Source organism: Moschus berezovskii, chromosome 10, assembly GCF_049115385.1.
Source record: "Moschus berezovskii isolate FMDL1 chromosome 10, NW_MosBer_1.0, whole genome shotgun sequence".
NCBI lineage: Eukaryota > Metazoa > Chordata > Mammalia > Artiodactyla > Moschidae > Moschus > Moschus berezovskii.
Window position 1 is genome coordinate 68278596 of NC_142469.1, and position 72089 is coordinate 68350684.

The 72089-nt window shown below is 39.5% G+C and overlaps 1 protein-coding gene across 2 annotated transcripts; it reads right to left on the reverse strand.

Annotated features, from left to right (window-relative positions):
* Nucleotides 1-8585: 8585 nt before the first annotated feature.
* SPACA1 (sperm acrosome associated 1) lies at nt 8586-39986 on the reverse strand. Of its 2 annotated transcripts, none has more exons than XM_088840936.1 (7): nt 39773-39986; nt 30020-30076; nt 21390-21491; nt 20540-20646; nt 16855-16990; nt 10469-10589; nt 8586-8742 (listed from the first exon to the last, which is right to left on the reverse strand). In XM_088840936.1, exons 1-7 carry the CDS (start codon nt 39984-39986, stop codon nt 8586-8588), a joined length of 894 nt encoding a protein of 297 aa, XP_088697062.1. The 2 variants fall into 2 exon arrangements, with proteins under 2 accessions (XP_088697062.1, XP_088697061.1); XM_088840935.1 differs by having other exon boundaries at nt 39767-39986.
* Nucleotides 39987-72089: the final 32103 nt, after the last annotated feature.

The following is a 72089-nucleotide window of genomic DNA, read 5'->3' on the forward strand; positions in this document are numbered from 1 at the left end:
CTTTCTGGAAAGAAAAATCTTTTTGAAAGATCCTTTGGACCAGAATAATATAGTATTCCTGACATAAAATGGAACTATATCAATAAGTTAATAAATAATTTAATAACATGAAGGTGCTTTTTTTTCCTAGTGAAAAAAAATTGAAGCACACTTTCAGCCATCTTTAATCACACAGTGGAATGCTCTTGTGTGCTCCCATGCACGCTGCAGGAGAACTGGGATCCAGTCGTGTCTTCTTGGTGAAGTCCGTTCCGTTCCGTTCTGTCGCTCAGTCGTGTCCGACTCTATGCGACCCCGTGGACTGTAGCCTACAGCACCACTCAAAGCCATGGTCCTGTGTTTAAAAGTCTTACTCAAAAGCTTCTTTCATTACTCAGCCTCTTCTGACCCCTCCATTTGCCAGAAGCCTTTACATTATTAGGGCTTCCCAGGTGGTTCACGGGTAAAGAATCCTTCTGCCAATGCCCAGGAGACATGGGCTTGATCCCTGGGTTGGGAAGATCTCCTGGAGGAGGCAACCCACTCCAGTATTCTTGCCTGGAAAATCCCATGGACAGAGGAGCCTGGTGGGCTACATCCATGAGATTACTAAATCAGTCACAACTGCGCACACATGCACGCACTTTATATTATTCAGTGATTATCTCTGTACCTCACATTTCTTTTACTTCTTTATGGAACGAGGTTGGAATTCGGTTTTGCCAGTTTCATTCAGTGTGGTGTGCTTGTAACTGATGTCAATGGCTTCTTGGCCATCCGCAGCTCTCTTCCACTTCTCCTAAGCTCTATCTCCCTTGTTGAGAGGGTCACTTCTTTCAAGTTATGTGACTCCTTTCTCACACACTCTGTCCTTTCACAGCAGGATTTTGCCTCCCGACCTAGTCCCTGGCCAACAAGATGACAGTCTCCTGACTATTCACTTGCAATTCCTTTCCTCTTTTTTCTGAAATCCTCCTGCCTTCATCCCACTCCCATGGCCACTTTAACTTCCTTGTCTTACCTTTTATGATAGCTAACAGAGTCAATGTATCTGTCTGAAATTTGTCTCTAACAATTTTATCATCTGGAGTCATGACCTTTAGCCTTCTGAAGTGATGGAGAGTTTTTACTCCATTTGTATTAAAATATTACAGCATGGATTCTGTGAGGTCTCACCCAATTTCTAACCTAAGGGTACCATTGGCTGCATGATCTCATTGGTTTTCATGGGTTTGCCTATTAAATTTTGTCTTTCTTTTTTGAAACATCACCCTGATTCATGTTCAGATTGTCTCCTTATCTTATTGCCATCTTTAATGTAGCCTTCCCATAAAGTAGTCTGAAGGGAGCTGGGCTTGAGATCAGCAAAACCAGAGTTAAAAATATATTCCTTAACACTCACATAGTTTTAAGTAAGTTCTTTAACGTCCTCTAAGCCTTAGCTTTCTCATCTTTAAAAGGAAACTAATACCAACCTCACCCAGTACTTGTAAGGATTGAATGAGATCATGAGTCTGGGTGTAAACTCCTCAGGTCTGTTGATTAGCACTCTATTCACACGGAAGGAGCAAGGTTAGCCAAATGATGCTGAAGCACTTTTAGGTAAAACTTGAATACAATCAGATGTTTGTTATCCCATTATCCTCCCATCCATTGCATTTGGAAAGCCTCTAATACCTTGCTTATCTGAGTGTAATAGCTCTAGAGTTTCTGTGAAAGCAGAAATTAGGGGCACATACTAGTATGGGGGGGCAGATAAGAGGAACTACATTTGCATATCTCAGAAGTCTTCTACTATTCATAGCACAGAACTGATGAGACTGTGAAGTTTTCAAGAACCTAAAAGTTCCACTGGATCCCCTACCTCCAACCTATACCAAGTCTTGCCCTGATTCTGCCCCTGCTTGGGTAGAAAAGAGAAGGAGCCATCTCTACTTTGTAAAGATAGCCATTAAACAGACCATCCCATGGAGCCTTTGGACATGGCAGCCAAAAGAATGCATTATGTTTGCTCTTGCTGAGCATGTAGGAAAGCTTCCACTGTGAATACAGGGAAATTGAGAAGCACACAAAGAATTTTGAGTAAGACCATTTCCCATTTTAAGCCTCATTATATGAGAATATTCCACTCTAGAGACTAGCAGTACACTCAGTCTTTCAGTTCTTTTGGAGTTCATAATGCTCTTCCTACCAAAAAGTCTTAATGTACTATTCAGAATAAATTCTCCTCTCTCAGCTTGCATCATAAATTCCAATCATGCTGAGATCTGAAAGGCCTCATCGTCACTCTAATTTTTGTAATCATTTTTACATACTCACTGTGTACCAAGTACTGGGTTAGGCACACAGCCACAAAGATTATATCATGCAGTTGGAGTCATCAAAAGCTTATACTTTAGGTGGACTGCTAAGAAAAATGTAAAAGAAGAAATAAAGAGCATAAATTCAATGTAAGCAGATCAGTACAGAGGATTAGAGGCAGTAGAGTTCCTTGTGGGATTGGTGGTTGCAGCACAGCATGTTAATTCTTCCCCCCACCCCCCCAACACTCTTGGCACCTCCCACAGCATTTGGCCTTCTTCCATTAGAAATGCAATTCTGAACTTTAGCTGGGATCAGACTCCCAGCCTCCTTTGCAGCTAAGTGCAGTCATGTGACTAAAGGCATCCAATAAGATGTGAGTGGTAAATGGTGTGTGCAACTTCCAAGTCACACTCTTCAAAAGAAGCTGCTTTATCCTCAGTTTTCTCTTTTGCCTTAACTGTGGTCTGAAATTGTGCCTTTTGCTCCTACTGAAGCTCTTACCATGTGAATGAAAAGAGCAACAGGATGGATGATCTCTGAATCATCTCTTAGACAAGACTCACCAAGTCATCCCAGACTGCCTGCCAGCCTCTAGATTATTACATAGGAGAGGAAAATGAATCTCTTATTTGAGTTGTTAAATGCTTTAGTCCCTTTATAATGGTGGCTTAACCTGTACTGTGTAAAAGGGAAGCTTCATGATGGAATGGTTTGAAGGGTGGCTCAGATTTAGATTAAAGGAAAGTGAAAACAAGAGATGGGAGGAAGAAAGAAAATGAGAATTCCCCCTTGAAGCAGAAAAGTTTTGGGTCAGATTGTGGAAGCACTTGAATAAGTAAAGTAAAATTCTTCACATGGAAAAAGGGATCAATGTTTTATTAGAAAATCTGTCTGAAGGGCACTGAATGGCCAGAGGCAGCTGGGAGAGATATTCACCTAGGGGAGTCAAGGAAAGATGGATCTGAACTTGGACGAAAAGGAAGACCTGATTCTAGGGAGACATTTGCTGGCCTTGGAGACTATTTGGATAGGTAGAGGTGAGGTTTTGAGGCTGCATGACTGGAAGACAGCGATATCACACAGGAGGTACTTCAAAAATATGTACATAAAGAAAGCTTCAGTTTCTGAACATAATAGCAGTGAATCCATGAAGAAATATCAACATACCAGCAGAAGTACAGAATTAAAGCTTTGGGGATCTGTTCAGGTTGGAGATATATAATCAGAGGAATCCAAAAGAGAGATGAGGAGGACTAAGGGATTAAGCCGTAAGAAGAGGATGACAGGGAGGTAGATGGAAAGCAGGATTGCTGAAGTCAAAGGAGATTTTTGATGAAAAAAGAGGGAGGGGGCTAATTGACACAGAGTAGGTGACAGGGAACGTATTGATAGAAAGAAATTAAACTTGGATTTTGTATTCACATTCTCTTTTCCTGTATATCCTCATATCTAGCTTTACTTAAAATCTTTTTTTCCCCTAAAGTCTGTTCTTTTTCATTTTTCTCTGCTGCCAACACACTCATCACATCCTGCCTTGATTTACACAAACCCCTTCTCATTGGCCTCTTTCTCATCAGTTCCCTACTCCAGTCTTTGCCAACTGTGACTGCCAAGTCCATTTTCCTTTCCTGCTGTTCAGACTCTGTTTCTCCCACTCTTCTTTGGCGTCTCTTCACCTTCCAGCCTCCCCACAACTCTGCACCTGCTTACAACTCTTTCTCATCCTTCCTGCAGCCCCCGGCCCGCACCCCAGCCCCATTCCTTCCTCTGGCCCTGCTGACTCCTCTGGCATCTTGAGACAGCAGATTCAGGCACTGGTAACTTCAGGCCAACACCCTACGTCATCCTCCCACACAGAGCTCCCTACTTGTGCACATCAATGCAGCTCCTATTCCTGCTGCAAAGAAACCCAGCGTCTCCATTCCCTTTCTGAAGCTTGCTCACTCTAATAACTGTATGCTGCATGCTGCTTTTCCCTAGAGTATACAAAAGACTATTGCTTGTATTGTACTGTTTTCTGTCCCTACTACCTCTAGGGTCGTATATTGTTTGTTCTGGAGGAACATGATTTCATTACTGTCAGATGATGTCTTTTCCTTGTAAAGCACTTTATTGGTGTTACCTGGGGGTACTGCATAAATAATACAGATCTCACAGTGCCCAACCAGTTGGTCCAAAATTACCTTGAGTTTTATCTCAGGAATACCTAAAACCCTATCTGTCAGAAAAGGGAGAAGATTAATATACAGAAAGGAAGCTGTGGTGTTCCTATTGTCCTCGACAAATAATGCACACACACACATACACACACAAAAAAGTATCCAAGTGAAAAAGAAGCTCAGTGGGCATTGTTGGTAGCTCAGCATAATTCCTCTAAGTGATGGAAACACTCCTCAAAGACATATCTACTGTCATCATATAAAGAGAACGTTTGTATTACTACCTTTGGACTTTTACTCATGCAAGTTTCACTTAGCAGAGATAGTAATGTACTTTGTTTTTGGTGAAAATACTCACTACAGAGCCTAGGGACTCTTATTATTTCAAATAAGATCTATATAAATATATGGACAAGTACAAAAAAATAATAAACTAGTACACATATCTAAGAACACGATTGAAATAATTGTTGCTTAGTCCTAAATTTTCTTCCTAACAAGAAAAAAAACTTGAATACCTGCCATTTATTCAAATGCACAGGGTATTTTCACAAAATGTAGAAACTGAATATCAAAGAAAGATGTGTTCGTTTTTGCAATTGATTTCCTTTAAATGGTAAAGATAAAACCTTGATATTCAACATCCTGGTTCCCTTTTCAACAAGAATCAGAAAGCTGTCAAAGGCAAACTGTTTACCATCACACAAATGACTTGATCACAGATAATAAAACTGCACAAAACTCCAAGTCTAAATAACCATGTAAATGGGTTCTATGTTTTTTTGAGACAGATGGTGGATCACAACAGTGATGGGTTATGAATTCCAAAAAGATTGTCTTCCAGAATATAACCAAAAATGACTGGAGAAGATTTAAAATATAAAGTGGAACAACAACAACAAAAAAAAAAGCACATCAATTTTCAAGAGATCAAGCAGACAGAAACACAGAATATATGGATTATATTAGAGTCACTCTGGGAAGAAACCCATTTTGAGTTGAAATATTATGCCTGTGTTAACTGAATAAAATTGAAATGCATTTAAACAGGATGAGTAATTCCATGACATATTCAAGACTGTAGAAAACTGCAACCTACTCTGTCTATCAACCACTTTATCATTTGCTGCTGGACCCAAAGTACGCCCAACAGCCCCTGTCATGGTTGTGAACTCAATCTTCAGTAGCTCTTAGCTTCATAATATGAGAGTGAATTAGGAACTATTATGGACAAAAATTAAGGCTTGATTAATGAGATCTTGCATTTCAGTAGGACTCAAAAGAGTGCAGATTAATGATCAAACTACCCTATCTAGGGAAGCATCAAAGTCATTGTCAAAAGGCCAATAATAAATGAATTCCAGGAAGGCATGGGCAAATATGATAAAGCAGAAAAAAAATCAAGAGTGCCAATTTCAACATGGACTCCCTTGATATGTATACTTAGGCCACTGAGCTACATTTTTTCATATGTATTGTATACACACAATCACCTGTTCCTGCGTACATCTCCAGTCTCATCTCCCACTATTCTCTTTCTATACACTTCAGCTCAGTTAACCCTTCTTCAAGATGTGTCATGTTACTTTCTGACTCAGCAGCTTCACAAATACTGTTCCCTCTGCCTAGGCTCCCTTCAGCATTAAACAGGGAACTCCTATGGAGGCTTTATGTCTCCTTTAAATGTCATTTCTCTTACTACAGCTTCACAGAAATTTGCAGGTTTCTTTCAATATATTCATCTCAGTTGTAGTTAGTTTATAGTTAGTATTAATGACTGTCTTGGGTAATTGACCAACTCAAAGAGAAGGATCTTATCTTTTGTTGGGGGCACAGTCTGTATTTCTAGTGCCTAGTACAGTATCTGGCCCATAGGAGTAGCCCAATGAATGTCAGTTAATTGACAGGACAAACGAAGGAGTCTCTTGGTGAGTAGAGTGTCATTTGAATGCTGCACAAAATCCAGCTGCTGCATATGAAGACCAATGCTTTGGGGTCCAAGAGGAAGTCCTCTTTTTGGTGTGGAATTGCTTGGCTTTTCTTTACCTCCTGGACCCAGATGCAAACTTCAATACTTTGTGTGTGTGTGTGTGTCTGTGTTATTTTGGTGACCAGAAATAACAGATGCCTGGAATTTAGGAGTAGATGAGGACTAGAAGATGCCTCTGGCCTGGTCCACCTGGAGAGGAAAGTGACGGGTCCCATCTACAGTGGTGTTACACCCACATCTCCACTTCGGAGAGTCACAGTGTACATATAGCATGTCAATGGGAAGTCTTGCACGAAAGTCTTCAACTCATTCAACCATGAAAACCTATGTTTTCAGAAAACACGTGTCCCTCAGGATAGTCTTACTAAGGCTGCTGTATCAAACAGCCTCTAACCCTTAGTGGCTTAAAAATAACATGGTTTATTTCGCTTTCGCACTACACATTTACTGTTCATTGACTGGAGATCCTGCACTGCATGGTCTTCACTCTGGGTTCCAAGGTGTTAGAGCAGCCACCCTGTAAGCGTTTCTGGTTGTTCTAGCAGAGAAAAGTGAGCTCTGGATGTTTCCACAGTGAAATGTTCTAGACTGAGAATGACATTTGGAATTTGGGCTCATAACTCACGGACCAGGACTAGTCAGGTGATCCCACCCAGTCACAAGGGTCTGAGGAGGTACTGCCCTCACACATGGCTGGAAAACAGTCAGAAATATTCACTAAATAGCACTGACAACTAAACCTCCTAACCTGACTGAACACTAATAGTCATTGAAGTATAGTTGGAAATGACTGCTGTTCATGGTTTTGAAAATAAGAATTGATAGTAATTACTATTGAAGAATGTTTAGCATCTATGCTGAAGTTACATACCATACTTAGTCAGAAATAAGAAATAGGAAGGCTTATTTTTTTCATACTTACCTGGGAGAAAGAGGAATGTCTCTCTCACACACCACACACACAAAACAATTCTTTTGGAAGATTTTATGAAAACAATTTCTTTTCACTTAGTCTCTAGTGGAATTCCTACAACAGATAACAAAATCATTTCCCAGCCAATTCTTCATTGCTTCTCTCAAATACGAATTCGTTATAACAGAAAGCATGGAAAATTCCACAACACAGCCTATGTCTAAGCTACCAGAGGGAGGCATACCATAAATGCCATTCACAGCGTCTTCTTCATAAATGTGCAGAGTTAACAAATCCCATAATTCCAATAAAGTTGGCAGACAATTCATCTAGACAAAAAATTAAGTGTATTTTGTACTTACGATCATAGCCTCTGAAAATTAATTTTTGATGAAGTCTACAAAATCAAATTATCTAATGTCTTAGTATCTTGGTTGATAGTTGTATCATAACTGATAACTGTATCAGTTAATGACACAGCGGTGGTTAATGACAAGAAGGCAGTGATGGCATTGAGATAAGTTTTGAGATGTTACCACCTGCATGCCAAACACAATGAAGGCACTTATCAGTAGCCATGCAAAACTCCTTAATTCACTGTTTCGATAAATTACAGGGCATGTTAAGTCTTGTCATTTACTCAGCCATCCCCAAGATTCTTCCCAGTTCTTCGTTATATACTCTTTCTATACGCAATCATAGTTAAATGGCTTAATATGTGTAAAATGCTTTGAGCAATGCTCGGCACACAGTAGCTACTAAGTGTCAGTTGTTGTCATTATTATTATTATTTTATGTCTTAAAAGTGATGCTTTGCATGTCTCCTGCCCTTCAGGGATGCGAAAATTTGGTTTGCTTTAAGCAAGTACAATCCAGTGCTCCCAGTGAGAAGGTCTAACATGCAAGTCATCTTCTATATGGTTTTTTCTTGTTGAGGACAGAGTAGGCAAGTCACTTTAGAAGTGAGCAAAGTGATTAAAAATGTATTTAAAAGATTTTGTGTATGTACCTCTAAAGTGATTATCTGAAATGGTAAAGGTTGAGAACAAATTTTAAAAATTTTGATAACTGTACCACCAAGATGCACTGATTAAAAAAGCCCCTTCTCATATTGCATTACCTTCAGACTATAATAAATCACTTACACTACTGTTAAAGTATTTAACTATATATTTTATTTTTATAATAATGAATCTGATATGCTCTAATCTCCTTTGGTTTGTTATACATCATCCATGCATCATTCATTCCATTCACTTAAAGCATCATCTTCATGTCCAGGTATATCTGTTGGTAACTGGTCAAGAGAAGTTGAATCTTTGTATCTCATTGAACTCAGCTCAGACTGTATCTCAGTTGTCGAGGCCTTTGCCCCCCAGAAATCTTTGACTGCCGTCCTGGAAGAAAAAAATTTTTTTTAGTTTTTTGAAATGAAAACTAAAACTTTAGTTTTCTATATATAGAAGCACCTCGTTGTTGTTGTTCAGTCACTAAGCCGTGTCTGACTCCACAATCCCATGGACTACAGCCCGCCAGGCTCCTCTGTCCATGGGATAACCCTGGTAAGAATACTGGAATGGCATGTCATTTCCTTCTCTGAGGGATCTTCCCCACCCAGGCATTGAACCCAGGTCTCCTGCATTGGCAGATGGATTCTTTACTGCTAAGCTACCAGGGAAACCCGTAGAAGTGCCTCTTTAGTCAGGATTTATTTTTATTTTGCAGCGCATCCGCTGCATTGTGATAGTAGAAGAGCCCTCAGATGTACCAGGGGGTGATACTCATGTAGGTATTAGAAATACTCTCAAATGATGAACTAGTTGTTTATAATAACCACCTTTTAAAGTTGTGATTATTTTCAACTAGTATGCAGGTCAGGAAGCAATAGTTAGAACTGGACATGGAATAACAGGCTGGTTCCAAATAGGAAAAGGAGTACATCAAGGCTGTATATTGTCACCCTGCTTCTTTAACTTATATGCAGAGTACATCGTAAGAAACGCTGGGCTGGAGGAAGCACAAGCTGGAATCAAGATTGCTGGGAGAAATATCAATAACCTCAGATACGCAGATGACACCACCATTATGGCAGGAAGTGAAGAAGAACTAAAGAGCCTCTTGATGAAAGTGAAAGAGGAGAATGAAAAAGTTGGCTTAAAGCTCAACATTCAGAAAACTAAGATCACGGCATCTGGTCCCAACACTTCATGGCAAATAGATAGGGAAACTGGAAACAGTGGCTGACTTTGTTTTTCTGGGCTCCAAAATCACTGCAGATGGTGATTGCAGCCATGAAATTAAAAGATGCTTACTCCTTGGAAGAAAAGTTATGACCAACCTAGACAGCATATTAAAAAGCAGAGACATTACTTTGCCAACAAAGGTCCATCTAGTCAAGACTATCGTTTTTCCAGTGGTCATGTGTGGATGTGAGAGTTGGACTATAAAGAAAACTGAGTGCCAAAGAATGATGCTTTTGAACTGTGGTGTTGGAGAAGACTCTTGAGAGTCCCTTAGACTGCAAGGAGAGCCAACTGGTCCATCCTAAAGGAGATCAGTCCTGGGTGTTCATTGGAAGGACTGATGTTGAAGCTGAAACTCCAATACTTTGGTCACCTGATGCGAAGAGCTGACTCATTTGAAAAGACCCTGATGCCGGGAAAGATTGAGGGCAGGAGGAGAAGGGAACGATGGAGGATGGGATGGTTGGATGGCATCACCGACTCAATGGACATGGGTTTGGGTGGACTCCGGGAGTTGGTGATGGACAGGGAGGCCTGCTGTGCTGTGGTTCATAGGGTCACAAAGAGTCGGACACGACTGAGTGACTGAACTGATTTTCAACTAGACAACACAAATATTAATTCAATAAACGTTTTGCTTTAACAACTACTATATAAAATTTTGAAAACTGCATTTAAAAGTTTTCTCATGTCTGGGGATCAAGTCATAAGATCAGGTAGCTTGAACCAGGATTGTCTCAGGAGGGATGAAGAGAGTTGGACAGTCTTGAAACCTGCATGAGAAGCATAATGGACAGGGCCTTAGATTCACTGGACAGGGAGGGGCAGACAAGCAGATTTTTTATCAAGGGTGATGGTTTAGTTGCAGTTCTTCACCTACCAGTTTATAATTATGAAGATCAGTACAAAGATCACAAATATGCAGATAATAACTCCAATGGTCAGCACAAAAACTAGGACTGCATCAGTGTCTGGTCGGCTTGCTCTTTTCATCTGTAATTCTAGAGAAAAGAACACATAATGATGATTATTACTACTGGAAAAAAAAAAGAAATGAACATCTAAATGGGAACTTCATATCTGGAAAAAAGCTCTAGAACTACACAGGAAGAATTAGTGGAAAGTCTTAATGAACTTTCTCTGCACGTAAGAAATGTTCTTTACAAACATGAAGAAAGGTTCAAAGAATCTCACAATAAACATCTTGCATTTCCACTACCTAGACACTACCATCAACATTTTAACTACCCTTCTATTCATGCTTCTATCAATCCACTGATCAACCTTATTTTTTTTGACATATTTCAAGATAATTTGCTAATGTCTGCACACTTCTTACAGAATTCAAGAGAATATCATTAACTAGAGTTAAATATTTGTTTATAATTTTTCTTTTGAGGTAAAATGTATGGACCCTGAATTGAACAACAATCTTAAATATGTTATTTAATTATGGCAAATGCAAACACACATATGTAATTCAAATCCCTAAAAACACACAGAATATTACTCTATCCCCGAAAGTTTCCTTGAGCCCCTCCCAGTTAATCCCTGCCCAAACCTTCAGGTACAACTACTGTCCTGATTTTCTTTTCCACATAGATTGGTTCTGCCTGATCTAGAATTTCATAGGAATGGAAACATTCATTATACTTTCTTCTGTGTAAGGCTTTTTAACTCAGTATAATGTTTTGGAGATTCAATCATAATTGTTGCATGTATCTGTAGTTTTTTTCTTTTTTATTACTGGGTAATATGCCTCAATTATTCAGTCTCCTGATGGACACCCACCCTGTTTCAGTTTGGGGTTATTATAAACAAACTGCTATGAACATTCTTACACAAGTCATTCTGTGAACACACACTTCCACTTCTTTTGGATAAATACCTATGAGTAGAACTGCTGGGTCATAGGGTAGAGGTATGCTTAGTTTTCTTATATATATATATATATATATATATATATATATAAATTACAGGATCTTTTCCCAAACTGATCATACTTGTTATACATGGTTTATTAAATTTTTTTCCTGGATTCTATCTTCTCATTTTTCTAGTGATTCCTTTTAAAGAGTTGAAGTTTTAAATGTTTTAATATGTTTCGGGTGTACAGCTTTATAATTTGATATCTGTATACGGTGACTCCCACCACAAGTCTAGTTACCATCCACCACCATAAAGTTGCCTCTTCCCATCATCCATTTCACCTACCCTAAACCCCCTTCCCCTCTGGCAACTAATAATCTGGTTCTCTGTATCCATGAGTGTGTTTCTGTTTTATTTTTTTAAATTCAACATATGAGTGAAACCTTTATATCTGTCTTTCTCCATCTGACTTTACTTCACTTAGCAATAACACCTTTAAGGTCTATCCATGTTGTTGCAAATGTCAGGATTTTATTCATTTTCTGGCTGAGCAGTATTCTATTTTGTGTATATGTATGTACATATATATATATAACATCTTTATCCATTTGTCCATCAGTGGACAGTTAGGTGGCTTCTATATCTTGGCTATTATAAATAATGTTTCAGAAAACATAGAGGTGCATATCTCTTTTTGAATTAGTGTTATGTTCTTTGGATAAATATACAGAAGTGGAAAAGCTGTGTCTTATGGTAGTATTATTCTTAATTTTTTGAAGACTCGCCATACTGCTTTTCATAGTGGCTGCCCCAACAGTGTACAAGGGTTCCCTTTTCTCCACATCCTCTCCAACATTTGTTATATTTTGTCTTTTTGATAACAACCATTCTAATAGGTATAAGGTAGTATCTGTGGTTTTGATTTGCATTTCCCCAACTAGTGATGTTGAACATATTTTTATGCATCTGCTGACCATCTGTATGTCTTCTTTGGAAAAAATGTCTATTCAGATCCTCTGCTTGATTTTTATCAGGTTTTCTTTTTAATGTTGATTACTGTGAGTTCCTTATACATTCTGGCCTATTAACCCCTCATCAGAGATACCATGTACAAATGTCTCCTCCCATTTCGTAAGCTGTCTTTTTGTTTTGCTGATGGTTTCCTTTGCTGTGCAGAAGCTTTTCAGTTTGAAGTAGTCCCATTGTTTATTTTTGCTTTTGTTTCCCTTGTCTCTGCAGTTAAATCTACAAAAACATCACTAAGACCTATATCAATAAGGCTACTGCCTATGTTTTTTCCTATGAATTTTATGATTTTAGGTCTTACGTTCATCTCTTTAATCCATTTTGAGTTTATTTCTGTGTACGGTGTAAGACTGTGACCTTCTTTCATTCTTTTGCATGTGGCTGTCAAATTTTCCCAATACCATTTTGGGAATATGAAGTTTTAAATTTTATGAAGCCTAATTTATCAATATTTCCTTTTATGGTGACTGGTTTTTGTCATATCTAAAAGGGAAGCCTTGCCTACTCCTGAATCATACAGATACTCTTTTATGTTTTTTTTTTTAAACTTGATGATTTTAGCTTTTATTAATACCTTTAGGACTGTAACACATCTCTGATTTTTGTATATGTTTTAATATCCAAACACCACTTTTAAATCAGCATTCTCTCCCATATCTGTCAGCTCTTCCTTATTAAGGAGATAAAATGAGTCTACCATATGTATTATAACACTGCTACATTGTAAGCTGATAAAAATGAAATTTATGGCAAATATTACTTACTTTTGAATTATATACCTTTCTTATGGCTCTTCCTGGTCCCTAAATCATAGACTCATAAAAGATTCATGTGGGGAAGGTCCAGAAAGATCATCTGATACAACTTTTATACAGAAAAGTAAACCAACACCCAGGGAGATTTAATGATTTGTGAAAGCTATGTTTTATGGATTTTAATATTTTAATTTTGATAAGTACCTCTCTAACAGGTTAAAAACCAGGTGGTACTAGTGGTAAAGAATCTGCCTGCCTATGCAGGAGATGCAAGATTCACAAGTTTGACCCCTGAGTCAAGAAAATCCCCTGGAGAAGGAAACGGCAACCCACTTCAGTATTCTTGCCTGGAGAATTCCATGGACAGAGAAGCCCAGTGGGCTACTGTACATGGAGTCATGAAGAGTTGGACATGACTGACTGCACACACACACAACACTCTAACAGACTTGGTCTCCTATTCAGGCAATCTCAACTGCTTATTCATCTTGATTTTCTTTCTATTCTTTAAACACTATGAAGTATAATTTTCCATTTTTCTTAGTAGTTCAAGAGCTCTAGACTCAATTTAGTAATCTCAGTAAATACTTCCAAGTATGATAAACAATTTGAAAAAGTTAAAGTTAGTCACTCAGTCGTGTCCGACTCTTTGTGACCCCATGGACTGTAGCCCACCAGGCTCCTCTGTCCATGGAATTCTCCAGGCAAGAATACTGGAGTGGGTTGCCATTCCCTTCTCCAGGGGATCTTCCCAACCCAGGGATCGAACCCAGGTCTCCTGCATTGCAGGCAGACTCTTTACCAACTGAGCCACCAGGGAAGCCAATTTATATTGTGTTTATATTCTAACATTGATAAATTTAAAAAGTTTTTAACTTTTGATAATTTTAGACTTATAGAAGCAGTGGAATTTTTAAGCTCAAACCAAAAAAAAAAAAACTTTTAGGATTAAAACTTGAGGGGAAGAAATGCAAAATTTCTTTCCATTTATCCACTACCCTGAAATACAAGTCAAGAGAGGTGGAAAATGAGAGGTATCAAGATTCTGGTTCATTTTAATGGTAGTCTTCTTGCAAGGGTCCCTTAGAGTACTTTTATGTCTAATAAAAAATAGTTTTCATTTCTGTTGAAATTTTCTAATGAAAAACAGACTGAATTTTGATGCTCTTACATTTTAGAAAAACGAAGCTTATGTTTGTATTAGTTTTTGAAGGCCACCATAACAAAGTACCACTAACTAGGGGACTTAAAAACAACAGAAATACCTGTTATCTCACAGTATTGGAGGATAAATGTTTGAATACCAGGCACTGGTAAGGCCATGCTCTCACCAGTGGCTCTGGGAGGGATGCTTCCTTTACTCTCCCAGGCTCTGGGAGCCCCAGATGTTCCTTAGTTTGTGACAGCATAACTCCAGTTTCCGTGTCCGTCTTCACATGGCTGTCTTCCCCTCATGTGTCTTTGAGTCTTCACGTATTCTCCTCTCTCATGTTCCGTGTTTCTGTGTCCAGATTTCCCTCTTCTCATGAGGACACCAGTTAAACTAGATTAAAAGCCCACTCTTCTCTAGGATGTAAGATCGTGTCTTAACTGAATTAATTACACCTGCAACAACCCTATTTCCAGACACCATCACACTCTTAAGTTAGATGAGTTTGGACTTGAAGATATCTCTTTAGGGGGACATGATTCAATCAAAACAATGCCTAACTATAAAAGACAATTATTGTGGAAGTGAAAAATCTGTCATATGAGGGAATGGATGGGGCATTTTCATTAATTAAACTGTATCTACCCTGAAAATATTTCAATCGTGTACTTGTTTTGAGCCAGTACCATACTGTGAGGACATTTATAGCCAAAACATTTGTCTGACGTCTAAAACAGCCAAAAGGGTCTGTCACAGCAGTATACACAATTGTCCTTTTTAAAAGCAACTAATAGATACCAACATTTTCTGAAAACATTTTGTCATCTAACCAGCGCATGTGCTGAGATGGCAGAGCCACCCCACCAGTCCTAGACAGCTACAAGAGAGAAAAGTCAACCTGTCTCACTTGCTGACCTTGGGGACTGTGCCCCAGTCCTTAGCTTACACCTGTTGCTTTTGAATCACAGGAAGAGCAAACCACTACTCAGCAGTCCTAACAAGGACCAAGCTGGGGGACACGAACTGAGAAAGGCTCTTGAAACCTTTAATAGCCTGAACTGTGACTCACTGAGCTCTTCTTTAGTTGATGATGTTTGGTCCCTTTTTGCCTTTTACTGACTTTATTCTTTTAATAACACCTAGTATATCCCAATACAGGACTACAATTATTAGCTTTCACTGTAAAGATTTTTTAAAATCACCTCCAAAATACCTCAGCTTGTTTCCAGTTAAATAAAGGGTGTCACATTTCATGGTATCTCTAGACTGCAGCTTAAGTTCTTTACTTGGGATTGAGAAATAGACGCAAGAAATCTACAAAATCTTGTAAAATTACAAGTAACTTTTGCCGTATTTGTATATGTGGGTATTTTTCTGGAAAAAGTCTCCTGAGCCTTGATTGGAGCCTCAAAACAACTTGTGACCATATCTCCCACACCCCCAACAACAGAGATGACAATAATAAAAATGGTTAAGAGCAACTCAACAAAAGGAAATAATTGTTTGGATATGGAAGATATCATAATTTAAATTGAAAAGACATGCACATGGACCCTTTTGGCAAAGGAAGCACAGTTTCTAACACGTAAAATTATGTTCAGGTTAAGATTTGCCTTTTGTGACATTTATTGAGGATTGCATTACTGTTTTATAAAAAATTTCTTCAAATGAATAATTTTTTAAAAGATACATTTTCACATAATATTTCTTAATCTTATTTTGTGTGCTGTGCTAAGTTGCTTCAGTCGTGTCTGACCCTGTGATCCTATGGACTGTAGCCCACCTGGTTCCTCTGTCCATGGGATTCTCCAGGCAAGAATACTGGAGTGGGTTATCATGCCCAAATTTTTGTGACACATCCATGACAATTCTACGTATTCATTTTTGCCTCTAAAAGTAAGAATATAATTCAAATTAAAGGACTGCCCTTTGGGAATTCTTCAGGAATACACCAGTTTCCCAAAGTGAGGTACATCTGACTCTACTTTGTGAAAATAAAAATAATGAAGGGAAGTGAAGTGGTAGTCGCTCAGTCGTGTCCAACTCTTTGCAACCCCATGGACTGTAGCCTGCCAGGCTCCTCTGTCCATGGAATTCTCCAGGAAAGGATATTGGAGTGGGTAGCCATTTCCTTCTCCAGGGAATCTTCCCAACCCAGGGATCAAAGCTAGGTCTCCTGCACTGCAGGCAGTCTTTATCATCTGAGCCACCAGGGAAACTCACACTACCTTGTAGAAAAGTCTTAATGGTATAACACTAGTCGTTCCCAAAATGTGATCTCTGGACCAACAGCAACTAGAAACTTATCAGAAACGGAAATTCTTATGCCAGCCTCACTCAGGATCTACAGATGCAGAAACTATGGGAGCTGGGCTAGTGATTTGTGTCTCAACAAGACCACCATGTGATTCTGATGCTCTCTGAAGTTTGAGATTTAAGCAAGTCAAAATGTTGCTGGGTACTTACCAGTTGTCGTATAGATTGTGAATCTAATAGATGCTACTATTTCATTATTATCCAATGTTTCACACTCAAAAGCCTTGGGGTGAGTATCCCTGTGAACTTCCAGGATTGCTGAATCATTTGCAAGTATAATGGCTTGCTAGTATAAAAGAAAAAAAGATATCAATATTCTTCATGAAAACCTAAGATCAGAAAAAATTTATATCTTATAACAAAATAAGACTCACTTTTTCTCAGTCTAGGACAGTAATTAATTATGCACATATATTTCAAAGTCAGACAGAACAAGTGCCAACTTCCTGACTGTGTAAATCAGAACCAGTTACTCTCTGCATCTCAGCTACAGCTGATCCTCTATATATTTGGGCTACACATCAGCAGATTCAACAAATCATAGATTAAAAATACTCAGAAAAAAAAAATTTCCAGAAAGTTCCAAAAAGTAAAACTTGAATTGGTTGCACAGTAACTCTTTACTTGGCATTTATATTGCATTTACAAATACTTATATAGCATTTTCCAAGGCAAACCATTGGAAACCTCTGTTCATTTCCAAAGCAAACCATTCAATATCACAGTAATCCAAGTCTATGCCCTGACCAGTAACGCTGAAGAAGCTGAAATTGAACAGTTCTATGAAGACCTTCAAGACCTTCTAGAACTAACACCCCAAAAAGATGTCCTTTTCATTATGGGAGACTACAATGCAAAAGTAGGAAGTCAAGAAACACCTGGAGTAACAGGCAAATTTGGCCTTGGAGTACAGAATGAAGCAGAGCAAAGGCTAATAGAGTTTTGCCAAGAGAACGCACTGGTCATAGCAAACACCCTCTTCCAACAACACAAGAGAAGACTCTACACAAGGACATTACCAGATGGTCGACACCGAAATAAGACTGATTTTATTCTTTGCAACCAAAGATGGAGAAGCTCTATACAGTCAGCAAAAACAAGATTGGGACTGACTGTGGCTCAGATCATGAACTTCTTATTGCCAAATTCAGACTGAAATTGAAGAAAGTGGAGAAAACCACTAGACCATTCAGGTATGACCTAAATCAAATCCCTTATGACTATACACTGGAAGTGAGAAATAGATTTAAGGGACTATATTTGATAGAATGCCTGATGAACTAGGAGGAGGTACATGACGTTGTACAGGAGACAGGAATCAAGATCATCCCCAAGAAAAAGAAATGCAAAAAAGCAAAATGGCTGTCTGGGGAGGCCTTACAAATAGTTATGAAAAGAAGGGAAGCGAAAAGCAAAGGAGAAAAGGAAAGATTTAAGCATCTGAATGCAGAGTTCCAAAGAATAGCAAGGAAAGATAAGAAACCCTTCCTCAGCGATCAATGCAAAGAAATAGAGGAAAACAATAGAATGAGAAAGACTAGAGAGCTCTTCAAGAAAATTAGAGATACCAAGGGAACATTTCATGCAAAGATGGGCTCAATAAAGGACAGAAATGGTAGAGACCTAACAGAAGCAGAAGATATTAAGATGACATGGCAAGAATACACAGAAGAACTGTACAAAAAAGATCTTCACAACCCTGTTAATCATGATGGTGTGATCATTCACCTAGAGCCAGACATCCTGGAATGTGAAGTCAAGTGGGCCTTAGAAAGTATCACTACAAACAAAGCTAGTGGAGGTGATGGAATTCCAGTTGAGCTATTTCAAATTCTGAAAGATGATGCTGTGAAAGTGCTACATTCAGTGTGCCAGCAAATTTGGAAAACTCAGCAGTGGCCACAGGACTGGAAAAGGTCAGTTGTCCTTCCAATCCCAAAGGAAGGCAATGCCAAGGAATGCACAAACTACCACACAATTGCACTCATCTCACACGCTAGTAAAGTCATGCTCAAAATTCTCCAAGCCAGGCTTCAGCAATATGTGAACCGTGAAATTCCAGATGTTCAAGCTGGTTTTAGAAAAGGCAGAAGAACCAGAGAATAAATTGCCAACATCTGCTGGATCATGGAAAAAGCAAGAGAGTTCCAGAAAAACATCTACTTCTGCTTTATTGACTATGCCAAAGCCTTTGACTGTGTGGATCACAATAAACTGTGGAACATTCTGAAAGAGATGGGAATACCAGACCACCTGACCTGCCTCTTGAGAAACCTATATGCAGGTCAGGAAGCAACAGTTAGAACTGGACATGGAACAACAGACTGCTTCCAAATAGGAAAAGCAGTACATCCAGGCTGTATATTGTCACTCTGCTTATTTAACTTATATGCAGAGCACATAATGAGAAATGCTGTGTTGGAGGAAGCACAAGCTGGAATCAAGATCGCCAGGAGAAATATCAATAACCTCAGATATGCATATGACACCACCCTATGGCAGAAAATGAAGAGGAACTAAAGAGCCTCTTGATGAAAGTGAAAGAGGAGCGTGAAAAAGTGGGCTTAAAGCTCAACATTCAGAAAACTAAGATCATGGCATCCAGTCCCATCACTTCATGGCAAATAGATGGGGAAACAGTGGAAACAATGGCTGACTTTATATTTTGGGGCTCCAAAATCACTGCAGATGGTGATTGTAGCCATGAAATTAAAAGATGCTTACTCCTTAGAAGGAAAGTTATGACCAACCTAGACAGTATATTAAAAAGCAAAGACATTACTTTGCTAACAAAGGTCCGTCTAGTCAAGGCTATGGTTTATCCAGTGGTAATGTATGGATGTGAGAGTTGGACTATAAAGAAAGCTGAGCACCGAAGAATTGATGCTTTTGATCTGTGGTGTTGGAGAAGACTCTTGAGAGTCCCCTGGACCGCAAGGAGATCCAACCAGTCCATCCTAAAGGAGATCAGTCCTGGGTGTTCATTGGAAGGACTGATGTTGAAGCTGAAACTCCAATACTTTGGCCACCTCATGCAAAGAGTTGACTCACTGGAAAAGACTATGATGCTGGGAGGGATTGGGAGCAGGAGGAGAAGGGGGATGGTTGGATAGCATCACTGACTCAATGGACATGGGTTTAGGTGGACTCAGGGAGTTAGTGATGGACAGGGAGGCCTGGCGTGCTGCGGTTCATGGGTTCGCAAAGAGTCAGACACGACTGAGTGACTGAACTGAACTGATATAACACTTATATTATATTAAAAATAATCTAGAGATGATTTAAAGTATATGGAAGGAAGTATCTATTACATGTAAATACTATACCATGTTATATAAGAAAATTGAGCATCTCTGATTCTGGTGTCTGAAGGGGTCCTGGAATCAATTCCCTGAGGATACTGAGCAACAACTGTACTTTTCAGCAAAATGGGTATAATGATGGGAATTACCTCACAGATTGTTATATCAGTAAAAGAAACTCTAGCATTTGGTGTATATCCGGCATTTAATAAGCCCTCAACTAATGTTAAGTACTGTTATCATTATACAAGTATTATACATACAACTGAAAACCTTGCTTCCAAAATAGAACACTTTATATAAAATAGATGCTTCTAAGTTCTGATAAAGCAAGCCCTAAAACATATATAAAGTTTTAGCCCTACTAAGAAATGAAAAACAATTTAAATCCCAATAATAACAAACTTATATGATTTTTACTTCATTTTTGCAAACTGCTTTTGAAGAGAAAGTGCTTTGAGAGTCATCAAGCACTGGGAAACAAATCTTATCACTCACTGGAAAGCGCCAAATTACATACATTCATTACTCACCTGGTCTGGCCTTAGAAGTCTCCAAATATATTTGAAACGGTTTTCAGGAGATGTATGAACACATGCAAGCCTAACACGTTCAAGGCTTTCTGAAATTGGTCTACCCCCTGAAAAAAAATTACATACATATATACCAATGGGCTTTGTGAACTGCTTTATACACAATACTACTTTTAAAAGTCACCTCCAATTTTAAAAGAAATTACACACTGGAAGTTAGTAAACGTATTACTGGAAGTCTGACTGTAAAGGAACAGAGAGTCATCATGGATGCAACGATAAAGTCACTGAAGAGGCAAGTAAAGACCATACCTGTCTGTTCCTTTGGCAAAATAAACTATAGAGAAGAGACAGTAAGTGCAAACTACTTACTGATCTATTAAACTTTGAGATATACTTACTAGTGGCTGCCAATTTTCTGGTTAGGGACAACATTTCCCCTGTCCAACTCTTTCTGGCTTGGAGATAATGAAACCACAGACTAGTGAAATTTGATACAGAAAGGCTCTCAAAGTTCCCAGTGTAGAGTTTACCAATATACTGATAGACTGTCACAACCAAAAGGTCAAAAGCATTTCTCTGGAGAATAGCTTCAACAAAAACCTGAGTGCAGTAAGATCAGTGTACTAGAGAGAATGTATGTTAAATTTAGACACGACTGAAAAAATGTAAAGAAAAGTAGAAAGACCTATAACTGTCTGGAAAAGTGGAATTTTAAGTTTTCTTATGATTTCCTTTTAGTATGTCATTTTGATCATCTCCCTCCACTCAAGGCAAACTGAGGTTAAGGATATCTCCCCAGAGTAAACACTGACCCCTCTGTCTCCCTCAAGAATAAAGTCCAACTCACAGCCACAATCTACTGGTCCACGACATTCTTCCACTCGTACGATACACTTGGATTCACCACCAGGGCATCCGCTTGTCAATATAACTTCTCTAATACCGATACCTTTGATAAAAGAAATTGACAAATGTTAAAAAAAAAAAAATTCCAGGGTTATTTTATTGTTCCACCTAGGTCATTTTGAAACTTTTCTCCTAATTTCAGAAATTAAATTCCTAAATTCAGGGTAGTAACATTTAGAGATGGCTCAGCAGGTAAAGAATCAACCTGCAATGCAGGAGATCTGTTAGTCAGAAAGATCCCCTGGAGAAGGGAATGGTTACCCACTCCAGTATTTTGCCTGGAGAGGAGCCTGGTGGGCTACAGTCCATGAGGTCAAAAAGAGTAGGATACAACTGAAGCGACTAAGTACAAGCATAAGCATTTTGAATTATTTCATAAAACAGCATTTTCCAAAATGAGTCACATGAAACACTAGTTCCTCTAGTTCATAACATAAGAAAAAAGATTCCATGATTATTTATATTTGGAAATTATACATTAAATTAAAATGAAATGAATCTCTTCAGAATTTTAGAGGACCTTTTAATATGCTAGTAAGTGAATGTGCTATTATGTGTAAACTTTCATTGATCAAAGATGCAGAAGCTTTACATTCTAACATTTTTGAGATCAGAATGCATTTTAGAATTGACAGCATGTCAAGAATGACAGTATTTTTCCTTTGAGAGATGTATCAGCTCAGTCAGTTCAGTCGCTCAGTTGTGCCCGACTCTGCGCGACCCCATGAATCACAGCACGCCAGGCCTCCCTGTCCATCACCAACTAAAATGTGCTTATTACAACTAATAAAGTCTACTACTGAAACAGTAGAAAAGCAGTAACACACAGGATCTTCCAAATTTATTTGACCATGGAACTTTGGAATGGGGGGAGTTGGAGCTTGCAGAGGAAATTACAAAAATTACATTGTAATATAAATGATGCTTTTTAACATCTAGACTGGTAAAAATCTTTGTATTAAATTTTTCAGTCAGTCAGTCAGTCAGTCAGTTCAGCCGCTCAGTCGTGTCCGACTCTCCGTGACCCCATGAATCACAGCACGCCAGGCCTCCCTGTCCATCACCAACTCCCGGAGTTCACTCAAACTCATGTCCACAGAGTCAGTGATGCCATCCAGCCATCTCATTCTCCGTCGTCCCCTTCTCCTCCCGCCCCCAACCTTTCCCAGCATCAGAGTCTTTTCCAGTGAGTCAACTCGTCGCATGAGGTGGCCAAAGTATTGCAGTTTCAGCTTTAGCATCAGTCCCTCCAATGAACATCCAGGATTGATCTCCTCTAGAATGGACTGGTTGGATCTCCTTGCAGTATAAGGGACTCTCAAGAGTCTTCTCCAACACCACAGTTCAAAAGCATCGATTCTTCGGCGGTCAGCCTTCTTCACAGTCCAACTCTCACATCCATACATGACCACAGGAAAAACCATTGCCTTGACTAGATGGACCTTGGTTGGCAAAGTAATGTCTCTGCTTTTTAATATACTATCAAGGTTGGTCATAACTTTCCTTCCAAGGAGCAAGCGTCTTTTAATTTCATGGCTGCAATCAGCATCTGCAGATTTTGGAGATAGATGTAATGACCAAACCTCCATTTCCAAAGTGATAACTCTTGGTAGAATTGCCACACATTTCATCAGAAATCAAGTCTTTAATGACCCATCTCAGATCTCCACAGAGTTGGGCCCTACCAACACTAGAAGTGAGAGAGATGATAAAAGCTGGCTAAAAGCTGGTTCAGTGACATGCCGAACATGTCCTGTGATAAAACTGTGCAGTCACAGGCTAAGGAGTAGTCCATCTTGATATTCTTCCTACCAAGTTCCTTCTTTCAGTCCCTGTAAGATGTTAATCATACAATCCATTCTCAAGACAAGGGTAAGCTGAAGTCTAGAGATGGCTTCAATTCATTTCAGTCACTCAGTCATTTAAGACTCTCTGAGACCCCATGGACTGCAGCATGCCAGGCTTCCCTGCCCATCACCAACTCCTGGAGCTTGCTCAAACTCATGTCAATTGAGTCTGTGATGCCATCCAACCATCTCATCCTCTGTCATCCCCTTCTCCTACTGCCTTCAATCTTTCCAGCATCAGGGTCTTTTCTAATGAGTCAGTTCTTCACATCAGGTGGCCAAAGTATTGCAGTTTCAGCTTCAGCATCAGCCCTTCCAATGAATATTCAGGACTGATTTCCTTTAGGATGGACTGGTTTGATCTCCTTGCAGTCCAAGGGGCTCTCAAGAGTCTTCTCTAACACCACAGTTCAAAAGCATCAATTCTTTGGCACTCAGCTTTATGGTCCAACTTTCACATGCATACATGACTACTGGAAAAACCAGAGCTTTGACTAGACAGACCTTTGTCAGCACAGTCATGTCTCTGCTTTTTAATATAATGTCTATATTGGTCATAGTTGGGGTTCCCTTGTGGCTCAGCTGGTAAAGAATCTGCCTGCAAGGCGGGAGACCTGGGTTTGATCCATGGGTTGGGAAGATACCCTCAAGAAGGGAAAGCTTACCCACTTCAGTGTTCTAGCCTGGATAATTCCATGAACTGCATAGTCCATGGGATTGCAAAGAGTCAGACATGACTGAGCAACTTTCACTTTCACTCTCTAGGTTGGTCATAGCTTTTCTTCCAAGGAGCAAGTGTCTTTTAATTTCATGGCTGCAGTCATGTGCAGTAATTTTGCAGCCCAAGAAAATAAAGTCTGTCACTTTTTTCATTGTTTCCCCATTTATTTGCCATGAAGTGATGGGACCCTATGCCATGATCTTAGTTTTCTGAATGTTGAGTTTTAAGCCAGCTTTTTCACTCTCCTCTTTCACTTTCATTAAGAAGCAAGTCTTTAGTTCCTTGCTTTCAGCCATAACCGTGGTGTCATCTGCATATCTGAAGTTTTTGATACTTCTCCCTGCAATCCTGATTCCAGCTTATGCTTCATCCAGCCCAGCATTTCCCATGATAGATTCTGCATATAAGTTAAATAAGCAAGGTGACAATATACAGCCTTGACATACTGCTTTCCCAGTTATGAACCAGTCCTTTGTTTCATGTCCGGGTCTAACTGTTGCTTTTGACCTGCACACAGGTTTCTCAGGAGGTAGGTAACGTGGTCTGCTATTCCCATCTCTTTCAGAATTTTCCAACAGTCAAAGGCTTTGGCATAGTCAATGAAGCAGAAGTAGATGTTTTTTTGGAATTCTCTTGCTTTTCCTATGATCCAACGGATGTTGGCAATTTGATCTCTGGTTCCTCTGCCTTTTTCCTAAATCCAGCTTGAACATCTGGAAGTTCTTGGTTCACATACGCGGAAGCTTAGCTTGGAGAATTTTGAGCATCACTTTACTAGCGTGTGAGAGAAGTGCAATTGTACAGTAGTTTGAACATTCTTTGGCATTGAGTTTCTTTGGGATTGGAATGAAAACCAACCTTTTCCAGTCCTGTGGCCACTGCTGAGTTTTCTAAATTTGCTGGTACATTGACTACAACACTTTCACAGCATCAGCTTTTAGGATTTGAAGTAACTCACTTGGAATTCCATCACCTCAACTAGCTTTGTTCATAGTGATGCTTCCTAAGCACTCCAGGATGTCTGGCTCTAGGTGAGTGATCACACCATTGTGGTTAGCTGGGTCTTTCAGATCTTTTTTGTATAGTTCTTCTGTGTATTCTTTCTACCTCTTCTTAATATCTTCTGCTTCTGTTAGGTCCATATTGTTTCTGTCCTTTATTGTGCCTATCTTTGCATGAAATGTTCCCTTGGTATCTCCAATTCTCTTGAAGAGGTATCTAGTCTTTCCTGTTCTGTCATTTTCCTCTATTTCTTTCCACTGATCACTGAGGAAGCCTTTCTTATCTCTTCTTGCTAGTCTTTGGAACTCTGCATTCAGATGGGTATATCTTTGCTTTTTTCCTTTGCCTTTCGCTTCTTTTCTTTTCTCAGTTATTTTTAAGGACTCCTCAGACAACCATTTTGCCTTTTTGCATTTGTTTTTCTTGGGGATGACTTTGACCGCAGTCTCCTGGACAATGTCATGAACCTCCATCCACAGTTCTTAAGACACTCTATCAGATCTAATCCCTTTAATCTATCTGTCACTTCCACTATATAATTGTAAGGGGGTTGATTTAGGTCATACCTGAATGGTTTAGTGGCTTCCCCTACTTTTTTCAATTTAAGTCTGAATTTTGCAATAAAGAGTTCATGAATGAGCCACAGTCAGCTCCCGGTCTTGTTTTGGGACTGTATAGAGCTTGGCTTATAATACAAGACGTGGTTTATAATCTCTTGGTTTATAATATAAGAGATGGCTTATAAGAGTGTGTTTCATCTTGAGAGTACATGCAAAACACCTGAGATATACTAATGTGCAAATTATGATTCAGTAAGTAGGTCTGCAGTAGGTCCTGCGGGTCTGAATTTCTCACAAGCTCTCAGGCTATGCTAGTGTAGCTAGCCTGTGGACCAAACTTTGAGAAGCAAACAAGAGAGTCCTCCATACGAAATAAGGAGAAGGAAGGTTGGACGGGGAGAGGTCTCTTGATTAAAGAAGATTCTTAAGAATGGCTGCAGAATGGCTTCACTTAAATTTATGAATAGTACTTCTCTAGGGGGATAATCTTACTCTGAAATGCATAAATATTTTCCAAGCAGGTATTTTATGTATGTATTTATTTATTTAGCCAAATAGATTTCATTGCAATGATGTGTGCAGACATGACACATAAGTCAATACTTAAAAACATGCTTATGTGTTCCAAGAAAAGAAAACTTTTTGAATCCTAAAATATTGTTTTGGGAGTTCAACAGAATTTTCATTAAAGCATTTCTTTCTTTTAAATAATTTTTACAGACTGAAAATATTTTTAATAGTTAAAATATTATAGATGTGAAAAATTGCCTTTTATGGTTTATTATTAGAACTTACCACCATCTGACATATTACATGTTTTACATTATGTATCTCTACTGCTTTGTTCACTGCTGTATTCTAACAACTATAATAATACCTGGCACATAGTAGGCAAAAACTTAAAAAGCAGAAAACAAAAACTAATTTGTTGAATGTGTATTAGTCACTCAGTCGTGTCCGACTCTTTGCAATCCCAGGGACTGTAGCCCTCCAGGCTCCTCTGTCCATGGGATTCTCCAGGCAAGAATACTGGAATGGGTTGCCATGCCCTCCTCCAAGAAATCTTCCTAAACCAGAGATCCAACCTGGATCTCCCACACTGCAGATGGATCCTTTATCATCTGAGCCATTAGGGAAGCCCAAATTTATTGAATAAAGATATATAATTTCTGAAGCACATCTTTAAAGAGTAGGACAATACCAATTATTAGAATTGTCATAAAAATCATTCTCTGGGAGAATTTCAAAAGTAAGCAGCAGAATAAAAATATAAATTGCAAATGAATAAATAAAAAATTATTACATAGATTCCTCTCATCTCTGACTCTGGCTGACCAAGAAATTAAAGTAAAAAAACAGGTTTAAAACTATCTCAAGAGACAGGAAGTAGAATAACTGTTGCAAGGGATTGGGTTAAGTGGGAAATTAGTGTTTAACTGGTACAGAGGTTTCAGTTTGGGATGACGAAAAAGTTGGGAGTGGACAGCAATGATGATTGCATGACAATATGAATGTGCTTAATGTCATTAAAACGTACATTTAAAAAATGGTTAAAAGCGTAAAATTTGTTAAGACTATTTTAGCATCAATTTTAAAACTTTATCTCAAATAAAAACAATTTAGCTATAATTTTTGACCAAAATATAAAAAACATACATATTGTTTTGATCTGCATCTGCATGGATTTTGATTTCTTCCCCTCCGGTTTTTGTTCTTCCCTTCTGTCACTATCTTTTTCCAAGGCAGACTCTATTTAGAATAAACTTTATTACATTTCATGCAAAGATGGGCTCAATAAAGGACAGAAATGGTAGGGACCTAACAGAAGATATTACGAAGAGGTGGCAAGAATACACAGAATTGTACAAAAAAGATCTTCACGACCAAGATAATCACAATGGTGTGATCACTCACCTAGAGCCAGACATCCTGGAACATGAAGTCAAGTGGGCCGTAGGAAGCATCACTATTAACAAAGCTAGTGGAAGTGATGGAATTCCAGTTGAGCTATTTCAAATCATGAAAGATGATGCTGTGAAAGTGCTGCACTCAATATGCCAGCAAATTTGGAAAACTCAGCAGTGGCCACAGGACTGGAAAAGGTCAGTCTTCATTTCAATCCCAAAGAAAGGGAATGCCAAAGAATGCTCAAACTACCGCACAATTGCACTCATCTCACACGCCAGTAAAGTCATGCTCAAAATTCTCCAAGCCAGGCTTCAGCAATACATGAACCATGAACTTCCAGATGTTCAAGCTGGTTTTAGAAAAGGCAGAGGCACCAGAGATCAAATTGCCAACATCCGCTGGATCATCGAAAAGGCAAGAGTTTCAGAAAAACATCTATTTCTGCTTTATTGACTATTCCAAAGCCTTTGATTGTGTGGATCACAATAAACTGTGGAAACTTCTGAAATAGATGGGAATATCAGACCACCTGGCCTGGCGTGCTGTGATTCATGGGGTCGCGGAGAGTTGGACACGACTGAGCAACTGAACTGAACTGAACTGACCTGCCTCTTGAGATACCTGTATGCAGGTCAGGAAGCAATAGTTAGAACTGGACATGGAACAACAGACTGCTTCCAAATAGGAAAAGCAGTACTTCAAGGCTGTATATTGTCACCCTGCTTATTTAACTTATATGCAGAGTACATCATGAGAAACGCTGGGCTGGAAGAAGCACAAGCTGGAATCAAGATTGCCAGAAGAAATATCAATAACCTCAGATATGCAGATGACACCAACCTTATGGCAGAAAGTGAAGAAGAACTAAAAAGTCTCTTAAAGAAAGTGAACAAAGAGAGTGAAAAAGTTGGCTTAAAGCTCAACATTCAGAAAACTAAGATCATGGCATCCAGTCTCATCACTTCATGGCAAATAGATAGGGAAACAGTGGAAACAGTGACTGACTTTATTTTCTTGGGCTGCAAAGTCACTGCAGATGGTGACTGCAGCCATGAAATTAGAAGACGCTTGCTCTTTGGAAGGAAAGTTATGGCCAACCTAGACAGCATATTCAAAAGCAGGGACATTACTTTGCCAACAAAGGTCCGTCTAGTCCAGGATATGGTTTTTCCAGTAGTCGAGTATGGATGTGAGAGTTGGACTATAAAGAAATTGAGCACCGAAGAACTGATGCTTTTGAACTGTGGTGGTGGAGAAGACTTTTGAGAGTCCCTTGGACTGCAAGGAGATCCAACTAGTCCATCCTAAAGGAGATCAGTCCTGGGTGTTCATTGGAAGGACTGATGTTGAAGCTGAAACTCCAATACTTGGGCCACCTGAGAGCTGACTCATTTGAAAATACCCTGATGCTGGGAAAGATTGAGGGCAGGTGAAGGGGCCTACAGAGGATGTTGGTTGGATGGCATCACTGACTCAATGGACATGGGTTTGGGTGGACTGCAGGAGTTGGTGATGGACAGGGAGGCCTGGCATGCTGCGGTTCATGGGGTCGCAAAGAGCTGGACATGACTGAGTGACTGAACTGAATTGAATTACATTGTGAATTTTCTACTGTCTTCTTAGTATATTAGTCTATTTTGGTTCTCAAAAAATGGTCTTTGAAAAAGCAGCATCAGCTTCATTTGTGAACCTACTTTAGAAATATAAATTCTTAGACCTCATTGAAGGCCTAAGTGAGTCAGAAATTTTGAAGTAGGACTCACAATCCATGTTTTAACAAGCCCTTCAGGCACTTCTGTGGTGCAATGGTAAAGAATTCACCAGCCAATGCAGAAGATGTAGGAGATGCAGGTTCGATCCCTGGTTTTGGAAGATCCCCTGGAGAAGGAAATGGCAACCCACTCTAGTATTCTTGCCTCAGAAATCCCATGGACAGAGGAGCCTGGTGGGCTATATTGCATGGGGTCACAAGAGTCCAACACAACTAAGCACTCTCTATCTTATTACAGCACATGTAGTCTTAATTCAATACTTATATAAGAGATTTTACATCCAATTTCTATCCAAGGAATGATCAAAATCAGTCACAGTCTTTGAATATTATTTTCCCCACAAAGCCAATACCTCTTTTTTCTAAGACATGACATATAAAACGGAAAACTGTAGAATTTAGAATAGACTATTTAAAAAAGCAAATCTTTTGACAGATTTGCCAACACAGTATGTGGAAGACATCTGTGAGATGCATCAGAAGATCTTTAATCTTCCAAACCTCTGAGATAAAGTTTTACTCTTGTGAAAGCAGTTATGTCCCCCCCCACCACAAAATAATAACATGTATATATTACAGAGCTGGCTTAAAATAAGACTGAGAGGTTATGAACTGAAAGTATCCTCCCTCAGAAAGCAATCAGTTTGAGTTTTGTGTGTAAATCACAATTACAAAATTAGAAATCAGAAAGAGATGCATGATAGTACACTTTGTCCCCTCACCCCCCACTACAATATTATCTATCTGCTCTGTGTTACTTACCACATGTAACGGTGCACATCCCAAATTCTACTTCTTTGACTATCGTCCTATTTGAAACTAAAAATAAATGCAAAAATACATTATTTAATCATAGGGAAACTTTTCTAAGTGAAAAACTCTTACTTGGCAATGGAGGATATAAGCACTGATCATATGGGAAGCAGACATTTAAAAAATTATATTAAATCAGAAAAGCAATGCTATTACTAGTACATCTTCTATTACTGTTTAAATCAAAAGAAGGCTAAACCTTTAAAGAATTAAATTAGGAAATAACTTAAAGAGATTTATATTTAAACCTGTACATAATTTTTAAAATAATGCTTTTCATCAGTTTAATATATGGTGAGTTAAAATTAATATAGAAGGTCAGAAAAAAATACATGGAAAAAAAAAAGCCTGCCAATTATAGGGCCCAATGTTTTCTATTCTCTACTTTCCAAAAAATTTTGAGTGTATTATTTCTATCCAAAAAGAAGCCTCCATGCTAAGTATTCATTAAAATTATGTGATAAATTGGTTCTACTCATTCTCAGGTTAAGATGGTAAGTTATTTCTAAGAATTTATTTCAACATTTTATTTAGCAGGGTGATCAAGGAATATACAAGTTTTTGAGTAGTTAAAAATTATTGGTTTTAAATCTCATGTTTCTTTTTTTCTAATTGTCCTGCAATTTGACATGAATTCTACTAGCTGTATATAATCAATTCTTGCTAACTCAGATTTGGACTAAAATCTCAATAAAAATAAATATTAAATGAGGTGCTAGAAGGTAATTTTTAAAGGCATGATGTTGTGAGGCAACATTTATTACATGGGAAAATGCAACAAAATTGGAGTTCAAATTGCTACTTCTACCACTAATCAGCTATTCTGAGTTTGGACAAATTCCTTAAACTGAGTCAGGTCTAATTAACCCCTCTGTAAAATTTGGAAAGGAGAACCTATCTCACTGATATTATTTTCAGAATTAAATGTGATAATGTACATGCAAGCATTCTGTATATCGTTTAGCCTTCTAAACATGCTTAAGATATAACCTCATTCACACTTCATTCATTCATTTTGTAATTACTAATTTCATGTATGTCTAGGATTTTTTCCATTTTGATTATTATACTTTTTCATAAACACTTCTATACTTACAAGCACCAAATACAGTACCTTGAATATACAGTAAACAAATTTATACTTGATGAATATACAAGTAAATTAATATTGACTTTGTGAAATTAGACTATCACGATGATCGATTCTAAATGGACATTTTTGCCTGAAATGCTTGGATACGTTCTGCTGGTACATTCAGTTCAGTTCAGTTCAGTTCAGTCGCTCAGTCGTGTCCGACTCTTTGCGACCCCATGAACCACAGCACGCCAGGCCTCCCTGTCCATCACCAACTCCTGGAGTTCACTCAAACTCATGTCCATCGAGTCGGTGATGCCATCCAGCCATCTCATTCTCTGTCGTCCCCGTCTCCTCCTACCCTCAATCCCTCCCAGCATCAGACTCTTTTCCAGTGAGTCAACTCGTCGCAAGAGGTGGCCGAAGTATCAGAGTTTCAGCTTTAGCATAAGTCCTTCCAATGAACACCCAGGACTGATCTACTTTAGAATGGACTGGTTGGATCTCCTTGTAGTCCAAGGGACTCTCAAGAGTCTTCTCCAACACCACAGTTCAAAAGCATCAATTCTTCGGCGATAAGCTTTCTTCACAGTCCAACTCTCACATCCAGACATGACCACTGGAAAAACCATAGCCTTGACAAGACGAACCTTGGTTGGCAAAGTAATGTCTCTGCTTTTTAATGTGCTATCTAGGTTGGTCATAACCTTCCTTCAAAGGAGTAAGCGTCTTTTAATTTCATGGCTGCAATCAGCATCTGTAGTGATTTTGGAGCCCAAAAAAATAAAAGTCTGACACTGTTTCCACTGTTTCCCCATCTAGGGAAATACAAATTAAAAGCCAAATCTTAAAAACAGAAAACAAGAGTATGCAAATGAGTACTAGACTACCTAAAATATAACCTCTTTCCAAAAAAACAATTAATCAGCTCTGCTACTTAAGGAAAGTTGCTAATACTTAAGTTCTCCTAACTTTAGGAAAAAATGAGATTCAGTCTAATAGTCTCTAAAGTTCCTTTTGCCTTTGTTTATTGAATGTCCAGCAGGGCATTCAATGACTTTCTTTTTTTGGTGGAAATCCTATAGCAGTGGGTCTGGGAAATTGTATGTATCTTGATTTGCGTGGTATTTGTCAAAATTTCCCATTATATACCTGTGAATAAAAGTATGGTCTGTTAAGTTTCACGTGTAACTTGTTAAACAGTAAGATCCAATGAAGCTAACTGATCGGTTGGCGTCATGTGTTAGCAGTGATCTGTCACAGAACTCTGTCCTATTCAACATTTTTATGAGTGATTTGGAAAATACTGATACTATGCTGACTGAATCTAGGGATCATGCAAAACTAGGAAGGACAAAAAAAAAATTTGAAGATAAATCTGGATTTAAAACTGACGGGGTGGAATAATGGGCAAATCTAACAAAAGCAAATGTCAGAGGATTAAAAAGCTCTGCACGTATAGCTGAAAAGTCAACTGTTCCCAAAAATACTCTACAGACTATCTTAATTTGATAGAAAAGGTGAAAATGAGTGAAGAGTCCACCAGAAGTCAGGAGTGTGATAAAGCTTTCCTAAAAATCTACTGAGTCTTTGACCATGCAGATAAAAGCTTGGCATCCACATGATGTAGATAATGATCCTGATCTTTTTTGTTCTGGCCAAATCCTAAAATGTTCTCTTCAATTGTGGACAGCACACTTTAACTGTTGGTACAGACCATCAAAAATCAATTTTAATTTTTGAGGCAACTTTCTCATAGTCGGTTTTTAGTTTTTCTGTAATTTGAAACATTTTGCTATTTTATCATCCATAATGATAGATTTCATTATTGTTCATCAATTATTCCCAACTGTATTTAAAAAGAAAAGACTAAATAAAATGGAAGAATGGTGGGGCTGTCTGGAAAAGATGACATAACTGTGAAATAAATCACAGCTATTACATCATCCTTTATTTTCTTGCTACTCTGTCCAATGTATTGTATAATCTCTCATGAAGATATAAAAGAAGTCTAAAGGCACATTTCTCATAGTCTATTTTCAGCTTTCATTGGACAGAGTCGAGATTTTTGAATTTTTCTTTTTGTCTATAATGGCAGAGAAGAAAAGTGACAGAGGAATACCTTTCACAGTTATTGGATGAATTACAAGATAAATGCAAAGAGATAGCAACACTTTAGATGCTAATCGTGAAGTTGACTCCATAAGCAAAATGAGAGATGGTATCTTAAATAAATATTCTAGATGAATTTTCTCTTCACTCAAGAATCAGTGAATGAATATTATATTTTGAAGGATGAGAAGGATATATGCTATTCTCATCTAGTTGGTCTTTCAACAAGAAGAACTTGATCCTAAAATATATTGGGAAAATTAGCCAGACCATATTATTTTGTTAAAAAGGATATGGAGAGTATTCTTTTTAGATTTATAAACGCCAATTAGAATGATTAGTCCAATTAATTTTATTCATTTCTACGTAATCTGCTTTCTTTGATCACCTTTATATACACACCTTGCCATCATGATTTGTTCATTTACAAGTCTCATCAAGTAAATGTTGGGAAAGAATACTCTCCATATCTTTGAAACTATGGAACAAACAAGAGGGCAGTATTCTTTTGAACAAAATATGTGCCTTCATAGATTTCAAAAGTACTGTGTTTTGACAATGCCAGTGCAAAAAGAAACCAAAGTAATGATAAACTAGAATCTGTTAGGGATGTACTTGAAATCTAGAATCAGTATTTATAAAATGGATACATTCCAGATTCATGCCTAACAACTGATGAGCATTCACCTGCATTCAGAATACTTTGCCCAATTAGGGTATGTATTTCTTCAAAACCAAGAAATATAGAATAAAAATTTGGAGCTTTCCAGGTTTACATTCTTATTATTACAAACAACTTATAATCTCAAATAAGTTGTTTTCACTATCCTTTTATTCTTACGTTTGCAAGTTATCTGTAAATACCTTAAACTTTATGTATACACATAAATGATGATGATTGCTTTTACTGGTCTGCTGAGGGTTAAAAGGGACTTTGCCAAATTTTAGTTAATGATTCTGGAACTTTTTAGATCTCAGATATCTTGGATTAAGTTCTGGATTCTCATTCTCCCCAGAAAAAAAACAGCTGCATGTAGAACTGTATATATTAAATGGTACAAGGGCTCCCTGAAGTTCAGAGGATGAGCTGGAGAAACTGAGAGAATAACTTGCTTACTTTCGAACTGAAATCTAAGGCATTATAACTACATCACCTGCCTACACCCTAGCGTTATACAACTATCCCTTAACCAGTTTCAGTTCAGTTCAGTTCAGTCGCTCAGTCGTGTCCGACTCTCCGCGACCCCATGAATCACAGCACGCCAGGCCTCCCTGTCCATCACCAACTCCCGGAGTTCACTCAAACTCATGTCCACAGAGTCGGTGATGCCATCCAGCCATCTCATTCTCTGTCGTCCCCTTTTCCTCCTGCCCCCAACCTTTCCCAGCATCAGAGTCTTTTCCAGTGAGTCAACTCGTCGCATGAGGTGGCCAAAGTATTGGAGTTTCAGCTTTAGCATCAGTCCTTCCAATGAACACCCAGGACTGATCTCCTTTAGAATGGACTGGTTGGATCTCCTTGCAGTCCAAGGGACTCTCAAGAGTCTTCTCCAACACCACAGTTCAAAAGCATCAATTCTTCGGCTATCAGCTTTCTTCACAGTCCAACTCTCACATCCATATATGACCACGGGAAAAACCATAGCTTTGACTAGATGGACCTTTGTTGGCTAAGTAGTGTCTCTGCTTTTTATTTTTTATTTTTTTTTTCAGTTAAAAGTACTTTTATTGAAAAAGCACAAATGCAAAGAAATGAACAGAGGAAAATTTATGCGTCGAACCTGGACTGGTCACTTATGATAATATACATGCTACAATTCCAGTCTCCCCAATCATTCCACCTTCACCCTCTCCCACAGAGTCCCAAAGACTGTTCTAAATGCCTATGTCTCTTTTGCAGTCTCTTATACAGGGTTCAGGTTACCATTTTTCTAAATTCCATATATATGCGTTAATATACAGTATTGATGTTCTTCTTTCTGGCTTACTTCACTCTGTATAATTGGCTCCAATTTCATCCACCTCATTAAAACTGATTCAAATGCATTCTTTTTGATGGCTGAGAAATACTCCATTGTGTATATGTACCAAAGCTTTCTTATCCATTCATCTGCAGATGGACATCTAGGTTGCTTCCATGTCCTGGCTATTATAAACAGTGCTGCAATGAACATTGGAGTACATGTGTCTCTTTCAATTCTGGTTTCCTCGGTGTGTATGCCCAGGAGTGCGATCGCTGGATCATATGGCAGTTCTAGTTCCAGTTTTCTGAGGAATCTCCACACTGTTCTCCATAGTGGCTGTACTAGTTTGCATTCCCACCAACAGTGTAAGAGGGTTCCCTTCTCTCCACACCCTCTCCAGCATTTATTGCATGTAGACTTTTGGATAGCAGCCATTCTGACTGGTGTGAAATGGTATCTCATTGTGGTTTTGATTTGCATTTCTCTGATGATGAGGGATGTTGAGCATTTTTTCATGTGTTTGTTAGCCATCTTTATGTCTTCTTTGGAGAAATGTCTGTTTAGTTCTTTGGCCCATTTTTTGATTGGGTCACTTAGTTTTCTGGAATTGAGCTGCAGGAGCTGCTTGTATAATTTGGAGATTAATCCTTTATCAGTTGCTTCATTTGCTATTATTTTCTCCCATTCTGCAGGCTGTCTTTTCACCTTGCTTAGAGTTTCCTTTGCTGTGCAAAAGCTTTTGATTTTAATTAGGTCCCATTTGTTTATTTTTGCTTTTATTTCCAATATTCTGGGAGGTGGGTCTTGGAGGATCCTGCTGTGATTTATGTCAGAGAGTGTTTTGCCTACGTTCTCCTCTAGGAGTTTTATAGTTTCTGGTCTTACATTTAGATCTTTAATCCATTTTGAGTTTATTTTGGTGTATGGTATTAGGAAGTGTTCTAGTTTCATTCTTTTACAAGTGGCTGACCAGTTTTCCCAGCACCACTTGTTAAAGAGACTGTCTTTTCTCCATTTTATATTCTTGCCTCCTTTGTCGAAGATAAGGTGTCCATAGGAGCATGGGTTTATCTCTGGGCTTTCTATTTTGTTCCATTGATCTATATTTCTGTCTTTATGCCAATACCATACTGTCTTGATGACTGTGGCTTTGTAATAGAGCCTGAAGTCCGACAGGTTAATTCCCCCAGTTCCATTCTTCTTCCTCAAAATTGCTTTGGCTATTCGAGGTTTTTTGTATTTCCATACAAATTGTGAGATTATTTGTTCTAGTTCTGTGAAAAATATTGTTGGTAGCTTGATAGGGATTGCATTGAATGTATAAATTACTTTGGGTAGTATACTCATTTTCACAATATTTATTCTTCCAATCCACGAACACGGTATATTTCTCTATCTATTCGTGTCCTCTTTGATTACTTTCACTAGTGTTTTATAGTTTTCTATGTACAAGTTTTTGTTTCCTTAGGTAGATATATTCCTAAGTATTTAATTCTTTTCGTTGCTGTCTCTGCTTTTTAATATACTATCAAGGTTGGTCACAACTTTCCTTCCAAGGACTAAGCGTCTTTCAATTTCATGGCTGCAATCAGCATCTGCAGTGATTTTGGAGCCCCAAAAAATAAAGTCTGACACTGTTTCCACTGTTTTCCCATCTATTTCCCATGAAGTGATGGGACCAGATGTCTTGATCTTTGTTTTCTGAATGTTGAGCTTCAAGCCAATCTTTTCACTCTCCTCTTTCACTTTCATCAAGAGGCCTTTGAGTTCCTCTTCACTTTCTGCCATAAGGGTAGTGTCATCTGCATATCTGAGGTTATTGATATTTCTCCCAGCAATCTTGATTCCAGCTTGTGCTTCTTCCCGCCCAGCGTTCCTCATGATGTACTCTGCATATAAGTTAAAAAAGCAAGGTGACAATATACAGCCTTGACGTACTCCTTTTCCTATTTGGAACCAGTCTGTTGTTCCATGTCCAGTTCTGACTGTTGCTTCCTGACCTGCATACAGGTTTCTCAAGAGGCAGGTCAGGTGGTCTGGGATTCCCATCTCTTTCAGAGTGTTCCACAGTTTATTGTGATCCACACAGTCAAAGGCTTTGGCATGGTCAATGAAGCAGAAATAGATGTTTTTCTGGAACTCTCTTGCTTTCTCCATGATCCAGCGGATGTTGGCAATTTGATCTCTGGTGCCTCTGCCTTTTCTAAAACCTGCTTGAACATCTGGGAGTTCACGGTTTACATATTGCTGAAGCCTGGCTTGGAGAATTTTGAGCATGACTTTACTAGCGTGTGAGATGAGTGCAATTGCGCGGTAGTTTGAGCATTCTTTGTCATTGCCTTTCTTTGGGACTGGGATGAAGACTGACCTTTTCCAGTCCTGTGGCCACTGATGAGTTTTCCAAATTTGCTGGCATATTGAGTGCAGCACTTTCACAGCATCATCTTTCAAGTTTTGAAATAGCTCAACTGGAATTCCATCACCACCACTAGCTTTGTTCGTAGTGATGCTTTCTAAGGCCCACTTGACTTCACATTCCAAGATGTCTGGCTCTACGTCAGTGATCACATTATCGTGATTATCTCCGTTGTGAAGATCTTTTTTGTACAGTTCTTCTGTGTATTCTTGCCACCTCTTCTTAATATCTTCTGCTTCTGTTAGGTCCATACCATTTCTGTCCTTTATCGAGCCCATCTTTGCATGAAATGTTCCCTTGGAATCTCTAATTTTCTTAAAGAGATCTCTTGTTTTTCCTATTCTGTTGTTTTCCTCTATTTCCTTGCATTGATCACTGAGGAAGGCTCTCTTATCTCTCCTTGCTATTCTTTGGAACTCTGCATTCAGATGCTTATATCTTTCCTTTCCTCCTTTGCTTTTCGCTTCTCTTCTTTTCACAGCTATTTGTAAGGCCTCCTCACACAGCCATTTTGCTTTTTTGCATTTCTTTTCCATGGGGATGGTCTTGGTCCCTGTCTCCTGTACAATGTCACGAACCTCCGTCCAGAGTTCATCAGGCTCTCTATCTATCAGATCTAGTCCCTTAAATCTATTCCTCACTTCCACTGTATAATCATAAGGGATTTGATTTAGGTCATATCTGAATGGTCTAGTGGTTTTCCCTACTTTCTTCAATTTGATTCTGAATTTGGCAATAAGGAGTTCATGATCTGAGTAATTGAATTAACAATATTAAACTGGTTAAGTCAATTCTAGACTTAACCAGTTTAATATTGTTAATTCAATTACTTTCAAAACAAAAGCAACTATGCTTCAGAACCTTCTTTTCTACACTAGTCCTCTTTTCACATTTCCAAAGTAGAGGACCTCTCCAAGTTCTCTTACGTGTAACATTATCAAGGTAGTACAAACCTCAGTTACACCATTAACCTCAGATAGTCAATGTCTTTATGCCACTGAGGGTCACTGTCATCATGATATAAAAGAATGACTGATAAATACATCACCTACTTGATATGTACAGAAGACAGGAAACTGCCAAGGATATTAAAAAGGATCTCAACTGGGTCATTTTTAGACAGAAGATAATCATTCTCCTTTAGATGACTGCAAACCTGCAACTGACCTTTTACCTATCAGCATGTGAAATACTAATCAATATCCCAGCTTGTCAAGTTTTATTGCTCAATGAGCCAGGGGAATAAGGCAAATTTATGTATCAAATATAGGCTAGTCTTCTTTCCTTAAAATGTATATCACTTAACAAAGCCTCTAGTTGGATCCCTTGATAGGTGTTTTCTACTGCCACCCTTCCTTTGTGATTCGAAGTTGAACTTATAACACCATCACATTGCAGAGGGGATGCATGAAACTAACAGATTTTCTGGGCTATTCTGTCAGCATCTTGGTCTATCCAGATGTGTCACAGTGAAGGGAATTTGGAATTCCCTTGAGTTCCAATCCAAAGGGCAAATGTGAAAAGGAAGACTTCAGTCAATCTGAACTAAAAAACAAAACAAAACTACAGAGGGAAAGTCCCTGGTGACTCAGATGATAAAGACTCCGCCTGTAATGCAGGGGTCCTGAGTTCCATCCCAAGAGCAAGATGCCCTGGAGAAGGAAATGATAACCTACTCCAGTATTCTTGCCTGGAGAATTCCATGGACAGAGGAGTCTGGGGGGGGTTACAGTCCATGGAGTCGCCAAGAGTTGGACACGACTGAGCAACACACACACACAAAAACAGGAAAGAAAAATCATAACTGCAAGTGGGTGGAAGGTTACTTTGTGACTCCTACCCTTAGAAAATTAAGCATCTATTCCCTTGTCCAGAGAAATATTTAGCAATATTTCTGTAGCAATTTCTATACATATGCTCGTTTATCTTGCTGAGGTTTTGGAGAATTAGCGCATCCTTTTTTGCAGGGCCATTCAGTTTGCAATAATGAATACATTTGGGGCTGCTTTCGAGAAAGCTTTCGAGAGAGTTAACAGACGTTAACTTGGGTAATTCTCATCTTCCTCAAAAATCAGGGAAGGCTTCGCCTTCAACAGGTGCCTCTGGGTCTCCGCCAAAGGGCCTCTCACCCTCACTATCATCCTCGGCTTCAGTCTGGGGCTCGTCCTCCGTCTCGCTGTCATTCTCGGGCTCCTCATCGCTCTCCGGCTCGCCCTCGCTCTCGTGGGCCAAGCTGGGATCCTGGATCGCGGTGACGTTGATCCCGCACGTTGACTGGAGGCCCGCCAGGAGCAGCCACCCGACTGTCAGCAGCAGCCTAGCAGAGCAGCCCGCGCCCCCGGATCTCATGGTTCTAGGCCCGGACGGCTGCCCTAGGCGCAGTCGCAGCCGCCCGCTCCTGACGAGAGGTGCGTAAAAAAGAGGAGCCGCTAGACTCCGAACGCCGGCACCGTGCCCCGGCAACCATTGGGGCGTCACGGGGCGTCACCATCTCGCGCAGCCCATAGAACACACACAAGGCCTCCAGCATGGCGCCCGTGGGCCACTTCCGATGCACTCGGGCCACGCCCCACCCCTTCCGGTGTTCCAGGACGAGCCGGCGCACTGGGCGGGGCCACGCCCTCACTCTTCCTCAGTTGGTAAGCTTCGCCAAGCGCTTTGGGTGAGTTTTCTTACTCACCGTGTGTATTTTTAAAAGGTGATGTCTCCTCTCTAAAGCAGACTCACTAGAACCCTTGAGCATGTTCCCTGTGACTTGACTTCAGATTCCTTATGCACAGTATCCAATTCAGTGTGTATCAAGAATGATTCATCTTGTTAGGCCTTGTCAAGTAGGTTACCCCAAACTTCATCCGTATCTTCAGGCGAGACTTGATTTCTATAGGATATAGGGGCTACACTTTCACACTCTGATCCGAACACTGTTGTTAATGCACCTCAAGCATGTATTCACGTTTTAAGATTGTGTACAGTGCTGTCAACTCCACGTGGGACTTCGCTGAGCCCAGGTAGTGTGGAAAAGGATAGGGGCGGGGTGGGGGGGAGGATGCAATTATTGTCAAACTAGTTTTCTCCATTCTGTATTTGGAGAGCTGATGTTTTTGGAGCCAAGTATCGGACTTAAGTTTGTTCCTTGTGAATGTCTGTTTTTGTGCTTTTGGCCTATTTTTAAAATCTTGTTGAGATTCTTTTAGGTGCTGATTTTGTTACCTTAATATATTTATCCCAAGTTTGATTTGGAAAATGTTTCCTTCAGATCAATAATGAAAATGTTTGAAAGGGCAACATGCTAATAATAGAGCACTATATTGAAAAGCAGAGATATTACTTTCTCGACAAAGGTTCGTCTAGTCAAGGCTATGGTTTTTCCCGTGGTCATGTATGGATGTGAAAGTTGATCCCCGAAGAATTGATGCTTTTGAACTGTGGTGTTGGAGAAGACTCTTGAGATTCCCTTGGACTGAAGGAGATCCAACCAGTCCATCCTAAAGGAAATCAGTCCTGAATATTCATTGGAGGGACTGATGCTGAGACTCCAATACTTTGGCCACCTGATGCGAAGAGGTGACTCATTTGAAAAGACCCTGATGTTTTTCTATCCAGGGGAATCAACTGGGAAAGATTGAGGGCAGGAGAAGAAGGGGATGACAGAGGATGAGATGGTTGGATGGCATCACCGACTCAGTGGGCATGAGTTTGAGTAAACGCTGGGAACTGGTGATGGACAGAGGGGCCTGGCATGCTGCAGTCCATGAGGTCGCAAAGAGTCGAACAGGACTGAGTGACTGAACTGAACAGAAGAAGTCAGTCTCTGACGGTGATCCACTAATCTGCATGTTGATTTAACCCAAGGAGTCGTGTCTTTTACTAAGACTGAATTGGACTGGAAGCAAGAATATCTTGGCATTCCCACTTGAATCAGTAGAGAACATTAGAGGTGTAACTTCCCCCACTACTTTCCTGATGGTATTTAGTATCAGTGTGTCCAGTTTTGTGGAAAGAAATTAAATCGGTTAGGTTCTTTGAATTGATGATTTAATTTCAATAAATCAGCTCTAATTAAGACTTCTTTAAGAGATTCAATGACTTTTTGAGTCTAAAAGAAGCTTAGAAAGAATCTAACAGTCCAAGTTCCACATTTTTAGGTGAAGAGATTAAAAACTGAAGAGATTAAATGATCCAAGATCATCCAGAAAATTATTTGCATTGCAGAGCCTCATACTACATTTCCTGAATGCTCATTCAATGCTTAGTGATTTCATATAATTTAAAATTAATAATAAACAGTCAGTGGGGTAGTCCAAGATTTCAAACCCTGAAAACAAATTAGGGTTAAAATTTTTTTTAATCTTGTTAAATTCATTATTCCACATTTGGTTTGATCTAGTGGCTACAATGTGGTATTAAGAAGTGTTGATGAATAGACAGTTTAATGGATTTCTGTCTGGGATTTGAAACAAAGCTTTTTGGTTATGTTTCTATGTGATGTTATTGCCTACCTTGAGATTTAATCTCTAAATTGCTGTGACACATGGGCTGAAGAGTAACTTATAACATCTACTACAGAGTGAACTTAAGACATAAACTGACTTTTAGAACATATATACATCCAAATGTATGGATGTGAGAGTTGAACCATAAAGAAGGCTGAGTGCTGAAGAATTTATGCTTTCAAACTGTGGTGCTAGAGAATACTCTTGAGATTCCCCTGGACAGCAAGAAGATTGAACCAATAAATGCTAAAATAAATCTGTCCTGAATATTCATTGGAAGAACTGATACTGAAGCTCCAATACTTTGGCCACTTGATGTGAGGAGCTGACTCATTGGAAAAGACCCTGATGCAGAGAAGGACTGGGGACAGGAGGAGAAGGGGATGACAGAGGATGAGATGGTTGAAAGGCATCATCTACTCAATGGACATGAGTTTGAGCAAACTCAAGGAGATAGTGAAGGACAGGGAAGCCTGGTGTGCTGCAGCCCATGGGGTCTCAAAGAGTCAGATACAACTTAGCAACTGACAACAATAATACATGCAGTCTCAGCAAACTAACAGCTAAGCAAGTAACTGAGAAACCTAGTAGGAGGATCTTCAACCCCACTTATTTGTACCAAAAGTAGATTACTTGAAACAAAAATGAAAATTTTATTTGAATTTTTCTTTCAAAAATGCTTCCAGTTTTGAAAATAGACAAGAACTGCTAAGAATGGTTAATATTAAAGTTCAAATTGATATTAGTAAGGAGTCCATGATAATGTTTTGTATAATTTAAAATACCATAAAGTGTTATAGCACCTCACAAGATTATAAAGGAAGTTAGAAATGAGAAGACATGATCTTGAGACACAAAGACATTTGTTTCATGGGCAAATGAGTAACTATGCCATTTTACATTCCTATCAGCAATATGTGAGTGATCCAGTTTTTCTGCATCCTTACCAGTGTTCAGTTCAGTTCAGTCGCTCAGTCGTGTCCGACTCTTTGCGACCCCATGAATCACAGCACACCAGGCCTCCCTGTCCATCACCAACTCCCAGAGTTCACTCAAACTCATGTCCACAGAGTCGGTGATGCCATCCAGCCATCTTATTCTCTGTCATCCCCGTCTCCTCCTGCCCCCAATCCCTCCCAGCATCAGAGTCTTTTCCAGTGAGTCAACTCTTCACATGAGGTGGCCAAAGTATTGGAGCTTCAGCTTTAGTATCAGTCCTTCCAGTGAACACCCAGGACTGATCTCCTTTAGAATGGACTGGTTGGATCTCCTTGCAGTCCAAGGGACTCTCAAGAGTCTTCTCCAACACCACAGTTCAAAAGCATCAATTCTTCGGCTATCAGCTTTCTTCACAGTCCAACTCTCACATCCATACATGACCACTGGAAAAACCATAGCCTTGACTAGACGGACCTTGGTTGGCAAAGTAATGTCTTTGCTTTTTAATATGCTATCTAGGTTGGTCATAACTTTCCTTATTGTCAATTAAAAAAAATTTTTTTAACCTATTTTGGTAAGTGTATTATGTGTTCTAGCTACTAGTTCTCTGTTGGATATGTGGTTTGAAAATATTTTCTCTGAGTATGTAGCTTGTCTTTTCAACCTCTTCATGGAGTCTTACACAGGGTGAAAGCTTTGAGGAAGACCAGTTAAACAGTTTTCCATTGATGGATCTAGCTGTTGCTGTCAAGTCTAAGAACTCTTTGCCAAGCCCTGTCCTGAAGGTTTTCTCCTATGACTTTTTTACAGTTTATACCTAAGTCTATGACCTATTTTGAGTTAATTTTTGTAAAAGTACTGAGACTTAGATTTTTTTGTTTGTTTTGGTTTGGTTTTGGAAGGGGCAGGGTTTGCCTTTGGATATCCAGTTATTCCAGGTTAGTCTGTTAAAAAAGGCTGTTTTTCCTTCTTTGAATAGCATTGGCTCCTCTGTCAAAGATTGATTGGCCATATTTGCAGGTCCGTTTCTGAGTCCTTTGTTCTGTTCCACTGATCTATGTGTCTCCCTCTGTCAACACTACAGTCCTGATACTGTAGCTACGTAATACATCTTGAAGTGGGGTAGGTTGTTCTCCACCACTCCTTTTCTTTTAAAAAAAAAAAGTTTTTTAGCTTTTCTAGTTCCTTTACCTTTTCATATAAATTCTAAAATAATTTATATCTACAAAAAATGTTGATGATTTTGATAGGAATTATGTTAAACCTGTTTATCAGTTTGAGAACTGACATTTTCACTATGTGAATCTGCCAATCGTGCTCATGATTTTTTTCCAATTATTATTTATTTATGTGGTAATTTTTACCATGTGTGTTTTACACATTTTGCTAGATTTATACCCTAGCATTTTTCTATTTGGGGATGATTTTAAATGATATTGTATTTTAAATTAAGTATACAGAAATACAATTGACTTTTGTATGTTTATCTTGTATCCAGTGAACTTTCTAAATTCACTTATTAGTTCTAGATTTTGTGCAGCTTTTTTAAAAAATTTTCCACACAATCATGTCATATGTAAATAAGAGGACAGTTTTATTTCTTCCTTTCCAGTATGAATGCCTTTTATTTCCTTTTATTGTCTTCCTACACTGCCAAGAACTTTCATCAAAAGGTTGAATAAAAGTGGTGAGAACAGATCTCTTTGCCTTTTTCCAGCTTTGGAAGGAAAGTGCATAGTTAGCTATTGGTTTTTGCAGATGTTCTTTAACAAGTTGAGGAAGTCAGCCTTATTCCTATTTCTTTGTGAGTTATATCATGAACAGATGTTGAATTTTCTTAAATGCTTTTTCTGCATCAGTTGATAAGATCGTGTGATTTTTCTTCTTTTTAGCTTGTTTATATGATGGATTACATTGATTGATTTTGAATTTTGAACCAGCTTTGCATGCCTGGAATAAATCTACTGGATCATAATGTATAATTATTTTTATATAATGCTAAATCCTATTTGCTAATATTTTGTTAAATATTTTAAAGTTGAGTTCTTTTGGGTTGTTGGTCTCTAGTTTTCTTTTTCTGTGCTAGTTTTTGTTTTGGGGAGGATATCAGGGTAAACTGGTTTCACCAAGTAAATTGCAAAGTATTCCCCTTACATTTCCTGGAAAAGATTGTGTAGAATTTCTATTAATTCTTTAAACACATGGAAGAATTCTCCAGTAAACCCATTTGGGCCTCTAATTTCTTTTGAGAGAATTTTTTTAATTACAAAATCAGTTTTCTTAATAATTGTAAGGCCGTTCAAATGACCTGTTCCATGTTGAGTGAGTTTTAGCAGTTTGTGATTTTTGAGGAATTGGTCCATTTTGTCTAAGTTGTCAGATTTATAGGTGTAGAGTTCTTTGAGGTACTCCCTTATTTTTTGGAGCCTGAAGTGTCTGTAATGACACCCCTTGTTTTATTCCTGATATTGATAATTAGTGTCTTCTCTCTTTTTCTTGCTAGAGGTTTATCAATTTTATTGATCTTTTCAAAGAGAGAGCTTTTTGTTTCATTAATTTTCCCTGTTTTCTATCTTTAATTTCATGGAGTTTTATTCATATGTTATTTATTTTCTTCTGCTTACTTTCAGTTTATTTTTCACTTATTTATCTAGGTTTTTTTTTTAATTGAAAGATATTTGCTTTACAGTATTACATTGGTTTCTACCAAACATCAACATGAGTCAGTCATCAGTTCAGTTCAGTCTCTCAGTTGTGAACCTCATAAACCGCAGCACGCCAGGCCTCCCTGTCCATCATCAACTCCTGGAATTTACTCAAACTCATGCCTATTGAGTCGGTGAAGCCACCCAACCATCTCACCCTCTGTCAGCCCCTTCTCCTGCCCTCAATCTTTCCCAGCATCAGGGTCTTTTCAAATGAGTCATCTTTTTGTATCAGGTGGCCAAAGTATTGAAGTTTCAGTTCCAACATCAGTCCTTCCAATGAACACCCAGGACTGATTTCCTTCAGGATGGACAGGTTGGATCTCCATGCAGTCCAAGGGACTCCCAAGAGTCTTCTCCAACACCACAGTTCAAAAGCATCAGTTCTTCAGTGCTCAGCTTTCTTTATAGTCCAACTCTCGCATCCATACAGGACCACTGGAAAAACCATAGCCTTGACTAGACAGACCTTTGTGGACAAAGTAATGTCTCTGCTTTTGAATATGCTGTCTAGGTTGTCATAACTTTCCTTCCAAGGAGTAAGTGTTTTTTAATTTCCTGGCTGCAATCACCATTTGTGGTGATTTTGGAGCCCCCCAAAATAAAGTCAGCCACTTTTTCCACTGTTTCCCCATCTATTTGCCATGAAGTGATGGGACCAGATGCCATGATCTTAGTTTTCTGAATGTTCAGCTTTAAGCCAATGTTTTCACTCTCCTCTTTCACTTTCATCAAGAGGCTCTTTAGTTCTTCTTCACTTTCTGCCATAAGAGTGGTGTCATCTGTATCTGAGTTTATTGATATTTCTTCTAGCAATATTGATTCCAGCTTGTGCTTCCTCCAGCCCAGTATTTCTCATGATGTATTTTGCATATAAGTTAAATAAGCAGGGTGAAAATATACAGCCTTGACGTACTCCTTTTCCTATTTGGAACCAGTTTGTCATAGGTTTACCTATGTCCCCTCCCACTTGAACGTCCCACCCTCGCTCCCCAGCCCACTACTCTAGGGAACTCAAACCAGATCTTGATAAGACTTCTTTTTCTAAGTTCTTGAGCTGCAAGCTTAAGTTATTTATTTGAAAATTTTCCTCTTATCTATTGTAAGCATTTAGTGCTATAAATATTCATCTCAGCTTTAGGTGTGTCCCAGAAATTTTGATATATTGAATTTTTATTTAATTTAAATTATTTTTTACTTCCCTTAAGATTTTTCTCTTTGACTCATGGTTATTTAATAGCATGTGTTTGAACATTTTCCTGTAATCTCTCTGTTATTGAGTCCTAATTTGATTCCATTGTGGTCAGAGAACACACTGTGTATGATTTCAGTTCTTTTAAATTTGTTGAGGTTTGTTCTGTGGCCCAGGATATGGTTTATTTTGGTATGTACCATTGACACTTGGTAATAATCTGTGTTAAAGGACAGAAATGGTATGGACCTAACAGAAGCAGAAGATATTAAGAAGAGGTGGCAAGAATACAGAGAAGAACTATACAAAAAAGATCATTATGACCCAGATAATCACGATGGTGTTATCACTGACCTAGAGCCAGACATCCTGGAATACAAAGTCAAGTGGGCCTTAGGAAGCATCACATGAACAAAGCTAGTGGAGGTGATGGATTCCAGTTGAGCTATTTCAAATCCTAAAAGCTGATGCTGTGAAAGTGCTGTACTCAATATACCAGCAAATTTGGAAAACTCAGCAGTGGCCACAGGACTGGAAAATGTCAGTCTTCATTCCAATGCCAAAGAAACGCAATGCCAAAGAATGCTCAAACTACCACACAATTGCGCTCATCTCACACACTAGCAAAGTAATGCTCAAAATTCTATAAGCTTGGCTTCAACAGTACGTGAACCGTGAACTTCCAGATATTCAAGCTGAATTTCGAAAAGGCAGAGGAACCAGAGATCAAATTGCCAACATCTGCTGGATCATTGAAAAAGCAAGAGAGTTCCAGAAAAACATCTACTTCTGCTTTATTGACTATGCCAAAGTCTGTGACTATGTGGATCACAACAAACTATGGAAGATTCTTAAAGAGATGGGAATACCAGACCACCTGACCTGCCTCCTGAGAAATCTGCATGCAGGTCAGGAAGCAACAATTAGAACTGGACATGGAACAACAGACTGTTTCCAAATCAGGAAAGGAGTACGTCAAGACTGTATATTGTCACTGTGTTTATTTAATTTATATTTAGAGTACATCATGAGAAATGCTGGACTGTATGAAGCACAAGCTGGAATCAAGATTGTGGGGAGAAATATCAATAACCTCAGATATGCAGATGACACCACCATTATGGTAGAAAGCAAAGAAGAACTAAAGAGCCTCTTGATGAAAGTGAAAGAAGAGAGTAAAAAAGTTGGCTTAAAACTCAACATTCGGAAAACTAAGGTCATGGCATCTGGTCCCATCACTTCATGGCAAATAGATGGGAAAACAGTGACATAGTTTATTTTTTGGGGCTCCAAAATCACTGCAGATGGTGACTGCAGCCATGAAATCAAAAGATGTTTGCTCCTTGTAAGAAAAGCTGTGACCAATTTAGACAGTTTATTAAAAAGCAGACATTACTTTGCCAACAAAGGTCCGGCTAGTCAAAGCTATTGTTTTTCTAGTAGTCAAGTATGGATGTGAGAGTTGGACTATAAAGAAAGCTGAGTGCTGAAGAATTGATGCTTTTGAACTGTGGTGTTGGAGAAGACTCTTCAGAGTCCCTTGGACTGCACAGAGATGCAACCTGTCCATCCTAAAGGAAATCAGTCCTGAATATTCCTTGGAAGGACTGATGCTGAAGCAGAAACTCCAATACTTTGGCCACCTTGTGTGAAGAATTGACTCATTTGAAAAGACCCTGATGCTGGGAAAGATTGAAGGCAGGAGGAGAAGGGGCTGACAGGAATGAGATGGTTGGATGGCATCACTGACTCAATAGGCATGAGTTTGATTAAATTCCAGGAATTGGTGATGGACAGGGAGGCCTGGCGTGCTGCAGTCCATGGGGTCACAAAGAGTCGGACACAACTGAGCGACTGAACTGAACTGAACTAAACACCTATTCATGATTTAAAAAAAAACAAACCCCTGAAAAAACTAGGAATATAGAACTCTCAACTTGATATACAACATCTACAAACATTCTACAGCTAGCACATAATTAAAGGGTGAAAAATGAGATACTTTCTCATTAAGATCAGGGAGAATGCAAAAATTTCTGCTTTTACCACTCCTTATCAACACTGTATTGGAAGTCCTACTTCATGAAGTAAAATAAGAAATAGATTTAAAAAATGTAAAGATAGAGAAAGAAGGAAAAAAACTCATGATTTTTATAGATATATTTATATAAAAAAAATATAGAAGACATGATTATATAGAAATATGAAAGAATATACAACAAAAAAGACTTTTGGAACTAATAAGCAATTATAGCAAGGTGGCAGGAGACAAAGTTAATATATAGAAGTCATTGCTTTCTTATACGTCAGCAATGAAAATTGAAATATGAAATAAAACACAAATATATATAAGCACCAAAGAAACCTACTTAAGTGTATATCTAAGGCAATATGTGATAAATTACAAAACTCTGATGGAGAAAATAATGAATATGTACATATATAGAGATACGACTGGAGAGAGACTCCATGAACACAAATAGGAAGACTCAATATTTTCAACTTGTCAGTTCTTCCTAACTTGATCTGTAAATTTAACATAATCCCAATCACAGTCCTAGTTTGTCGATGTTAATAACTTAAGTCTAAAGTTTACATGGAAAGATGAAAGAGTCAAAGTAGCCAACACTATATTTAAAGGAGAAGAACAAAGTCGAGGACACTGTCTGACTTTGAGATTTAATGTAAAGCTACAGTAATCAAGACAATGTGATATTGTCCTCCTCATGCCAAAATTTAAAAAAAAAGATAAGTAGTTCAATAAAACAACAGAGAGCCGAGAAATAGACCCAAACAAACACAGTCAGTGGATATTTGACAGAGGAGCGAGCAAAGACAGTCCAGTGGAGAAAGGATAACGTGTTCAACAAATGGTGCTGCAATAACAGATCCCTGGATTGGGAAGATCCCCTGGAGAAGGGAAAGGCTACCAACTCCGGTGTTCTGGCCTGGAGAATTTCATGGGTTGTATAGTCCATGCGGTCACAAAGACTCAGACATGACTTTCACCTTCATAATAACAGATGATCATATGCAAAAAAAACAATTCAAATTGGACTTATATTTAAATGTAAAATCAAACTATAAAACTACTAAAATATAACATAGAAAATCTGGGGGACCATGGGGTTGGCAGTCATTTCTTAGATACAACACCGTTCCAAAAGCTCCATCCATGAAAGAAAAAATAGATAAGTTGACTTCATTAAAAACATATGCTTTGTGAAAGTCATATTAAGAGAATGAAAAGCCCAGCCACAGTCTGGGAGAAAATATTTGCAAAACACGTATCTGTTAAAGGACTGGTATCCAAAACATACAAAGAATTCTTATTACTCAACAATAAGACAACCTTTTTTAAAATGGGCAAAAGATTTGAATAGGTGGCAAGTAAGCATATGAAAAGCTGCTCAACACCAAATATCATCAGAGAATTGTGAATTAAAACAACAATGATACATCACTGCTGCTGCTGAGTCACTTCAGTCGTGTCCGACTCTGTGTGACCCCATAGACGGCAGCCCACCAGGCTCCGCCGTCCCTGGGATTCTCCAGGCAAGAACACTGGAGTGGGTTGCCATTTCCTTCTCCAATGTGTGAAAGTGAAAAGTGAAAGTGAAGTCGCTCAGTCGTGTCCGACCCTTAGCGATCCCACGGACTGCAGCCTACCAGGCTCCTCCATCCATGGGATTTTCTAGGCAAGACTACTGGAGTGGCTTGCCGTTGCCTTCTCCAGATACATCACTACATACCTAAAATTCAAAACATCAAATACTGGTGAGGATTTGATAACTCTCATGACATGAGCTCTCACTCATTGCTAGGGGAATTGCAAAGAAGCTGGTTTGGAAGTATTTCTAAAACTAAAAATAGTTTTACCATCTTATCAAACAAGGAACACTTGAGCTCCTTGATGTTTACTCAAAATGAGTTGAAAACCTAAGACTATACAAAAACACGCACACATATCTATATCAGCTTTATTCATAACTTCTTATACGTAGAAGCAACAAAGAGATGAATGGATAAATTGTGGTACATCTATACAACAAAATATTATTCAGCAATTTTAAAGAAATGAGCTATCAAATCATGAAAAGACATTGAGCATCCTTAAATGCATATGGTTCAGTGAAAGAAGCCAATCTGAAAAGGCTACATACTGTATGATTCCAACTACATAGCATTCTGGAAAAGGTGAAACTATGTAGATAGTAAAAAAGTGATTGTTGCTGGAGGTTAAGGGTAGGGAGAGATGAACAGGTGGAGATGAACAGGTGATTTTTAGGGCAGGGAAGGTATTCTGTATGGTGTTGTAATAGTAGATGTTGTCATTATTTGTCAAAACCCACAGAATATACAATACAAAGAGTGAATCCTAATGTAAACTATGGACCTTAGTTCATGATAATGTATCAATATTGGCTCATCAATTGTTTTAACAAATGTACCACACTAATGCAAGTTGTTAGTACTAGGGAAACTGGGAGCAGGGAAAAGAGCAGAGGTTTCCATTTACCGTACAGGAACCCTGTCCTTTCTGCTCAGTTTTTCTGTAAACCTAAAACAGCTCAAAAAATAAAACATATTAATTGTTTTAATTTTAAAAAGGAGCAAGGAAGAGAGCTGAAGCAGGGAAAACGATGAGCATAAAGCTATACTGCCCAAGATTTTTTCAACCTATCCATGGTGGGGAGTAACCATCCAGGCTTTAGTTACCTCCAGCCCTACTCACATCACAGAGCACAATGAATCAACACATCTGCAGCCCATTTATGGCTTAGGCTACAGAACACCTGTTGGGAAATTTTACTCTAAGAAATCAAGAGAGAAAAAGTGAATTTTAATAGTATTTTTAATTATATTTTTTGTGAAAAATCTTGAGCTGTATACTGATTAATTAGCAAGTTGAAAATAATTATTTCTATTGCTGCCATGATGTGGTGAAATTGGAATGCTCTAACAATGCTGGTTTCAAAATAAATTGATATAGACCTTCCCCCAAACAGCATAGCTATAAGTTTTCAAAACCCTATAATATTACATATACTTGAATCCAGTCATTTATTATTGGTAATTTATGCTATGGAAATGAATTTAATGAATTAAATTATTGTTCAAAGATCTTTATTATTATGTTATTTATAATAACAAAACATAAAAACCAAAAACTGTCTGAATATCCATATAATAGGAGAATGATTTAATAATCTTTGTTCATCAGCTCAATGGGATATGTTGCAGCCATTACAAGTCATGATTAGGAAGTTTCATTATCGTTTAAATTGCTGTTAATAATCATGATTACAATTAGCTCAACATAACACGAAAAAAAAAATGAATACAAAAGCCTCAAATATTACATTCTTTCCTTTTAACCTCCACAAGTTTGTCCATGCTTGCTCCTTGGACAAACTTGGAACAAATGAATCAGTGTACAAATACAATTATGTAAACATCATATGCGAATACACAGATTCTGCCAAGGCACTGAAATTAAAAAGCCATATGGTGATATTTAGCATTTCCTTTTTAAATTTTTCAATTCCTACCATTGTTTGTATAATAAATAATTTATCCTTCAATGATGAGCAGTGCTATGCTTCTTTTAATTCAGTAGGAATTTAAATAAGAGACCTGAATGATCACTCTTGAATAGTCATCATGGCAGTGTCTACACTGGCAGAAAAATTTGAGAATTTAGGTACTTGTCCAGATAATTTAACATTCTGAACTTCCTCCTCTCTAGCCCACCCCAGCTCACCCCCCAGATAATTACTTTTTTGAAAATCACAAAAAACTGAAACATTTTTTTCCTTTGATAAAACTGTGTCAATTCATAACTCACTTTGCCGGTTACAGTTTGTTACAGCAGTGCTTCTCAAAATTTCACTGGGTATAAATCACCTGGGGATGTTGTTACAAGGCAGACTTTGATTTGGTAAATACAGGGCGGGGCCTGAGGGTCTCTTTCTAGCTCCCAGGTGATGCCTGTACTGCTTGTCCAAGGACCATACTTCAGTAACAAATCATATAGCCCTTGAGTAATTTACTTATTAGTGAATCCCAGTAATTTATGTACTTACGTGTATACGTTTGTGTGTGTGTGTGTGCCCAGTTGCCCTGTCGAGTCTTTCTGTGACCCCATGGACTAGGGCCCACCAGGCTCCTCAGTCCACGGAATTTTCCAGGCAAGAATATTGGATAGAGTGGGTTGCCATTTCCTACTCCAGGGGATCTTCCCAACCCAGGGATCAAACTAGAATCTCTTGCATCTACTGCACTGACAGGCAGATTCCTTACCCTGTGCCACCTGGACGCCCAGGATGCATATGCATGTAAATGTGCACGTATATGCATGTATGTGGGTGCACATGGTGAGTGGTGCATATGTGAGTGCATGTAAAGGTGCACATATGCACACATACCTACACATATTCAAAGTGTTCAGTCAGGTTTGGCCATCACCATCAAGCAAATTTTAGAAACACTCAATTTGTACTGTAATTTATGCCGTATAGACAGCCTAGTAGCCGTAGTTTTCTCACTTTTGAATCAAAGATAATAAACAGTGGGATACCTACTGTTTCTTGACTCTGGAAAAAAGAAAGAAATGTTATAAAGTTAGATCATTCTTGGCAGAGGCTTGACTCGTTTCGTGATAAAAGCAAAATCTGGTTGTAAATATTCAAAAAGCATCAGTAGACTCTTGTAACTCTTGCTAATGAAATTGACATCTAACACTCTCCTTTCTCATCAACTATGCTCAATAAATAGTTGTCTAGTGAAGCCACATGAACAAATACATGAACACCTACAGCTGTATCTTTGTGAGGCATCCCATGCAGCAGTTTTCAGACACTGGCCCAAAACTTTATCTCTCTCTTTTTTTTTTCATTATGTTCTCCCATGATAACTTGATCGGTTTCAACTAGGATGAACATATTCATTTTGTGGAAAATGTTAAATCAGTGAGATGCTGTTTTCTATAGTGCTTGAATTGATAATATCTTCCAGAATCCATGAGTAACTCTCAACAAATTATATTTTCCAGACACTGTTCTCGGCAAAAATAATGCTGAGAGATCAGGGGTCCTCGGTAGGGTGGAAAGAGGGGATGTCTGAAATACCCTTCTCACTTCTTCCTTTGCATAGATAATGCATTGCTTTCCCCTACCGCATAGGAATTGTTGCCATAGTAATGTTTTAAAAACACTCCTCCTAGATCAATATTAGAATTGCAGAAATTATCTCAGATATGCTATGCAATTTGTGAGTCTAAAGCTATACGCTCACTCTTGTTTATCTGCTCAACTGCAGAATAAAGATTTGAGCCACTCCTCATGACTGGTCAGTTCTGTGATGTGAAGAATGTCAGTCAACCAACAGGGTGTCATGTGAATGTTTTCCAAGCAGAGGACTGTGCCAGGTGCTAAAAAAAACAAAACAAACAAAAAAAAAAACACAACAAAGTCAAGTGCAGAAGCTGTGGCTCTGCTGATCTAGAAAAATGCATTGCCAAATGTACCAGGGGATCCCAACTGTCCCCCAAAATGCACACTCTGATATCTGCCATATTATATTTTAGAGTTTACCTAAAACAATTAAATGTCTTTCTTTTCATTGTCCTCTTCACCTTCAGCTTCCCATCACCATTGCCAATCTGTCCACATAAATGTTACATAAGTACACACACCCCCTGCACAAAGTATGAGAAATGAGTTTCAATTCTTTATATTATAGAATGTTTAGAAACATTCAGATGGTTTAGAATCAAAAGCTAGAAGATAAAAAAAACACACCAATTATGTGTCTGCTTCCTTTTGTAACAAAGCTATGCTTACACAGGCAGTGCTTATTATGCCAAGATGTAGACATTTATTCCAAAAGGGCCCATTATCTTCAAGTGCTGCTGCACAAAGCTTCTAATGTTATCCCAATAATGAATGTGCTTCTGAGGAGGTGGAGAAGAAGAGGTCCAGGTTCTAGCTAGAGCCCTGCTTCCAGCCATGTGACCCTAAGCAAGTCATTTCACCTTTCCTGAGCCTGGCTGGCTTCCCATGGGTCAAAAAGATGGAAGTTGCATTTCACAATCTTTGAGTCCTCCTCTAACGGTAAAACTCTGTGGCTCCATGAAGCAGAGTAAAATATGGGATGCGCTCATCGTCTTATGGTTTGCTGCTCCATTTTTGTAGTTTCTGCTGACACAGTGCAGTACTAAGTATCTGTTCTTACAGAGACTTGGCAGTAAACACAACCTGTCTGTCAAAAAGATTTAATTCAGTGTTTCCCCAGTCATGCATATTACAGGAATAAATTCAGGGATTCACTTTGGAAGCTACCAACTTCAGAGACAACACGCACTATTTCAACTGTTAAATGTATTTATACATATATGTATGTATACATATATGTTATATAAAACATTATCAAGTGAGCATTGTGAAGTAATTGATCAAGTTGCTTTAATTTTCTATAGCTCTAAATGTAGAAATAAAAATCCGAGTCCCACTACATATGGCTTCTAGCCATCAGTCCTATATTATTCCCCTCATTGTGGACTTGATTGAAATTGCATGTAGTTTGCTGACCTGTAAAATAAGATTCAGCGTTTAAAATTCAAGCTATTTTCAATAAAAATCATTCTTTGTTTGACTAGTTGTGACAGTGACTTTAGTTCCATGAAAAGTGCTCAAAGTGTGGGCTTGGAATGCTAAATCATAATTTAAACATCATTTGGCACAGACTTGACTGTGCCCCTAAGTGAATTCTTGGTTATCTGCATTGTGGCAAATTGCCATCTGCCCATTGACTGTATTTTCATTAGTTTGAAATTTCTCTTGGCCTGCTCCTTTTCTCCCAATCATCTCTGGCCACTGAAATTTTCCTTACCAGGATCTATTTATTTAGTTGGAAAACTTCAGAAACAGTATCGTGTGGGACTACTAGAGAGCTAGATGTTAGAGAATTATGTTAGATGTTGTATAAGAAGCATATTCAGGATGTTTCTATTTGTGCGATTAAATGGCATGAATAGTCATGACAACTTCCATAATTAAACAAGTGTATACTACTCCAGGACTGTCAGGCAGGATGGTAGAATGAGTTGATGTGAGCAGACTGCCTCCCTGCATTCCTGTCATTATACACAGCTCCCCAAACAAATGCTGGATAACATAGGACAACACCCCAATACAAGCCCAGCACAAAAAGAAAGGTAAAAATGTAGGAAACAGATCTAAAGAAAGAAGCCAAAGCCAGAACAGTGTGCAGTGTCAGTGTGATACAGCCGTAGCCCAGAGGGATCAAATGAGATAGAGACCTTGGGGACCACCTACTCCAAGACAGGAAGTTCAGCCTCTACCCCCTGTGGCTGGGAACCTAACTGAACCTTGGAAATGGATGTGAGAGTCCTGAGCACTGCCTGCTTTAGAGAAAGGGGCCAGGAAAACTCCCTGCTAGTCTGAATAAGCCTTGAGGAAAGTTGCTGTCCTCTTGGGGCTTTGGGTTGGAAAACAGTCACTAGAAATCAAAACTCAAGTTTGAGTGTGCAATTTGGATTTAGACTACCTCCATGGTGGTGAAGCCTCAGGCCAAGAAACAAGCTTACCGTTGACCCAGGGCTGTTGGAATTGTAGGGCCCAGAGGAAGGCGTTCCAACCGAAGGTGTCTGGGAAGTTTTCCTAGTAGAGATGTTTGAACCAATGCTTGAAGGATAAACAGAATTCTAATAGGCAGAATTGGGGCGGGTCAGTCCCCATGGAGACCTCTCTGGGCAGAGGCATAGGAGGGAGCCCATGGTGTAAGGTGAGGAGTTGGCAAAGTGGGTAGAGGGAGAAAAGCTGCTGGATGTTTAGATTAGGACACTCTAGGGTCTAAGGTTTTCAATGTAAAAGTATATCACAACATTGTTAATTGGCTATACCCCAGTACAAGATAAAAAGGATTTTGGTTTTTTTAAAAAATAACAGTATATTGTGTTCAAGTTGATTGCAGCTGTCATCTTGTTTAAGGCAAGTAACCAAGTCTTGTTCCTTTCTGCTGTATAGTAAGCATTGTGACTAATGACTGATATGAATGAGGGAAAGGGTTATTTAACACCGGCTGACCTCTCTCTGAGTTTTTCGAGGTGAATTATTGCCTGTCATTGGGTAAACAAGCCCTTGATGCTACAACTCCCCATGCAGCTTGCTGTAGAGAAGGCCAAATGAGAAGCAGCTCAGTCTTTACATAATTTAGGGCATTGGTTCTTGTTATTTTCAGTTTGGGGCTCACTTTTTCAACCATCATTTGTCTGCTGTGTCTCATTCAAGCGTATACAACCTCTCACTGAATCTCAGCTTCCACTACCTTGGGAGATCACTACCTTTCTCCTTATATCTTTCCTGGGATCTTCCCTAGGGTGTATTTTATATAGTCTCCATAGACTATTGCTATTGTTCAGTAGCTAAGTCAACTCTTTGTAACCCCATGGACTGCAGCATGCCAGGCTTCCCTGTCCTTTGCTATTTCCTGGAGCTTGCTCAAACTCATGTCTATTGAGTTGATGATGCCATCCAACCATGTCATCCTCTGTCGCCCCCTTCTCCTTCTGCCCTCAGTTTTCCCCAGCATCCGGGTCTTTGCCAATGAGGCATAGTTTTACTTAAATCATTTACAAAAGAGCACTGAAAGGACATAGTACTTCTCTCACATGATAGAGTGGGTGTCACATGGAAAAAAATTTTATTTGATTGGAATAGGTCAGACATAGGCAAGCTTTTTTTAATGAAGAGTCATATAGGAAATATCATCGTTTCTCACATCTTCTTCATTGTTGTTATTGCTGGGTTTTGGTTTTTTTTTTTTTTTTTTTGCTTTTACAATACTTAAAAATGATGTAAAAAATCAGTCTTAGCTCATAAGCCTAAAACGGGCCCCACCAGCTATAGTTTGCCAAGCCCCGATAAAGATAAATCCAAGGAATGCAACAGTTTTGGCATTTAATTACAATGAAGTCCAGAGCTAGCATTAGTGAATGCCTGAGACCCTGAGGGATGACTGTTGGAGTGCTGTGACCAGCTAACAGAGAATGCTAAAAACACAAGACCATACTTGACTGAATAACCAGAACATCCATCAAAAGGAAATCATTTTCAAAGTGAAATCATGCTTGCATGACGAACAGCAGAATATCAGTCCAAACAGATGTGTAGGAGGCAATGGAAAGTCAAAACCACAGAAGAGTAGATTATTAAAAGCAAAAAAACTAAGTGCCAGAGAGGATGTATAACAGAACTGGAATGGAAGCTGAAGAAAGCATCTACATGAGAATGAAACCAACCTGCTGTGTCACCCCTCAGTCTCAAGACCAACTGACTACCTCTGGTCTAATTATCCCTTATAAACTTATATCTAAAATATAAAGCTCTTTTTCTGGACAAAGGGGGAAGAGAGATGAGAAAGAATAAGGTGGGGGGAATGAGAGGGGAGGAGCAAAAACATACCATCTTCAGTTTAGTTCAGTTCAGTCGCTCAGTCGTGTCCGACTCTTTGCGACCCCATGAATCACAGCACGCCAGGCCTCCCTGTCCATCACCAACTCCCGGAGTTCACTCAAACTCATGTCCATCGAGTCGGTGATGCCATCCAGCCATCTCATTCTCTGTCGTCCCTGTCTCCTCCCACCCCCCATCCTTCCTAGCATCAGACTCTTTTCCAGTGAGTCAACTCGATGCATAAGGTGGTCAAAGTATTGGAGTTTCAGCTTTAGCATCAGTCCTTCCAACGAACACCCTGGATTGATCTCCTTTAGAATGGACTGGTTGGATCTCCTTGCCGTCCAGGGAACTCTCAAGAGTCTTCTCCAGCACATACCATCTAGTAAACCTTTAAATACATATAAGATGACCACCGGCATTTGTCTCAACCCTGAAGATGCTGACAGCAACAACAACAACAAAATATTGCCTGCTTTTCTTTCTTTTCACTTATTTCCCACAAGGAACGTGAAAATGAAAGTTGGTCTCTCTGTCGTGTCCGACACTTTGCAATCCCATGAACTGTAGCCTGCCAGGCTCTCTGTCTATGAAATTCTCCAGGCAAGAAAACTGGAGTGGGTCACCAATTCCTTCTCCAGAATTCTTCCCGACCCAGGGATTGAACCCAGGTCTCCTGCATTGCAGACAGATTCTTTACCATTACAGCCATCAGGGAAGCCCACAAGGAGGTGACGGCTTATTCTTCAGGACAGGTCACAAGGCCACACTAGGCTGCAAGGAGATCAGGAAATAGCTAACTGCATTGTCTCCTCTGATTAATCAGGAGCAAAGGGACATTGAGGTTGGGATAGGCTAAGATGGCCCTTGCCACATACAGCTAATGTGACCATCACCTCATTGTGGTGAGCAAATATTTTTCTCCCAAGTCAGGGATCTGAAACCACAGGAAATTTAAGAAGTATTCAGAACCACAGGTATGTGCCTGGACAAAGTATTTTGGCAGATGGACATTAGTAAACACTAGAGCGTTAAACAGAAATGAAGGTACATAAAATGCACTGCTCTTTTAAGCAACTCAAAGGAATGTGACAATAACCTTGAAAGAACAGCAGTAGTCTGGAACTAAACAAAACATAATTTATTAGAGGAGCTCTTTTGAAATGAAAACAATTTAAAAAGTGCTGCTGGGAGAACATATTCACAATGCACATCCCTGACAAAGAATCTGTATCTAGATTATCTAAAGAAATCAACTCCATGGACTGTAGCCCACCAGGCTCCTCTGTCCATGGAATTCTCCAGGAAAGAATACTGGAGTGGGTAGCCTTCCCTTCTCCAGGGGATCTTTCTGACCCAGGGATTGAACCTGGGTCTCCTGAATTGCAGGCAGATTCTTTATCATTTGAGCCACCAGGAAAGCCCAAAGAATTCTGAGAACTCAATAATAATAACAATAAAAAAGGCAAAATGTTCAATTTTAAAATGGGCAAAAAATTGGAATAGGGCCTCATCCACAAGGTCATGTTAGCTTCCATTCCCCACTGAATACTCTGCCCAAACTCCATCAATTAGAACTTCAAAGGACAATGACTTGGTTGCCTCGAGCTAATAAAACTTCAATTTTTGAGCTCCTTCCCTCCCCAAAACTTCCAGGCATACTCAGATGGGTATATATGGCCTCCAGTCCCCTGTAGGGCAGGTGTTCTTGGTCCAGCCCCAAACATCTTTCACTTTAAAGCGGCTGAGTTCAGGGTCAAGGACAGAGTGGGCTCAGGGAGTGCAGACAGAGGCAGTGGTTCTGCACCAGTAATCAGGCTTTGCATTTACTTTCGGTTTCAAGCAGCCACTGGTGCAGCCTGACCAAATTAACTTGTAATGGCTTTAGTCTGCCTAAAACTCTATTCTCATTGTGGACACCATTTACTGCAGCTTCAGGGATTCATTAACTCAATAGCTATAGCCATATTGTCTGGTTTCTGGCCACAGGACTTGCTGCCCCAAGGTTACTATATTCTTCTTCTTCCCACTTAGAGTCAAGTTAGTATACAAAGCACCTTTCAAGGGGCCTGTCTTATTTCTACCCCTCTTCTCTCAGCCTCTAAAATAACTCTATACTATAACTCTCTATATTAACAGTAGACAGCGGGGGACAGTGAGGGACTCTTACACATCTTGCTGCCCAATTGGATAAGAGTATTTGCCACTAGAATCCAGGGAATCCTTTCACATTCCTGAACCTGGCCCATGTGGTCGTCTTCCTTTCCTTTCCAGTAAGCCATGCCTTTGTCAGCATCTTATGTTGTTGTAGTTGTTCAGTTGCTAAGTTGTGTCCTGGACTGTAGCCCTCCAGATTTTTCTGTCCATGAGACTTTTGGAGTGGGTTGCCATTTCCTTCTCCAGGGGATCTTCCCCACTCAGGGATTGAACCCACATCTCCTGCGTTGGCTGGTGAGTTCTTTACCACTCAGCTACCAGGGAAGCTCTAGCATCTTATACTCTCTCCAAAAACAGTCAAGAACTATGAAAGGTCTGAGATTTTATTCTACTTTCAAACTAATAAGGTAGCCTACCACAGTGTCAGACTTCCCAGGTGGCATAGTGGTAAAGAATCTGCCTGCCAATGCAGAAGACTCAAGAGACATGGGTTAGATCCCTGGGTCAGGAAGATCCCCAGAGTAGGAAATGGGAACCCACTCCAGTATTCTTGCCTGGAAAATCCCAAGACAGAGGAGCCTGGTGGGCTACAGTCCACAGGGTCGCAAAGAGTCGGACACGACTGTGCATGTACATGCACCACATGGATGCTGGCAGAAGACACAAGACTCCAAGTGTCACAAACTGAATGTTTGTGTTCCCCCCGCCAAGTTCTATGTGGACGCCTAATCCTGAACAAAGGGCCCTTGGGAGGTGATGAGGTCATGAGAGCAGAGCCCTAGAAAGAGGATTCAGTGCAGTTCAGTTCAATTCAGGCGCTCAGTCGTGTCCGACTCTTTGCGACCCCATGAATCACAGCACGCCAGGCCTCCCTGTCCATCACCAACTCCCGGAATTCACTCAAACTCACGTCCATCGAGTCGGTGATGCCATCCAGCCATCTCATTCTCTGTCGTCCCCTTCTCCTCCCGCCCCCAATCCTTCCCAGCATCAGAGTCTTTTCCAGTGAGTCAGCTCTTCGCATGAGGTGGCCAAAGTATTGGAATTTCAGCTTTAGCATCAGTCCTTCCAATGAACACCCAGGATTGATCTCCTTTAGAATGGACTGGTTGGATCTCCTTGCAGTCCAAGGGACTCTCAAGAGTCTTCTCCAGCACCACAGATCAAAAGCATCAATTCCTCGGCTATCAGCTTTCTTCACAGTCCAACTCTCACATCCATACATTACCACTGGAAAAACCATAGCCTTGACTAGACAGACCTTTGTTGGCAAAGTTATGTCTCTGCTTTTTAATATGCTATCTAGGTTGGTCTTAACTTTCCTTCCAAGGAGTAAGCATCTTTTAATTTCATGGCTGCAATCACCATCTGCAGTGATTTTGGAGCCCCCAAAAATAAAGTCTGACACTGTTTACACTGTTTCCCCACCTATTTCCCATGAATTGATAGGACCAATTGCCATGATCTTAGTTTTCTGAATGTTGAGCTTTAAGCCAACTTTTTCGCTCTCCTCTTTCACTTTCATCAAGAGGCTTTTTAGTTCCTCTTCGCTTTCTGCCATAAGGGTGGTGTCATCTGCATACCTGAGGTTATTGATATTTCTCCCGGCAATCTCGATTTCAGTTTGTGCTGCATCCAGCCCAGCGTTCCTCGTGATGTACTCTGCATATAAGTTAAATAAGCAGGGTGACAATATACAGCCTTGATGTACTCCTTTTCCTATTTGGAAGCAGTCTGTTGTTCCATGTCCAGTTCTAACTGTTGCTTCCTGACCTGCATACAGGTTTCTCAAGAGGCAGGTCAGGTGGTCTGGGATTCCCATCTCTTTCAGAGTTTTCCACAGTTTATTGTGATCCACACAGTCAAAGGCTTTGGCATAGTCAATGAAGCAGAAATAGATGTTTTTCTGGAACTCTCTTGCTTTTTCCATGATCCAGCAGATGCTGGCAATTTGATCTCTGGTTCCTCTGCCTTTTCTAAAACCAACTTGAACATCTGGAAGTTCACAGTTCACATATTGCTGAAGCCTGGCTTGGAGAATTTTGAGCATGACTTTACTGGCGTGTGAGATGAGTGCAATTGTGCGGTAGTTTGAGCATTCTTTGGCATTGCCATTCTTTGGAATTGGAATGAAAACTGACCTTTTCCAGTCCTGTGGCCACTGCTGAGTTTTCCAAATTTGCTGGCATATTAAGTGCAGCACTTTCACAGCATCATCTTTCAGGATTTGAAATATCTCAACTGGAATTCCATCACCTCCACTAGCTTTGTTCGTAGTGATGCTTTCTAAGGCCCACTTGACTTCACATTCCAAGATGTCTGGCTCTAGGTGAGTGATCAAACCATTGTGATTATCTTGGTTGTGAAGATCTTTTTTGTATAGTTCTTCTGTGTATTCTTGCCACATCTTCTTAATATCTTCTGCTTCTGTTAGGTCCCTACCATTTCTGTCCTTTATTGAGCCCATCTTTGCATGAAATGTTCCCTTGGAATCTCTAATTTTCTTGCAGAGATCTCTAGACTTTCCTATCCTGTTGTTTTCCTCTATTTCTTTGCATTGATTGCTGAGGAGGGCTTTCTTATCTCTCCTTGCTATTCTTTGGAACTCTGCATTCAGATGCTTATATCTTTCCTTTTCTCCTTTGCTTTTCGCTTCCCTTCTTTTCACAGCTATTTGTAAGGCCTCCCCAGACAGCCATTTTGCTTTTTTGCATTTCTTTTCCATGGGGATTGTCTTGATCTCTGTCTCCTGTACAATGTCACTAACCTCTGTCCAGAGTTCTTTAGGCACTCTGTCAGATCTTGTCCCTTAAATCTATTTCTCACTTCTACTGTATAATCATAAGGGATTTGATTTAGGTCATACCTGAATGGTCTAATGGTTTTCCCTACTTTCTTCAACTTGAGTTTGAATTTGGCAATAAGGAGTTCACGATCTGAGCCACGCTCAGCTCCTGGTCTTGTTTTTGCTAACTGTATACAGCTTCTCCATCTTTGGCTGCAAAGAGTATAATCAATCTGATTTCGGTGTTGACCATCTGGTGATGTCCATGTGTAGAATCTTCTCTTGTGCTGTTGGAAGAGGGTGTTTGCTATGACCAGTGCGTTCTCTTGGCAAAACTCTATTAGTCTTTGCCCTGCTTCATTCCGTGCTCCAAGGCCAAATTTGCCTGTTACTCCAGGTGTTTCTTGACTTCCTACTTTTGCATTCCAGTCCCCAATATGAAAAGGACATCTTTTTCGGGTGTTAGTTCTAAAAGGTCTTGTAGGTCTTCATAGAACCGTTCAACTTCAGCTTCTTCAGCGTTACTGGTTGGGGCATAGGCTTGGATTACTGTAATATTAAATGGTTTGCCTTGGAAACGAACAGAGATCATTCTGTCATTTTTGAGATTGAATCCAAGTACTGCATTTCGGACTCTTTTGTTGACCATGATGGCTACACCATTTCTTCTAAGGGATCCTGCCCATGTAGATATAATGGTCATCTGAGAAAAAAATACCGTGGACTGAGTGACTTATAAACAGCAGGAATTTATTTCCTATAGTTCTGGGGGCTGGGGAGTCCAAGACCAAAGTTCCAGAATATGTGTGTCTAGAGATCTCTTTTTCTTGTTTAAAGATGGTCCTGCATATTCTGGAGCTTTGGTCTTGGACTCTCCAGCCCCCAGAACTATAGGAAATAAATTCCTGCTGTTTATAAGCCACTCAGTCCATGGTATTTTTTCATAGCAGCCTGGGACTGAGATACGAGGCTCAGAGACCGAATTCCTTAATACAGTAGTTCTCCTTTATCCATTGGGATACAGTCCTAGACTCCCAGTGGATACTTGAAACTGCAGAGAGTACCCAACCCTATTTACATATACTATGTTTTTTCTTACACATACATACCTATGGTAAGGTTTAATTTATAAATTAGGCATAGTAAGAGGTTAGCAATAATAACTTATAAGATAGAAAAACTATACACTGAAATAAAAGTTGTATGTATATGGTCTCCCTTACTCACAAAATATCAAGTCCAAATTCAGTGCCTTTTCCATCTTAACACTTGTCATGTACTGTGGTCATAACGTTTGCAGTATGACGTACAACAACAAAACTTACAAGACTTTTCTTTTTCCTGCTTCACAACTTTCACCTTTTCACCTCAAGGAAGCACTTGATGGCTTCTCTTTGGCATATCTGAATTGCCAGCATCACTACTCTTAGGCTTTGGGCTTTTATTAAATAAAACATGGATCAGTTGAATACAAGCGCTGTGATATCCTGACAGTGGGTCTGATAACTCAGACAGCTACTCAGTGACTAAAGAGCAAGATACCCTGGACAAAAGATTGATTCATGTCCCAGGCTGATGCAGCAATATTTCATCACACTACTCGGAATGACGTGCAATTTAAAACTTATAAATGTTTATTTCTGAAATTTTTCCATTTAATATTTTCAGACTACAGTTAGCTGCAGGAAACTGAAACCTTGGGCTTCCCAGGTGGCACTAGTGGTAAAGAACCCACCTGCCAATGCAGGAGACATAAGAGACCAGGGTTCAATCACTGGGTCAGGAAGATCTCCTGGAGGAGGACATGGCAACTCATTCCAATATTCTTGTCTAGAGAAGCCCATGAACAGAGGTGCCTGGAGGGCTCCAGTCCATAGAATGGCAAAAATCAGACAGGACTGAAGCAATTAACACATACACATGCGTGCAACTGAAATCGTGGAAAGTGAAACCTTAGATAAGAAGGGAATACTGTGCTCTCAACACAGCAAATGGCATGAGCTGCATGCTTGTGTCACTTCACCTTGCCTCTCTCATCTAGTGGGAGCATTGTGGAGGGGCCCAGTGAATGCCGTGTGCTGTTAGAACTGAAGAACCCTGAGCTTTTGTACTGGACAGTAAACACATCTCCTCTGCTCCACAGGAGGGCACTCTGTCCTCTGTACAAACCTGAAAAGACAGTTCAGAACAGGAGGGCATATACACCTCTGCTCACAAGAAATGCACAACATGCAAAACACCTATGGAGAATTGCCTCTGAATATCCAGTGCCTCTCTCTTCTTGATACATTCTTACTTGTTTACTTTCTTGTAGTCTTGTTTCCACCAGAACATAAGTTCCATGAGAACAGGAACCTTCTCTGCTTTGTTTCTGCTTTTCCCCTACCATTTAAAATAGCACTTAGCACATAATAGAAATTCAGTAAATACAAGTTGACCAAATAAATCTCTCACAGTCTTACTTGTCTTTCAAGACCCAGCTTAGACGACCTGCCTTCAGAAGAGCCATTCCAGATCCCTGGAATTGAGATTTTAGTGTCTAGGAATCTTGGCTTTCATAATATTACTTCTTATCTTTTAAGCATGGCTCTTGCAGTTAAACCTATGGTGTTATAATTCTTTTTATTTGTGTTTGCTTGACTAGACTGAAAAATTTCTGAAGGCAGGGATGGAGTCTTATCTGCAGGGCTTAGACTAGATTAAAACACCTCCAGTGCAAAATCTAAGGAGACACTCATTCAAGTTCATGCACATGACCCAGGTGCCTTCCTTGTCTCACCCTTGTCCAGCCCTAATTATCTTTTTTCTTTTTTTTAATGACTACACTGGGTCTTCCTTGAGGTGCACAGGCTTAGTTGCCCCAAGTCATGTGGAATCTTAGTTCCCTGACCAGGGATCAAACCCATGTCCCCGACATTGGAAGGCAGATTCTTAACCATGGGACCACCAGGGAAGTCCTTCTGATTATCTTTATACCCTCAGAACCCACTAGAGTGGCATTCATCTAGTAGAACATCAATGCTTTTTCCATTAAAATGAATAGATTTTAAAGGATCACAAGCAAAAAGTGTTTGAGCCCTAAGTGTTTCGTACCTGTACCTGGTATTGACCCTCAGCCCCTGCAGGGTCATGCTCTACGTCTCCGATTTTCACTTTGTGCCACAGAAGGCTGACTTGTACAAGCTTCACTGAAAGGCACTCTTGGCCTCTGGCTTCTGTCTGTGCTTGGTAGGACCTGGAAGGGCCGGGGTGAGGGGGGCAGGATGGAATGGCCTTAGGGTATTACTCCCTCAACGCCTCACTGCAGGGTCACCTTGACCTCGCTGTGTCTCCAGTGAAGACCTAGATCTTCTCAGTGAGTCCTGTCTCCTAGGCACAGTTACTGTCTCCAGGTTCCAGTGATTGCTTCCCCTCCTTGCCCCTTGCTGCCTACCATGGTAATGGCTCCCCATCGTGGCTAGCTCTGCAGTGCATTCCCATACCTTTTTATCTCCCTCAAGCCTGCCCACACTTTTTTATGAGTTCATTTACTGAAACTTTTCCAAATACCTCATTTGACCATTTTTATTTTTTTCTACTGGGTCTCCAAAAGACTAGAATATTGAACCTCAAGAGATACTTATAATAAGTGTGGGATAAAGCAAAGATATAAAATATACCGCTTAAAATTTTTTATATAAAAGATACCATTTTAAAAGGAAATTTAACAGCAGCTATATGACATTTTATTGATCCAATGGATCACAATAGCTAAAATTGATGAAGCAATGAAATTAGGCCAAAGGGGAACTTGTTTGAAGGCCAAGAATATTGGTGATGTATTATGGGTATTGAGGGGAGGAGGGTATTTTTATAATTTATGTTCATGTCATTAATAAATAGGAAATCTATATATGAAAATTAAAATGCTCAATTATATGATTATAGAGGGTCTTAGATGATTCCAAGAATTATTAGGGCATAAGGATTTAAAGAGTGTGGAAACTAAAGGCTGCTATTCAAAATTTTTAAAAATTATTTTAATGATTAACATTCTAAGCATGAACAGTCTTAATTCAAAATGGCATAAATGGTCCTGGCTAGGAAAAGAAAAGCTTTAATTGAATAGAAAAGGGTTAAAGTTGATATACTGTTTTACCTGGGAAACTCAATTACCAAAAAGTAGAAGAGCAAATTGATTAATAGATGGTTTTAACAATGGTTTTATGCTCTGGTCACTACAAGTAGAGTGAGAGGTGATGGAAATTCTACTAATTAAATTCATAACATCTTAATAAGCCCAGAGAATTTTGGATAATAACAGCAGGTTTATTTTGATGTGGGGCAGACATGTTACTTTAGATTCTGACTCTTCTAATGGTGTCATTAAAGAAAAAAATCTTTGGATGAATTGGGAAAGGCAATTCATTAACCCTTTTTTCTCTGCAAGTAATTAGCTACAGAAAGAATGTGATTGCCTGTTAAATTTTAAGGTTGTTTAGAAGGTACAGAGCAGAATTGAATTGTTATACAAATAATTGGATCCTGAGATTTTCTTTTTATGCAAAGAATCCAAATAATTGATGCATGAGGATGAATTATCCAGATTATGATCTCATTTACTGTCTTCGCTTTAGTAGCTGCAGATTAAATTTCAACTGACATTTATTGAACAGCAGCTGATTTCAAGGTATCCCATACATTGTCCTAGCTAATCTTCCTAACACCTTTGTTGTACAGGTATCAGTTGCATCTTATGGATGTGGAAAATCAAGTTCACAGATGTTTGCAACTGGCCATGGAGTTGCACTCAAACCCACTCTCCATTACTTTAAGTCCTGCACAGTTTCCTGTCAACCTCATGTATGTCTCATTTATCGGCAAATAAATGAGAAATGAAACTTGAACATGGGTGTCAAAGCCACAACCACCAAGTAAACACCAGCAGCCCAGGAATGAATTTGGGTCTCCAAAGTTGTAACTGAAAATGCCTTGAACTTGGCTGTAGGTCTTTCTTTGGGGTCTCAGAGCAGAGAGGAGAGTAAATTTACATTAAAAACTGGTTTGTTTCCCTCATCTGTTACCGGTCACCTTCTCTAGAAACTATTTACCATTTTTTAACCTGATTTTTTGAGGAAGAAGGAAAATATTATGACATAAAATGGTCAGCAGCTAAAAAGTGACTCATGGTTTATCTAAGGAATATAGAGAGGCTTTCCAGAAGACTGCATTTGCCTCTGCCAGTGTTACAGATAAGCATGTTATTTTACATATAGACGATCAAAACTCTGAAAGGGAACAAACAGCAATTTAAAATTCCAACGCCTGAGGAAAAAAAAAAGTGTATCCAAAGGGATAACTCCTCTGGCGTTCACTGTCTCCTTTTCACAGAGAAAAGAATGCATGCAATTGAAAATATATGAGAAAACGGAAAGAAGCAGGAGGTGGAGAGAGATGGAACAGAATCGCTGTTGTCTAGTAAAGAGCAGATGGTTCTCAGTTGGTAAGAATACCAATCGCTTTCCAGTGGTGTGTGACTTAGTAGAACTGAAATAAATGACATATTGGTCCAGAGAGAAAACTGCCATACGTCTAAACTGGCCAGAGAAATGAAGAGCTTATAGAATGTATTCAAGGAAACGTGATTATCATTTGCATTTTCCCCTCAGTTTAACTTTGTACCTCACATCCCTAGCTTCCTGCACACTAAGCAGTGAAATGAGCTTTTTTTCTAGACCCACTCAGCAACCCACCCAAACACTGGCTCATAAGCACCCAACAGAAACCAACCTGTAAAAAAGCTCCTGAAAACCCAGAGGGGATCATTATGTTCTTTTCCTTATGGGATATTTCTCATCCTGCCTTCTTGTCTTTCTCAGTCCAGAAATTGCTCTGGCCATAATTAGATAAAGTCTTCAATGAGACCTATACCTTTTTCTTTTCTCCAAGAAACTGCACAAGTAAAACTCTTAAAAGAAGCCTCAACTAGGGATTTCCCTGGTGATTCAGTGGTTTAAGTTCTGCATTTCCACTGCAGTGGACTTGAGTTTGATCCCTGGTTGGAGAAAGAAATGGCAACCCACTCCCGTGTTCTTGCCTGGAGAATCCCAGGGACGGCGGAGCCTGGTGGGCTGCCGTCTATGGGGTCACACAGAGTTGGACACAACTGAAGTGACTTAGCAGCAGCAGTAGCAGCAGGGGAACTAAAGACTTCCCTGGTGGCTCATTGGTAAAGAATCTACCTGCAATGCACGAGACCTGTGTACTATCCCTGTGTTGGGAAGATGCCCTGGAGAAGGGAATGGCAACCCACTCAAGTATTCCTGCCTGGGAAATCCTATGAACAGTGGAGCCTGGCAGGCTACAGTCCATGGGGTCACAAAGAGTCGGACATGTCTGAACGACTATCACTCACTCACTCAGGGGAACTAAGATCCCACACGCCACCCTATGTAGCCTAAATAAAGACACTTTAAAGGAAAAAAAATTTTAAACTCAAAGATCAACTAGTCTTTCTAGGTAAACCTACTAGAAAGAAGCAGTTTCTGTTTATCCCTTTCTTAATTGTTTAACCGGAGAAGGCAATGGCAACCCACTCCAGTGTTCTTGCGTGGAGAATCCCAGGGATGGGGGCGCCTGGTGGGCTGCCATCTATGGGGTTGCACAGAGTCGGACACGACTGAAGCGACTTAGCAGCAGCAGCAGCAGCAATTGTTTAACCAGTGCTTCATCATTTTTACATAACCTGTCAGGTGCTGGGGGTTCCTGAGGACTGGCCTGAACTGGCTTTCAGCCTAGAAGGGAAGACAGAACACACAGTACAATGTAGTTAGGGAGCCTCACAGATAAGAACATAAGTATAGGATAGCACAGACATGGAAGCAGAACTACTTTATAATGATTTAAAATACACTGTTTCATGATTTGACGGTGGTGCTGTTTCTTGCAAATACATATGCTGCAAATCCAAACTGGGCTGTGGCTATTCTGAGGTCGCTTCTGGGCAAACAGCAAGTAGCCTGTATAGTGGGGTGGCTTTGGCGAGACTCCTTTCCAGTGACGAGAATCTGCCCCGCACTTTTCAAGTGAGCCAGGACTTAACTCAGTTGTCACAGATTCTTACGAGTTCCTTTAAATCTAGTGAGTACCTTTTCTTTCTTTTTCCTTTAACTTTTGTTGGAAAACACTAAAATAGGGGGGAATGCCCACAAGTTATTTAACACGAAGCGTACTCTAATTTGTATTACGTCTGTGTCAGAGGGGGCACCCCAGGTGATGTATAAGAGGTCAGAGTCCTGAAATCAGCGACTCCTAAGCGCAGAGGAGGAGAGAGACTTTCCTTCCTTCCCTGAAGGATTCTCCTGTTAAGATTTCAAAGTGGAGGATAGGAGGATACAGTCCCTTGCTAAGGGCACTGCCCCCAATCCCAGTGTCTGCCACCGCTGCCCTGGAGGGAGTGGCCGTGGGGACTGGAAGGGGAAAGCAGGAGGGCAGCCAGAGGGCGGCGTCTCACTTAGCATCTCCTCCCTGAGCCTTCCTCCCTTTGCAGCCGTGGCAAATACAAGTATTCCTCTGCCTCCTCCCATCCCTTCATTCTACTTTCTCTGCCTTGAGAAGAGTCCCAGAAGGTCACCCAGTGTATCATCCATCATGGCATCTTGACAGAATACCCTCAGTCCTGCTAAGGGAATACATGGGGTCATTAAGGGCTTGCAACATGAGGAGGAGGAACCAGATTATATTATGAACCAAATGACTTCTCTTGGCCATGAGGGATATTAGTGTCGACACGGATTTCCTAGAGGCTATCACAGGATCTTCCAGCTCGGACACCTTGAAGGAGAGAAGGGACCATCATGTCTAATGTTAAATAGCGAGGGGAGGAGGGACTTGGGGGTAAGCAGAATAGCCCCCACATTTTCTTCCCACTTGAGATGTCTGTTAAGCTCCTGTTAGATACTGATCACAAGTGCTTTTGGAAAAGTATTGGATATGAAGTGAAACAAACTGCTGATCATTTACCTTTACTCAGATCACCTCTGGGTGTACATCAACAGTTGATGAGAAATAACAAAATTAACGGGAACTGTCTACTAAAGAGAAATTGCTACCTACCTCTCTGCTCCCTGTAGGCTTTCACAACCAGGAGAATCCGTTACTAAAAAGCTTGCTGGGGAAAATAAAGTTAAGGAAGAAAGATCTTTAACTCAGTGACCCCATTTTAACGCCCCCTTCTCAACAACCACACCCGCGCTCAATATTACTATCGACTTAAGTGAAAATGTGAATTGGGCCCCTAGTTCCCATTGATTAATCACACTGAGAGACAAATCAGCCAAGAACCCAATTGAATTAAAAGGCTTCTTTATTTGCTGAACAAGATAAAACCCAGGAACAATCCTTTAACCTAGACAGTTATGACTCAGTTGTGAACACTCAGCACAAAATGATCCTGAGATGAGGGAGAGAAATGACAGCTCTCATTATTATTGTTACTATCATTAGTTATCATTATTACCACATTTTATAAAAGAAAAAAAAAGAAAACTCATGGGAATAAAATAGATGTGCCACAGTAAAACTTCTCTCGAGAATTTAAAATAGAGAAAAAAGAAAAATTCAAGCTTCCCTGATTGTGCGTAAATTAAATGAATATTTAATATACTCTGCTAACATAATTTTTTGGCCTAGGACTGTTAACTAAAAGGCTAAAAGGACTGGTACA

Excerpts from the sequence above, each read along its gene's own strand:
- SPACA1 (XM_088840935.1), bottom strand. The coding sequence starts at position 39,986 with ATGAGATCCGGGGGCGCGGGCTGCTCTGCTAGGCTGCTGCTGACAGTC. Across the intron at positions 21,492-30,019 it reads GATGTGCACCGTTACATGTG|GTATCGGTATTAGAGAAGTT; the intron begins GTAAGTAACACA and ends CTTTTATCAAAG. Across the intron at positions 8,743-10,468 it reads ATCTTCATAATTATAAACTG|GACGGCAGTCAAAGATTTCT; the intron begins GTAGGTGAAGAA and ends TTTTTCTTCCAG.